Source organism: Anomaloglossus baeobatrachus, chromosome 7, assembly GCF_048569485.1.
Source record: "Anomaloglossus baeobatrachus isolate aAnoBae1 chromosome 7, aAnoBae1.hap1, whole genome shotgun sequence".
In the NCBI taxonomy this organism is placed as follows: Eukaryota; Metazoa; Chordata; class Amphibia; order Anura; family Aromobatidae; genus Anomaloglossus; species Anomaloglossus baeobatrachus.
Genome location: NC_134359.1, coordinates 129,555,538 through 129,627,626, shown reverse-complemented (window position 1 = coordinate 129,627,626; position 72,089 = coordinate 129,555,538).

Below are 72,089 nucleotides of genomic sequence, written 5' to 3'. Positions count from 1 at the left end.
TCGGAAGTTATGTGTTTTTTGATGGAAGTTTACCCAATAATGCACTAACAAATCAAGGATACAAGTCTACTCGATTTATGACAGTCGAGTTCCAGGTTTGCTGCATTAATATAGCCCGCTACTTTGAGTGAGATTTGTCCCCCTTCTATCTCTGGGTACCCCTATATTAGGTGGTTAGTTCCTTGAATAGTTTAACAGGGGATTATCTCTCATATAGACATATGAATGTGTCATTGATGTGTGGTGTTGATTCTTGAATAGCCTGACAGTGGTGTTGAGTAAGATGGTGTGCTTGCGCACCTGTGTGCTTAATACGTGTGGGGCTGTGATCTAACACCACTTATCTTTTTGTGTTTGAGTATGTCACGTTGTTCAGTGACCCTGTTCACTTTTTAAATTATGCATTAAATGTTAAGTTTTATACTAGTGTCTCCTAGGAGATTTATGTGATTTAAGACCTTGCTGATTTAGATATATACTTTGGAAAATTAAGGTTGAAATTGACTACGTTTCTGCTATTATAAAACTGTATTGTACTGCCCCAAGCATGGGTGCAGTACTCAGTGGTGCCTGACCAGTCAGGGGCGCCACCTTCCCCCTTAGTTATCACCAGCACGTCCTCGGGCTGCAAGAAAACATTTTAAATGCATAAAACAATAAAACATTTAAAACATTTTAAAACCACCAGCTACCATGCATCACCACCCTCCACTCACAAGTCCGTTAACCCACCCAAAACCCTCTCAGGAGGTAGGTCACCGGTCCTTTTAGCAACCAGGTCTGGGCTATCCGCTTCCCCAGACCTATCCTCCAATCTTCCTCTCCCGTCGAGCCGCGCCTTCAGCCACTTCTGGCAGGATGTAGAGGAAGCTTTCTTGGTCTGGTGATCTTCAGGGTATACCTCGCCTGGTGGAGCCAAGCCTTCAGCCTTTTCTGGCAGGATGTAGAGGCGGCCTCCCAGTTGGTGCTGACCAGGTACCCTCTTTGTAGTGGAGAGCCAGGCCCCATAAACAGGCGTGTTCCCTGGTCACAGGTGAGCCAGGCCCCATAAGCAGGCGTGGCCAGGTGGTTGTACCTCTGGGGTAACTATACACACTGCAAGAGTTTGTGGCTATAGCCAGTTCATAGCCTATATTCCTTGTAAAAGTGCACAAAATTGGTGCAAAGTGTGCTTAAAAAGGGGGTTCTCACATAAGTTCATGTGGGTGCATTTCTTGAACTTTTCAACGTTGCAAACTTTTCAAACTGGTAGCTTGCTGTACTTTACATAGATTCCTCCTCCTCTTCTTCTTTCTCACCAGGGCTTGGGCCTGTAGGGCTGCGGCACCTCTGCGTCATCATCTGTGGTTGTATCTTCTGTTGGTTCTTTGCCTTTATTGATGTCTCTTTCTAGTTCTTTATCTTCAAGATCTCTAGCTGTAACATCATACCGGTCTGGGGGCTGCTGTGTTGCGCCCAGTTTTGCGCGGGCGCGGCGCTGGGCTCTGGTTGTGGGGCTCCTCGGCACCGCAGGCTCCCAGGTTACATACATGCTTGGGGTCAATACTGTCAGCTCTTCATCAGCAGAGGTTGTTGGGCTCTCTTCATCCCAGCAGGAGTATGGCAGCATCTCTGGATCTGGGCCTCTCCTCCCCTTAGTGCTCTTGAGCACTCCTCTCGTTGTAGCGCTGGGAATGGGTCCTCATCAGCAGGTCAGGGCGGTGGGCTTTTTATCGTGGATGTTGCTGGAGCCTTCTTGTGGGAATGCGAAGGGAGCAGATACTGGTCCACCATCCTTTTTGGGAAATGGGCCTCCAGGTCCACCTTAAACTTTAAGTATACAGGGTCTTCTCCTTCTGGCGGGGACGTGGGACCCGGCTCCTTGGACTGGGGAGCGGTGTCTGCTCTGGCCTTACAGGCCGGGGTAGATGGCCTTGCGGTCTTGTCGGGCTGTGCCTAGCATGGCGGTGGCCTGGTCTTGGCAGGCCGCACCCAGTATGGTGGCGGCCTGGTCTTGGCAGCCAAGCCTGGCGGGGCTGCGGCCTGGTCTTGGCGGGCTAAGCCTGGCGTGGCTGCGGCCTGGTCTTGGCGGGCCGCGCCTAGCATGGTGGCGGCCTGGTCTTGGCGGGCTGAGCCTGGCGTGGCTGCGGCCTGGTCTTGGCGGGCCGTGCCTAGCATGGCGGCGGCCTGGTCAGCGTCACTCCTGCGGCGTGGATGAGTGTCGCGGTCGTGGCGGGATCTTGGCGGGCGGGTCAGGGCATTGCTGTGGTGGCCTGGGCTGGACGGGCCGGGCTGGGTGTCGCTGCTGCGGCGTGGTCTTGGCGGGCCGGGCCTGACATGGCGGCAGCCTGGGCTTGATAGGCTGGGCATCGCTGCTTCTGGGGCCTCAGCGGGGACCGCGGGCTTGGCAGCGGGGATCGGGGCACCCGTGCAGGCATGGGCATTAGATGACTCACCCCTCAGTGGCATCACCGGTGTCTGGGCAGTTGCTGCTCCGCGTGACGCCCTCCTCCCCGTCCACTTCTCATGGGCCCAAGCGACTCCAGCCATCTCTCTGAGCTTTGCACATCCTTCCTGGATCTGCTGCATCACCTTCGCCTCCAGCCTTTCACACCACTGGTCCAGCTCCCAGTCCCACCAGGCAGCGGAGCCTAGCTCTGGGTTGCTGCATGTGTACGCCATTTTCTTTGCACGATCTGCTTTCAGCAGCAGGCTTGTGGCTTCTTCTCCTTCCCGCCGTCTCTGCACACCTCCGATTTCATCACTCGTGAGGTCAGGACTCTGCAGGGGTTCTCTTGGTAGCCACACCTCTTCGTGGGCGGTAACTTCTTCTAGCACGGGTTCCTGTTGTTCTTTGGCGCGCTTTTCATGGTGGCTATATGGTGGCGCTTCCAATTTTTCAAGCGGACCGCCCAGGCACATGGTCACCTGTCTGTACAGGTCTAGTCCTTATCCTGTTCGTGGCGCCAGATGTGAAGTCCCACAGGTGTTGTGTCGGTGCATTACCTTCAGGGCCTCCACGTGGAGGGAACAGTTTGGTCACAGGTAGGGAATCTTCTCTTTAGGATTTTCGTGACTCCACTCTCTGTATTGCGGTCAGGGGACCGCCACTGCAGGTTAAGGGACGCCTGGGTTGTTGGTAGGTGCAGTTAGATGGTGTGGCCCCTCGAGAGTAGGGCTGGCCCCAGGGCCCATTTTGAGTGGGTGGAACCACAAGGCGCAGAATGACTTAAACACATTCCAGGCGGTCTTTCAGGGCTTTTACTCACAGTTGATGGCAGGGTGAGTAACCCGGGCATAGCTGGGATGAACCAGGCTGGAACCAGGTATTCTTCTGGCTAACTGATGAGGGTGACTATCAACACGCCTTCCTAGCCCTGTGTGTTTTGGGGTGACCCCTACTTGAAGCCCTGCTGGGGTCGCCCAGGGAAGTTGCTGATGCCTCTCTCACCTTCTTTTGGCCCGTTTGCTTGTAGCCTGGACCAGGTCACTCCGGCTGCTTGTCTCCTGTGAACTATTGGCCCTCTCTTTGCTACGTGGCTGCGGACTCTGTGGTGGTATAGTGTGGGTCTGAAGTGCCCCCACCGGCAGGTTTGGCTGGAGAAAATTGAATAAATCTCTGCACTGGGACCTGTTACCCTTGCGGGCCTGGTACCTCCCTTGCAGTCCCCTTATTCTGCCACTCCTTTGCTCTCTCTAGCCTTGGGTGGATTTCGGGTGGCACTACCAGGTGACCGATCTCCCCCGTTGGTAGTCACTGCGCGTACGTTGTCTGACTAGTGGCAGCCTCAGGTCTCCTCTTTGCTCTCTCTGAGCTCCACTTCAGACTCAGCTCACTCCTTCCTACTCTGTCTGCCTACACAACTTAGCAACCAGGCTCTCTACCACACCCCTTGAGTGGACATGAAGGCCACGCCCTCTCCTGGATTCCCCAGGGGTCCACCCAAAGGTAGATATGTGAGACCTGATTACTATGCGCCTGTGTAGTCACACCTCGGTCAGCCTTCTGGATTACCTGTATTGTACTGCCCCCAGCATGGGTGCAGTACTCAGTGGTGCCTGACCAGGTCAGGGGCGCCACATATGACATAACTACAAACCTACCAAGACATGGCTGTCCACATAGAAAAAGACATCACAAATAAGGAAAGCACTAATTATGGGAGCAGCCAAGAGGCCCATGGTCATAACGGAGGAGCTGCAGAGATCAACTGTTCAGGTGGAAGATTCTGTCCACAGAACAACTACTAGTTTAATACTCCACAAATCTGGCCTTTATGGAAGAGTGGCAAAAGAAAGACATTTTTAAAAGCAAGTCTTAAGAAGTCCTGTTTGCAGTTTTCAAAATGCCATGTAGGGTACACAGCTAGCATGTGGAGGAATGTGCTCTGACCAGATGCGACCAAAGTAGAACTTTTAGGGATAAATGCAAATCTATTTTTGTGGCACATCACTCTGAAAACACCATTCACATAATCAAACATGGTAGTATTGACTTTCGATGGCTGAATACAAAAGTACATCACAGTTTTCAGATCAATATTTTTAAAATATTTAGAAAAGCATGTAACATTTCTTTTTCACTTCACAAATACTTGTTACTTTGTTTTGGTATATCGCATAAAATCCCAATAAAATACATTTCAATTTGTATGTGTAATGTGAAAAAATGCATAAAAGTTGACGGAGTAGGAATACTTTTTCAAGACACTGTATATTGTTTGCATGGTTTTTCCAGTACCACAGCAGTTTAAGTTGTTAAAGGGAACCTGTCAACAACTTTCACCCCCCAACCATATATGATTGTGTAGCCTTTAGAAGGTAAGCCAGTCTATATTTTTATGACCTGATAGTGATGCTCTAGCAGCAAGAAATTGAGTTTTGAATTTCTGTCTGGAAGTGCTTTGGGTTGTGATAATGCACTTGCAGTTTTTCCAGTTTTCATTATATTCCCTAACTAGCAACACCTTTTCCAGGTTGACTGAAAGGTCATTTTCCCTGGTACACTGCCCACTCATGCATGAGTCAGTCAGGGCAGGGTGATGTTAAAGGGAATCTGTGATCAGGTGTTGCTATGTAATGTGAGACAGCATGCAGTAGAGCAGGCGTGGGAGATTCATTTTCCTGAGGGGCCGCATGAGAGACCCTGACTAGTGTGGAGAGCTGAACCAAGAGACTGAAATTAATTCTGCTTAATATTACTATATTAAATATAATTATTATAATTAATAATTATAATAAATGTATCACTTAGTATTGGGCAGAATTAAGTATGCTGTAAGAGCCCCCATATTCTCCTAAATGCAATATGGGCCACATAAAGACTCTTAAATAGAGTAGAAGCCCCGACATAGCCTCCTAAATACAGCATGCCCCTCAAATAGCTTCCTAAGTACGTTATGAGCCCCAGATAGTCTCATATATACAGTATGAGCTGCCACATAGCCCCTTAAATGCATTATGAGCCCTACATAGCCTCCTATATAAATTGTTAACCTCCACATAGCTTCCAATATACAGTATGCACTCCCACATTGCCTCCTATTTACATTATGAACCCAACATAGTCTCCTATATACAGTGCTGGCCAAAAGTATTGGCACCCCTGCAATTCTGTCAGATAATACTCAGTTTCTTCTTGAAAATGATTGCAATCACAGATTCTTTGATATTATTATCTTCATTTATTTTGCTTGCAATGAAAAAACACAAAAGAGAATGAAACAAAAATCAAATCATTGATCATTTCACACAAAACTCCAAAAATGGGCCAGACAAAAGTATTGGCACCCTTAGCCTAATACTTGGTTGCACAACCTTTAGCCAAAATAACTGCGAACAACTGCTTCCGGTAACCATCAATGAGTTTCTTACAATGCTCTGCTGGAATTTTAGACCATTCTTCTTTGGCAAACTGCTCCAGGTCCCTGAGATTTGAAGGATGCCTTCTCCAAACTGCCATTTTGAGATCTCTCCACAGGTGTTCTATGGGATTCAGGTCTGGACTCATTGCTGGCCACTTTAGTAGTCTCCAGTGCTTTCTCTCAAACCATTTTCTAGTGCTTTTTGAAGTGTGTTTTGGGGCATTGTCCTGCTGGAAGACCCATGACCTCTGAAGAAGACCCAGCTTTCTCACACTGGGCCCTACATTATGCTGCAAAATTTGTTGGTAGTCTTCAGACTTCATAATGCCATGCACATGGTCAAGCAGTCCAGTGCCAGAAGCAGCAAAGCAGCCCCAAAACATCAGGGAACCTCCGCCATGTTTGACTGTAGGGACCGTGTTCTTTTCTTTGAATGCCTTTTTTTTTTCCTGTAAACTCTATGTTGATGGCTTTTCCCAAAAAGCTCTACTTTTGTCTCATCTGACCAGAGAACATTCTTCCAAAACATTTTAGGCTTTCTCAGGTAAGTTTTGGCAAACTCCAGCCTGGCTTTTTTATGTCTTGGGGTAAGAAGTGGGGTCTTCCTGGGTATCCTACCATACAGTCCCTTTTCATTCAGACGCTGACGGATAGTATGGGTTGACACTGTTGTACCCTCGGACTGCAGGGCAGCTTGAACTTGTTTGGATGTTAGTCAAGGTTCTTTATCCACAATCTGCACAATCTTGCGTTGAAATCTCTTGTCAATTTTTCTTTTCCTTCCACATCTAGGGAGGTTAGCCACAGTGCCATGGGCTGTAAACTTCTTGATGGCACTGCGCACCGTAGACACAAGAACTTTCAGGTCTTTGGAGATGGACATGTAGCCTTGAGATTGCTCATGCTTCCTCACAATTTGGATTCTCAAGTCCTCAGATAGTTCTTTGGTCTTCTTTCTTTTCTCCATGCTCAATATGGTACACACAAGGACACAGGACAGAGGTTGAGTCAACTTTAATCCATGTCAACTGGCTGCAAGTGTGATTTAGTTATTGCCAACACCTGTTAGGTGCCACAGGTAAGTTGCAGGTGCTGTTATCTACACAAATTAGAGAGGCATCACATGATTTTTCAAACAGTGCCAATACTTTTGTCCACCCCCTTTTTATGTTTGGTGTGGAATTATATCCAATTTGGCTTTATGACAATTTTTTTTATTTTTTTTATTGAAGACAAATTAAATGAAGATAATAATACCAAAGAATTTGTGATTGCAATCATTTTCAAGAATAAACTGAGTATTATCTGACAGAATTGCAGGGTTGCCAGTACTTTTGGCCAGCACTGTATATACAGTATAAGCCTCTTTATAATCTCCTATATATATTATAAGCCCCTCACAGCCTCCTAAATACATTATGAGCCCCACAAAGCCTCCTATATACAGTAGGAGCCCCACATAGCCTCCTATATATATTACAGTCATATGAAAAAGTTTGGGCACCCATATTAATGTTAACCTTTTTTCTTTATAACAATTTGGGTTTTTGCAACAGCTATTTCAGTTTAATATATCTATTAACTGATGGACCCAGTAATATTTCTGGATTGAAATGAGGTTTATTGTACTAACAGAAAATGTGCAATCCGCATTTAAACAAAATTTGACCGGTGCAAAAGTATGGGCACCTCAACATAAAAGTGACATTAATATTTTGTAGATCCTCCTTTTGCAAAAATAACAGCCTCTAGTCGCTTCCTGTAGCTTTTAATGAGTTCCTGGATCCTGGATGAAGGTTTATTTGACCATTCCTGTTTACAAAACAATTCCAGTTCAGTTAAGTTTGATGGTTGCCGAGCATGGACAGCACGCTTCAAATCATCCCACAGATGTTCAATGATATTCAGGTCTGGGGTCTGGGATGGCCATTCCAGTACATTGTAATTGTTCCTCTGCATGAATGCCTGAGTAGATTTGGTGCGGTGTTTTGGATCATTGTCTTGCTGAAATATCCATCCCCTGCGTAACTTCAATATCGTCACTGATTCTTGCACATTATTGTCAAGAATCTGCTGATACTGAGTTGAATCAATGCGACCCTCAACTTTAACAAGATTCCCGATGCCGGCATTGGCCACACAGCCCCAAAGCATGATGGAACCTCCACCAAATTTTACTGTGGGTAGCAAGTGCTTTTCTTGGAATGCCGTGTTTTTTTGCCTCCATGCATAACGCCTTTTTGTATGACCAAACAACTCAATCTTTGTTTCAGCAGTCCATAGGACCTTCTTCCAAAATGTAACTGGATTGTCCAAATGTGCTTTTGCATACCACAGGCGACTCTGTTTGTCGCGTGCTTGCAGAAACGGCTTCTTTCGCATCACTCTCCCATACAGCTTCTCCTTGTGCAAAGTGCGCTGTATTGTTGACCGATGCACATTGACACCATCTGCAGCAAGATGATGCTGCAAGTCTTTGGAGGTGGTCTGTGGATTGTCCTTGACTGTTCTCACCATTCTTCTTCTCTGCCTTTCTGATATTTTTCTTGGCCTGCCACTTCTGGGCTTAACAAGAACTGTACCTGTGTTCTTCCATTTCCTTACTATGTTCCTCACAGTGGAAACTGACAGTTTAAATCTCTGAGACAACTTTTTGTATCCTTCCCCTGAACAACTATGTTGAATAATCTTTGTTTTCAGATCATTTGAGAGTTGTTTTGAGGAGCCCATGATGCCACTCTTCATAGGAGATTCAAATAGGAGAACAACTTGCATGTGGCCACCTTAAATACCTTTCCTCATGATTGGATACACCTGCCTATGAAGTTCAAAGCTCAATGAGGTTACAAAACCAATTTAGTGCTTTAGTAAGTCAGTAAAAAGTAGTTAGGAGTGTTCAAATCAAGAAATTGTTAAGGGTGCCCATACTTTTGCACCAGTCAAATTTTGTTTAAATGCGGATTGCACATTTTCTGTTAGTACAATAAACCTCATTTCAAACCAGAAATATTACTGACCATCAGTTATTAGATATATGAAACTGAAATAGCTGTTGCAAAAACCCAAATTGTTATAAAGAAAAAAGGTTAACATTAATAGGGGTGCCCAAACTTTTTCATATGACTGTTTGAGCCCCACATAAATACCAATACTAATATTTCTTAATACAGCACGAGCATTAACATAGCCTCCTAAGTATTTTATGAGCCCCAATATAGCCTCTTATATACATTGCTGAGCCCCACATAGCCTCCTATATACATTATGAGCACCAACAGCCTCCTACATACAGGCAAATATCCCTTACACATGAAAAAAAACCACCACATACTCACCTTGCTCCCCCAGTCTCTGGTGCACTGACGCAACACAAAGCACATGATTTGACATCATCACATCTGCTGTGCCTCATGCTGATTGGTGGAAGACAGCGCCAGTGGCATTGTATTTTCAGCCCTTCGGCTGTATCGGTCTGTTTGCCGAACTAGAACAGCCATGGGGTCGGATCATTCGTTATCAGGGAAGCAATACGGTGAAACGCAAGCTGCGGGCCACTGATGGTATTAAATACACTCTTCCGATATCCATCACATGACTACAAGCATCAGACGAACTACGCGATTTTGGAGGTTGGGTCTTAATGACATATAAGTGTTAACAACTGATCATCGTGGTAGGAAGTGACTACAGTGGACCGCAGACTGCAGTCCATATATGGGAAGTTACTTAAACTTCCGACATTTGGTTAATTTACATGCCCATCTCAATGTGTAATGACGATTGCGCTCTGGGTTTAATTAGTGTAGGCTGTTAATGAACCGCATACTGCGGTCCACTGATAGGAAGTCGGATAAACTTCCGATTAATTAAAGATACACACCCACCTAATTCCATGCCCCGTACTCAGGATATATATAGGCCCATGTTCATTCAGTCTGTTATACATCCCTGATGAAGAAGTGAAATGCGCGTAGGGACTGCGGGGACACCAACGCCACTACAACTACGGGATAGTACTTGTACTTTGAACAATTGAGGGGCATAGGCTGCTACTCCGGCTAGCTATTATATCCCATGATTTTTTGTAAGGGATTTATAATTTTATATATAAATTAACGTATAATCACTAGAATTGAGGTTATTGCCTTATTGCCATCAGAGCAACGGGTGTCATTTCTGTCCCTGTTCCCCTCTATTATTGATGTAAATCAGTTACCACATGCATAATTATTTTATAGAGATAATTTAACCTACGCAATATACATTAATTGTGGTACAAAAAACAGAACATTGTTTCTTCATTTCTATAAGGAAGATTTGTGTGCATAAAAGTATATATATATATATATATATCTTGCCATACTGTTTACTGTATATATATGGCCATCATTATGACAGCCCTTTTTATTTAATTGAATCTAAATTTATAACAGTAGTTATGCCAAAAAAACTTCCTTATTTAAATAACTTTTTCTATGATCCTAATTGGATAAATATTCTGTAAATTGTGCCCCTTAGTATTATTACAAAGCATATAAAGAATTTACATCAGGCTACACTAGTCTATTATTATGTGGTTTCTTGTTACATTATTGTATGTGGTTGAGGTCCCCTAAATCTGACTCCTTGTTGAATTTTAATGAATTAATGATTTAATAAAGAATAATTTTATTGAATTATGGAATTGTACCACTTTTTTTCGCTGTCTTAAATAGTACATACAGAGCCTGATGTGGGCAGTGGCAGCTTTACCAGCTCTGCTGCATTTTTAAATCTGAAAACTCTGGTTTTGTCAGAAATGCTGCACCCAGTAAACTAAGTGATACATTGCTAGATTTAGGGGGGCTTTGTACACTACGACATCGCAGGTGCGATGTCGATGGGGTCAAATCGAAAGTGACGCACATCCGGCGTCGCAGTCGATATCGTAGTGTGCAAATCCTTTTTGATACGATTAACGAGCACAAAAGCGTCGTTATCGTATCATCGGTGTAGGGTCCAACATTTCCATAATGCCGTTGCAGCAACAGGTACGATGATGTTTCTCGTTCCTGCGGCCACACACACATCGCTGTGTGTGAAGCCGCAGGAGCGAGAAACATCTCCTTACCTGCTTCCCGGCTGCTATGCGGAAGGACCAGGGCCAGATTAAGGTTGGTGGGGGCCCCTGGGCAGAAAATCTGGTGGGGGCCCCATAACGTTAACATTTTTAGCCATAACAGTAGAGCACGAACTGAAGCATTTAGAAATAAATCCACTGAGCATGGATCTTATCCTGTTCTGCCACATTCACATTTACACTTATACACAGAAAGTTACATTTTTTTATTGATCCCAATGTTAAGACAGCGAAGGAATAGTAAAAATAAAGGGAAAGTTCTCACTGGCAGCAATGGTTGCTAAAAATAACAATGTGCTCTCTATTGTATTATCTCCGGAGTAGTACATAGCAGCTGATGTCTGTACACGGTATGCCATACACAGTATCAGAGGTGGATCTAGGTTTTCCTGTCCATGGAGTAGGAGGTCAGTTTGGCGCCCCCTTCTATACACGGCTTATGCGGTTTGAGTAGTTGTCATGTGACCGCTCATACGCCATTTTCACACGTGCCGATGAGCTGCTCTTCCGAATTTTCTCAATGTTCAGTGAAATACTACAGCCCATAAAGAGAAGCAGGAAGAGAAGCTAATTGTGACTCAAAGTATTAAAATGACCTGCAAGTGGTCATGTGACCACTTCTAGAATTAGCAAGCAGAGCTGAATCCTTACATTGAGTATATTACAGGTTGTTGGATTGGGCATGCTACGGGGCTTACTTTTATTATTAAAGGGGTTGTCCAGGTCGACAAGGAAAATTTGTTGTTCTCCTATATGACTGCAGACTTCTGAATTCTCACAGCTTACGGACTGCACATTGTCATGATTTTCCCGAGCCATGAGCAAGTAGTCATGGGACTGCAAGTATGCGATTTGCTTACTTCCGGCCACATTCAAATTAGACGTCTGCAGCCTCACTCAATAGTTACATGCCCTCAAGCTCTCACTGCTGGCATCGGAGAGTCCTGACAGTGTGCAGACTGAGGATTCAGAAGTCTGCAGTCACATAGAAACTTTCATCACAAACCTGGACAACCCCTTTAATGCTACTAACATAATGTAGAAACCCCTGCGGTCATGTAATTTTACAAATTATGGCTTGCTACGTGTGTACAGGATCAGAATCAGTAAAATGTACATAAATACACTGTGTGTAGAATTATTAGACAAATGAGTATTGTGATCACATGATACTTGTTATACATGTCGTCCTACTCCAAGCTGTATAGGCTGAGAGCCAACTACCAATTAAGTAAATCCGGTGATGTGCATCTCTGTAATGAGGAGGGGTGTGGTGTAATGACATCAACACCCTATATAAGGTGTGCTTAATTATTAGGCAACGTCCTTTCCTTTGGCAGAATGGGTCAGAAGAGAGATGTGACGGGCTCTGAAAAGTCCATATTGTGAGATGTCTTGCAGAGGGATGCAGCAGGCTTGAAATTGCCAAACTTTTGAAGTGTGATCACCGAACAATCAAGCGTTTCATGGCAAATAGCCAACAGGGTCACAAGAAGCGTGTTGGGCAAAAAAGGCGCAAAATAACTGCCCATGAATTGATAAAAATCAAGCGTGAAGCTGCCAAGATGCCATTTGCAACCAGTTTGTCCATATTTCAGAGCTGCAACGTTACTGGAGTATCAAAAAGCACAAGGTGTGCCATACTCAGGGACATGGCCAAGGTAAGGAAGGCTGAAAAACCACCACCTTTGACCAAGACACAGAAGATAAAACGTCAAGACTGGGCCAAGAAATATCTTAAAAGACTGATTTTTCAAAGGTTTTATGGACTGATGAAATGAGAGTGACTCTTGAAGGGCCAGATGGATGGGCCAGAGGCTGGATCAGTAAAGGGCAGAGAGCTCCACTCCGACTCAGACGCCAGCAAGGTGGAGGGGGGCACTGGTATGTGCTGGTATCAGCAAAGATCAACTTGTGGGACCTTTTCGGGTTGAGGATGAAGTGAAGCTCAACTCCCAGACCTACTGCCAGTTTCTGGAAGACAACTTCTTCACGCAGTGGTACAGGAAAAAGTCGGTATCGTTCAAGAAGAACATGATTTTCATGCAGGACAATGCTCCATCACATGCATCCAACTACTCCACAGCGTGGCCGGCCAGTAAAGGTCTAAAAGATGAAAAAATAATGACATGGCCCCCTTGTTTACCTGATCTGAACCCCATAGAGAACCTGTGGTCCCTCATAAAATGTGAGATCTACAGGGAGGGAAAACAGTTCACCTCTGGGAGCAGTGTCTGGAGGCTGTGGTGGCTGCTGCACGCAATGTTGATCGTAAACAGATCAAGCAATGACAGAATCTATGGATGGTCGCTGCTGAGTGTCATCAGAAAGAAAGGGGGCTATATTGGTCACTAATTTTTTGGGTTTTGTGTTTGCATGTCAGAAATGTTTATTTCTAAATTTTGTGCAGTTATATTGGTTTACCTGGTGAAAATAAACAAGTGAGATGGGAATAGATTTGCTTTTTATTAAGTTGCCTAATAATTCTGCACAGTAATAGTTACCTGCACAAACAGATCCTCCTAAGATAGCCAAATCTAAAAAAACCCCACTCCAACTGCCAAAAATATTAAGATTTGATATTTATGAGTCTTTTGGGCTAATTGAGAACATTGCTGTTGATCAATAATAAAAAAAAATCCTCTAAAATACAACTTGCCTAATAATTCTGCACATGGTGTACAGCACCAGAACCAAAAGCAATACCAAAATACATCACTAGCACCCTCATCAGTAAACGAATATATCACCAGAGCCACCAATACATGACTACAGTACCAAATTTACTGCAACAATATATTGCAGTGTCACATCCCCATATACATTGGTATCACATGAATTAACAACTCCCAGTATGTCCTTAACAATTGTAAGAAAATGCTGGGAATTATAATCAGTATTTATCAGACTTTGGACCATACAGGAACCACAGTCCTGATGAGAAGCATTGAGTATCACACACATACAGTCACATCCAGGGACCTTGTAGGTGACATCTTCCCTGATCGGAGTCATCTTATTCTTTCTTCTCCATCTTGTCCAGACATCATGATGACTATTCTCATCCACAGCTCCCCTCTGCAGACCTCCCGGGTCTTCTGCAGCACATCTTTGCAGACCTCCCGGGTCTTCTACAGCTCCTCTCTGCAGACCTCCCGGGTCTTCTACAGCTCCTCTCTGCAGACCTCCCGGGTCTTCTGCAGCACATCTCAACATTATGCCCTTAAAATAAATAGCAGAATGATTATAATGCTCCTAAATATAAATATATGACCTACACTGTGCGTCTGAATAAATAATTGCCCCTCACAATGACCCACACAATGTCATTCTTATGGTACATAGCCTCTTCTTTCAGTTCTGGGCCCCCTCTTCACACAGTCCTCTACATTGTGTACCCACTATACCTCCAAATGTCTATAATGTGCCCCCTCCTCACACTCCCCCTCCTGAGCTGTACCCTCACACTGTTCCCCATGCTATCCCCTCTCTATACTCCCCTCACCCTCAGTACCAAAATCACTATAGTGCACCTCAGTCTCACATTCCCCCTCCTCAGCATACTGTGCCCTCACACTGCCCACCATGCTGCCCCTTCTCTATACTGCCTACCTCCTTCATTATACAGTCACTATACCGCACCTCAGTCTCACATTCCCCCTCCTCAGCATACTGTGCCCTCCATACTGTGCCCTCACACTGCCCACCATGCTGCCCCTTCTCTATACTGCCTACCTCCTTCACTATACAGTCACTATACCGCACCTCAGTCTCACATTCCCCCTCCTCAGCATACTGTGCCCTCCATACTGTGCCCTCACACTGCCCACCATGCTGCCCCTTCTCTATACTGCTAACCCCCCCCCCCCCCACTACCCAGGCTCTATACTATGCCCCTCACACTTTTCTCCACCAATACTCTCCACTTACAATATTCTCCCACCATACTGCTGCCTCACACTCTTTAATGGTGCCCCCCTGATTGCTGTGCAGGGACAAATATGACGCATGTTCCCCAAAGGTACGCCCCTGTACAGTGTACAGGAGAATACATGACTGTTACACAATATACTGTGACACAGACACCAGATGCTATACAATATACACATTATTATATACCATCTGATGTGTGTGCACAGTATATCACACTACTCTGTACACTGGATGCGGTATACCATGTGCACAGATATACCATGCCCTGCACTGATCACACCTGGGCCTACAGGACAGGATGTAACATATTCTATATGTAATATGGGCCATATAGTGTAATGTGTGCTGCAGGCTCAGATGTGATCAGTGCAGGATCTGTGTAGTGATGTCTGCTGGAGATCAGTGTGAGTTATTGCAGGGGAGGGATGAGGCCGATGACCCGGCACTGACAGCCCGACCTGATCTGCTGCAGTTCAGACTCCGGCAATAACTCACACTGATAGCAGAGTGGCCGCTGACACTATGGAATCCCGTCTGGAGTTATCAGCGGCGTCCTGCTCCCTCCTCACTGCAGTCTCCTGCCCGGCCGGCACCATGATTAATGACCTCATACTTACCGGGATCCACTGAGACCTCCGGTCCTTCCACAAGCTCCTCTACGGCAGGAAGAAACAGCAGCGCGGTGACGTCATCCTGGCAGACGCAGCCCACACAGCGTGCAGTGGGCGTGTCTGCAGTATAGTGATGGCCGGGATTGAAATACCTTAAAGGTACAGTGCAGTCTTGAACCACTGCAACTTTAATAAAATGGCGGACACACAGATGGTGGTGGGGGCCCCCTCAGAGGCTCTTGTGGTGGGGGCCCCTGGGCTGAAGCCCCGTCTGCCCCGCCTATAATCCGGCCCTGGGAAGGACAGAGGTGGGCGGGATGTTTACGTCCCGCTCATCTCTGTCCCTCCGCTGCTATTCGCCGCCTGCAGTGTGACGTCGCTTTGACACCGCACGATCCGCCCCCTTAGGAAGGAGGCGGATAGCCGGCCAGAGCGACGTCGCAGGACAGGTGAGTGCATGTGAAGCTGGCGTAGTGATAATGTTCGCTACGCCAGCAATCACAAGATATTGCTGCTGCGACAGAGGCGGGGAATATCGCGCTCGACATCGCAGCATTGGCTTGCAATGTCGCAGCGTGCAAAGTAGCCCTTAGGGTCTCTTTGACTACAATTTGCTGCTCTCAGATAAGGTGGCAAAAACCAGCTATCAGATTTATTTTAAATAGGAAATAGAACTGAGACAGAGAAGCTGTAAGTGCTTTGTCACGCCACAAGTTATTTCTAAGCTGAACTTAGAATTGTGATTTTTCATCGCTAGACCAGCACTTTAGGGTCATAAACAGATCTTCACCCTTGACCTGGGACTTCTGTTTGGCCTTATCCTTACATTGTTTTCTGTGGTCTACACCACATCAGTGCATTTGCGCCTTCCTGTCGTTTTTTAACATGGTCAGCTCCTTTTAGGTCATGCTCATGTAACCAGGTGCCAGGAATTGAACGCGCAATAAGGGCAACTCAGTGATGACTCCAACTGATTTCTTTAAGGGAATAGGGAGTTGGTACAGAAATTCAAAGCAAGCAAATTGGATCACCGTTGTCAAGATTCACAGTTACAATCAACTGTTGCATATACGTGTTGGGGGAGACCTCTGGGTCTCTCTCAGGGTAACGGAGTTGGATTTTCAAATCAGAACTGCGCAGATGTATATGAATCAGGAAAATGACCACGCAGAGAAACATGTCTCTATTTGGGAGAAGCGGAGGCCTTCTGCCCGTGTTTTCAAAAGTATAACATTTTATACAGCTTTTTGGACAGTCCTGTAAAACAACATTCCTTTAAGGCATTCAGGTGTGTCTGGGAACATAGGAGAGTCTACTCAAGAATATTGCTATTCATGAGTCTAACCGGTTTTCAAAGAACCTGTTCTATTGAAGAATGTCAGTTTACTATTTATGAGACTACAAACTCATTACTTAGCCCTAAGCATAGTATGTTTACATATACAATCCTTGCAACATTTCAGTCAGGTATATGTAGAAAGCAATACATAAAACATTCAAAATACAGATTAATCTTATTATATTATAATATTATTATACCGGACAAACGATTCATAGCCTAGGCCTTCACATACGCACTGGATATTATAGTAAACAAATTCCCTTTATAGTAGCCCAATCCCAGTCCTTCAATCAGGGGAACATCAGTGTTGCCATAACTTACGGTAGACAATTAAACAAGAAAATGTATGCTCTATGTAAGGTTATTTATATAATCGGTACACTAAACTTAGCGCAGTTGGATTGCAAGTTACTTTGTTGTCAGTTTAACTTTGGTAGCTAGCTATTCTTTCTTAGTAGCATACGTCAACACGGGGAGTAATGTCCCGGTTCACTTGGACACTACACTGCAGAAAATGTTTGTTTCCTGATCTACGGCTCTCGATGTTTGATCTTCGGTGCTTGACTGCATTATATGGATCTTCTCTGGTAGCGGTATTCGGTGTTCGGTCTTCAGATTCCGTACTCTGTATTTTGTCTTTAAGCTCCTCTGAAGAAGGTAGGGCTCTGTTCTTCTGTGGATTCAGGCAACTTCCAGAAGATTCCACTACAGACAATATGGTCCTGCTTTGGTGTGTACAGGTCTGATCCCCTGGTAATCGCGGCATCAACTCCTTCTTTTTGCTGCCAGACCAGCCTTAACTATTTTGGAACTGTGCCACATTTGTCAACTGACCTGTCGTCCCCTTCTAACTCTTCCCTCTAGGAAACACACTCCTTACAGTTCAGTTCCTGGTGATTCTGGTTAGCCAGCAGATGGCGATGTTGATCTACAAATGCTATGTAGCATTGCATCTTATATCAGCTAACCCCTTCATATACAGTGGAGAACATACAGTGCCTACAAGTAGTATTCAACCCCCTGCAGATTTAGCAGGTTTGATAAGATGCAAATAAGTTAGAGCCTGCAAACTTCAAACAAGAGCAGGATTTATTAACAGATGCATAAATCTTACAAACCAACAAGTTATGTTGCTCAGTTAAATTTTAATAAATTTTCAACATAAAAGTGTGGGTCAATTATTATTCAACCCCTAGGTTTAATATTTTGTGGAATAACCCTTGTTTGCAATTACAGCTAATAATCGTCTTTTATAAGACCTGATCAGGCTGGCACAGGTCTCTGGAGTTATCTTGGCCCACTCCTCCATGCAGATCTTCTGCAAGTTATCTAGGTTCTTTGGGTGTCTCATGTGGACTTTAATCTTGAGCTCCTTCCACAAGTTTTCAATTGGGTTAAGGTCAGGAGACTGACTAGGCCACTGCAACACCTTGATTTTTTCCCTCTTGAACCAGGCCTTGGTTATCTTGGCTGTGTGCTTTGGGTCGTTGTCTTGTTGGAAGATGAAATGACGACCCATCTTAAGATCCTTGATGGAAGAGCGGAGGTTCTTGGCCAAAATCTCCAGGTAGGCCGTGCTATCCATCTTCCCATGGATGCGGACCAGATGGCCAGGCCCCTTGGCTGAGAAACAGCCCCACAGCATGATGCTGCCACCACCATGCTTGACTGTAGGGATGGTATTCTTGGGGTCGTATGCAGTGCCATCCAGTCTCCAAACGTCACGTGTGTGGTTGGCACCAAAGATCTCGATCTTGGTCTCATCAGACCAGAGAACCTTGAACCAGTCTGTCTCAGAGTCCTCCAAGTGATCATGAGCAAACTGTAGACGAGCCTTGACATGATGCTTTGAAAGTAAAGGTACCTTACGTGCTCGTCTGGAACGGAGACCATTGCGGTGGAGTACGTTACTTATGGTATTGACTGAAACCAATGTCCCCACTGCCATGAGATCTTCCCGGAGCTCCTTCCTTGCTGTCCTTGGGTTAGCCTTGACTCTTCGGACAAGCCTGGTCTCGGCACGGGTGGAAACTTTCAAAGGCTGTCCAGGCTGTGGAAGGCTAACAATAGTTCCATAAGCCTTCCACTTCCGGATGATGCTCCCAACAGTGGAGACAGGTAGGCCCAACTCCTTGGAAAGGGTTTTGTACCCCTTGCCAGCCTTGTGACCCTCCACGATCTTGTCTGTGATGGCCTTGAAATGCTCCTTTGTTTTTCCCATGTTGACCAAGTTTGAGTGCTGTTCACAAGTTTGGGGAGGGTCTTAATTAGTCAGAAAAGGCTGGAAAAATAGATAATTAATCCAAACATGTGAAGTTCATTGTTCTTTGTGCCTGAAATACTTCTTAATACTTTAGGGGAATCAAACAGAATTCTGGTGGATTGAGGGGTTGAATAATAAATGACCCTCTGAATGAACTTTTCACAATTTAAAAAAAAAAAAAAAAGAAATAACATTCTTTTTTGCTGCAGTGCATTTCACACTTCCAGGCTGCATTTCACACTTCCAGGCTCTACAGTCCAAATGTCACAATGCCAAGTTAATTCCGAATGTGTAAACCTGCTAAATCTAAAGGGGGTTGAATACTACTTGTAGGCACTGTAAGTATTTGATACACTTCCGATTTTGCAAGTTTTCCCACCTACAAAGAATGGAGAGGTCTGTAATTTTTATCGTAGGTATACTTCAACTGTGACAGGCAGAATAAGAAAAAAATCCAGCCAATCACACTGCATGATTTTTAAATAATTAATTTGAATTTTATTGCATGGAATAAGTATTTTATCACCTACAAAACAGCAAGAATTCTGGCTCTCATAGACCTGTTATTTTTGCTTTAACCAGCCCTCCTACTCTGCACTCATTACCTGACTTAATTGCACAAGTTTGAACTTGGTACCTGTGAAAAAGACACAAGTCCACATATTCAATCAATCAACCTTCAGCCTCTCCCCCATGGTCCAGACTAAAGAGTCAAGGACACCAGGGATAAAATTTTAGAGCTATTACCTTCAAAATTAAGTGATGTAAAAATCCTTTATTTTGTAAAAAAAAGTGTTTGTAGTGTGATAGTTGCGAGAAATAAAACTGCCTATTCACTTATACTGCACAGTGAATGTTGTCGGTGTCAGCATTATTGGACTGAATGAGTACACAAGTGACCCTTACCTCCCCTACGGCACATCCCTGTCACCATCACCGAGTCCCGGGGCATCCCCTCTACTCATGGAGGGGTTAAACACCTGGCTGCCCACTCCATCGCCCCCGGGTACTCCCAGCTGCAACGGTGGTAATCCACCTTACCACACACCATGGGTGGCGTCACGAATTTTAAATATACAATCTCCTGTAAATATCCCCTTCATTGGAGTGGCCACACGACCCCTGGGTCCGGACGCCCCTCGATCCACCGCGGATCTGGATCCGAGCAGCCCAGCTGCTGATGTGGGGGCAGCACACCTCCAAATTCCTGGTGTCACAAACAGGATACGAGCAGGACCCACTTACCTGGGTGATGTGCGCCTTGAAGACCGAAAGCCACAAGTCAGTGTCTCATTTCCTTCCAATTCCGCCATCTTCCGCCATCTTTTCGCTCAAAATGCCATCTTCCACGCGAAAGCGCGCGAAGCAGAAACCCCGCCCTTCGTCCTGCATGTGAGGCCAGAACCGGAAGTTTCCAGAGGGCCACAGCATCAAGAGAAGTGCTGAGTGAAAACCGAGGGGGCGTGATGGAATGTAGCAGCAGTGGAAGAGAAGCAGGGATTCCAGGACTCTGCCAAAACGTTCCTGGACAGCGCAGAGGCAAGATGGTGGAGGAGAGCTGGTCACAGGAACGTGCTGTTCCCGGGACCGCGACCTGGATCGAAGAAGAGATGGAGCAGCTGTGCAGGAGAATGTGGACGCAGTTCCTTTTTATAATGGACCACTGGAGGGAAGAGATAAGGAGCCTGACGATGGCAGTGCGAGCCCGTGAGATTGAGATCCCACGTGAAGAGAGGGTAAGCGGTTACCCAGTCCCTGTTGATTACCCTAATCCGGCCAATGTGGCTGTGGGATCCGGACCGCCCCCGCTCCTGGTGAGCACTCCACCACCACCAACCCTGTCCTCGGCGGACGCCGAGCTGCCTACACCACTCCGGCAGCGGAACCTTCACTGCCTTTGTATGACGCTCCAGCTGCGGGAACCTCGGTTCTGTCCCTCGACCCAGTCACGACAGCGGTCACCCTGACAGTGGCCAGACCAGACCCGGCCGCTTCACCGGGCCCAACTTTAGAGGCGGAGCACCCGGACTCTGCAACCCTGGCTGCGGACCAGTCGGTTCTACTGTTTACCAAGGCGGAAGCGGTGCCTGAAGAGCAGCATCCCAACGGCTGTTGGGGCCGCAAGAGTGCACCTGAAGCCAGAGCCAGTTAGGGAGCCGAGGCCGGACGCCGACGCTCCCTGCTGGGAATGATAACACCCAAGATTGAAACCAAAGATGACGAATCTAGATCAGAGGCAGCGGGAAGTAGTTGCCCGTGCACAGAGGGAGAAGGAGCACATGAGGAAGGCCACCTTCTGCGCCAGAGGGCCATGGCGCAGGGGCCTTGTAAGGCGGTTCAACCCCGAAAAAGGGGGGGGTTTCCTATGGGAAGCAGATCTCTCTGAGGAGGTGTTCGTTGCTCGAAGAGATATAGAGCAACACCTCCCGAGAGACCACCCGGGCCGTAATCTGGAGCCAGGAGAAGTGGTTGGATACACTCGGCATTGGAGTGAAAGGGGCTGGTACACCCTTGATGTGAAGTGGCTCACTATGGTTAACGAGCAGGTTGTGCCAGCCGTCAACTATCAGCCTCCCATTGAGCGGTAACAGTAATGTTTAATGTAAATGATAGAAATTTTTAGGTATCTGGGCCTTCGTTTGTTGTTTTCTAAAGTCTATTATTTTTCATATAGAAAATGTTCGAAAATGAGTGTCTAATCAACCAGGTCTAAATGAAAAGAGTGAAAATTACCTGATTTACGAGAAGATTTGCTGTAGTGTGTACCCCGTTTAATGGACTTTGTTAGTTATATATATAGTAAAAATGGATCACGGTCACAGGACTGGTTGTGACCAACACGAACTTGTGTGTTTGTAAATAGTTACACCTCCTGTGCCCACCAAAGTTGTCTTTCACAACACCCTGGACCTTAACCTAGTCACGGACCCACAATAGGTTTGCAGGGGTCAGGTTGTTTTGGTGGCGGGTTAATGCGATTCGGGACATTGGGACTGGACTGTTGCATGAAGAGGCTGCAATGGAGCAGGTTGAGCCTCCGCTACTACTGAAACCGGTAGCGTTCCACCTTTGGAAAGATAAACTCATAATAGTGTTATTAACATTTAAATAACCAGCCTCCCTGATGAGGGATGTACTGTATAAAGAAAAATGTTTCTTCTTTCTATTTTACAGTTTGAAAAAAACCCCATAAACCTCTGATGTCCTGTAGCTCGGGGACGAGCTACATTTAACCAAAGGGGAATGTGATGCCCTGACCTATCAGGTCGTCACAGGGTATTGTGTAATCTACCCTTCGGTGCAATATCCACCTCCTCCTTGGTTACAGGTCCCTAACCTATAGTGTTGCCAAAACCAGCCAATCAAAATCCTAGGAACACTCTGCACCACACCCACCAGACACACCAGTTGACGGCCTGAGTGGAATAGGGTCGCCCACTAGTGGGGTTGGTTAAGGGTAGGTCAGGAGTGTCAGGAGTAGGCCACTGTATAGTTGGAAGTGAAGGAGAGAGGAGGTCAGGATCTGGGCTCCTTGGAGTTACTAGGTACCAGACGTTGGTCTGGGCCTGGTAGGAGCTGGACCCCCAGTCGCAGGGGATTGTGACAAGGGACACGGCATTGTCGTGGAAGACAGCCGGCGGCCTTGTACCATCACCGGGCTGAGACCAGGGCGCGACAGGGTACGTGGACCCTAGGTAAGGGAGTAGCTTCAGGCAACCTGACAATTCACCCGATGAGAATGGAGCCTTCAAGATCCGCTCTCCATCCGCACCAAAATCGGGGTACTAGCGCAACGAAGGGGATAGGACTTTCCACTAAAACGGTCAAGGAAATGAAAAGCGTGAACCTTGAGAGCAAGCTCCCTCAGTTAGCCACACTGGGGAGCAGGACCCGACTAGTTTCAAGCTATAGGGACCAACTAAGAAGAGAACAAGGTGCCAAGGGAAAGGTCACAGATCAACAGGCAACACCAGCAGAAACGGGACCCAAACGTGTTTCCTCTCAGCGGCAGCGGTGTCCAGAACTTTGGTTTACTAAGTTGTCGGTGTCAGCATTATTGGACTGAGTGAGTACACAAGTGATCCTTACCTGCCCAACGGCACATCCCTGTCACCATCACTGAGTCCCGGGGCATCCCCCCTACCCGTGGAGGGGTTAAGCACCTGCTGCCCACTCCATCGCCCACGGGTACTCCCGGCTGCAGCAGTGGTACTCCCCCTTACCACACACCACGGCTGGCGTCACGAATTTTTAATATACAATCCCCTGTAAATATCCCCTTAATTGGAGTTCCCGCACGACCCCCGGGTCCGGACGCCCCTCAAGCCACCGCGGATCCGGATCCGAGCAGCCTGGCTGCTGATGCGGGGGTGGTACAATGGCACACAGAAGTGCTTCTGTGTGCCATCCGAGCCTACACAAAAGACATTGAAAAGATGGTCTTGTCAGTAGGTCTGCAAAAAAACAGGAACTGACAAGGACAAACGGAATGGTCGTCTGAATGAGCCCTAACTAAGGTTGATCACACCTGATATAGATTAACTTTTTCTATGTAATGATCTTCAAATACCTGCATATATTATAATAAGCAGCAATATAGAAGAAACACTACTGCAATACATGTTATAATTTAAGTGCTCAATTGGAACACTCTGGTAAAACCACTTTAGAATTAGGGCTCTTCAGACATCAGTTTACCTTGCACAAGCACAAACCATGTTTTTCACAGAGAGCATTTGTACCAATGACAGCCTATGGCAGTTCATTTACCCAAGGGGCAACATGAGAGACCATGACTGTTGTGGAAGACTAAACCAACAAGCCGGCCCTAATTCTCCTTATTATTACTGATATTGTTTTATATTAATTTTTATCACGTATTATTCAGCAGAACTCTGGAATGCTCTACCACAAGAAACTGGGACAAATCCCAACTTAGCTTCAAATGCTTCCCAAAAACACATCTTTTTATTTGTGGCCTATCACACTCCCTAATCAAATTCAATTCATATAGTCTCTCAGAACATAAATCCCCGTCAAACTCTATCGCACCCAAAAGCATCACAAAGATTGGCTAGTGACTGGTTCTATCCCCCATTTCTTTCAGATGGCTGGATTGTCATTGTATAAAAGCACTTGTACCTTGTCCCCCCACCAGATCTAATTGTAGATTGTAAGCTCTCACGAGTAGGGTTGTCTTTTTTGCTCTAATCATTGTATTTTCTATAACTGTTACTTGCTGGTATATGAAGCTCCTGAATTGTAAAGCGCTGCAGAATATGTTGGCGCTATAGAAATAAAGATTTATTATTATTATTATTAATTAAATATGTTATCGTGCTGCTACTGCTAATGCATGTTACAATATGGCTGATTATAACAGTTATACTTACCAGTAGTAGGGCATCAGAATAGGATAATTTACTGCTTTTTATAAAAGTTATAAATCACAGTAAATTATACTGCTCCTATTGTTCAACATTTGCATTTCGATCAACACTTCCCAACACAATATGTCTCCGTACAGCGCCTTAAACAGTACAAAGTCCCCAGACAACCCACACACATATTAAGTCCTCATGAAGCCCCTGCCACACAGAGTAATGTCCCCACTCAACCCACCACGAAGCATGATATCCCCACCCAGCCAACCATGCAGTATGAAGTCCCCAGACAACGCCCCACAAGTTATGCCAATTTCAAAACTAAAAAAATAAAAATACTCAGTTAACAATGTAACCCCACTGCTCTAGTTTGTGCAGTGTACTTGTGTTGCCCCTGAGTATGTCAGGATGCCACAGGGAACTGCATCCTTTCACCCAGAGTGCAGGGCCTACCCCCCATGGTTCCTGGTTCCCAGAAACCGGTGTCACTACCATCAGCTCCATATGTCCCAACCACAACTCACATCATGACCTGTCAGACACACCAGTGGGTTTGTTAAGCTGGAATAGGGCCACCCACCTAGCGGTCAGGCAGACTGGTGGGAGGGAGGAAGAGAGCAGAGTAGTGGCAGCTCTCAAAGAGTGAGGAGCTGCAGTGGAAGCTCCCAGGGAGCTAGACCGAGGTTGGGTCGCAGACGGTGGTCCAGGACCAGAGGAGACGAGGACCGGTGGCAATGACATTGGAAAAGGGTGCAATGGATATAGTCTAGGAGGACTGTCGGCACAACGGGGTACAGGACCCTAGGTCAGGAACCGATTCAACATCCAGATAATTAACTTGGGAGTGAGAGTATCTTCACGAACTTCCCTAAGAGCTCAGAGATTGAAGGCATCAGCTCACCGCGGGCAATAGGGTTTTCCAGTAAAGCAGCCCACTAAAATCCCAAGTGCCAGCCATCAAGAGCACAGCTACACTAAATTTAGTGAGCAAGGCCCTAACAGCTTCAAGCCAAGGGGCCAAAACAGACAAACTAAATTGTGCACGGAGCTCCGGATTACCAAGTGACACCGGTGGGAGCGAATACCCGGACAGGCTCCCATCAGTGACAGTGAGGCACAGAGACTTTGGTTTACCTTCAGTGTGTCTACTTTATAATCCTCATCCAGCACCACGACTACCCACAGTGAGCACCCTGGTCCCCTGCACCCTGCTCTCCCAAACATCCACCAAATTCCCAGAGGCCAGGGCCTTCCCTACCTGTGGAGGGGCTGACATCTTGCTGCTCCACCCCATCTGCCCCAGTACTCATTCCAGCAGCGGCGGTACTCCCATTACCGCAACCCGCAGGTGGTGTCACAACCTTCTCCCCTGTAAATAATCCCCTTTCAAGGATCGGAGTGTTTGCCGAGCCAGGGTCCGGACCCCTCGAGCCACGACCACCCCGGATCCGAGCACCCCGGTCCGCGTCGGGGCGCCACATACTGAGCTCTGCATAGCCTGGATTCTCAGGCGCACAGGCTCAATGGAGGAAGAGGGAGCTGATGGCTTCATGTTTCATCATCACATTCCTGAGGAGGCAGTGTGACGCCCTGGCAAAACCAGGTAGTCATAGGTAGGCCCCCGCACAACACCTTTCCCTCACTTAGGAAACACACAGCCGACCTGAAACCCTAGTCACCCCCTTAGGGAAAGATAGACACACCAGTGGGCAGGACCAGGCAGTTGGACACTCCCACCCAGGGGTCTAGACAGCCTGGGCGGGAAAACAAGCAGGAAAAGCTTCAGATTAAGTTTGTAGTTCAAGTTGAGAGGAGTGTGGGCTGGAGCTAGGTGTAGCTCCAGCAGAGGAGGTTCAAGTTGAACGGTACCAGGGTTGGAGCCCTGGTGCCTTTGGCTAGGTGGCAGACGATGGACTCCGTCAGCAGGAGATGGGAAGTCGGCTCGGCAGAACCGAGGTGGACTGGGACAGGGTTGTAGCCCGCTGGTAACGACACGGGGAATCGACCCGGAAACCGGAGCACAAAGGGGTGTACTCAGACCCTGAAGCCAGGACCGGAAACCAGCGGCCTGGTTAATTAACCGATTGAGGCCAGAACTAGAGTTCCTGTCCCACCCAAAGTCCCTCATAGAAGACAACAGCCTACCGATAGGGATAGGAGATCACCGCCAGGGCCCATAGATCCCACGGGCCAGCGTCTGCAGGCACGACTTCTTAGGCCACATCCAGCCGGGAGCGGACTCCTGAGTTCCAGACCAGGCAGTCCACTATACACAAAGTCAGTGCAGAGGAAAAGGACAGAGATCACTAGCTTGAGTGGGGGACCTGAATGTAACCGGCTGCGGCGGCCGGCCACCAGCACCTTGGTTTACCAAAGACTCGTGTGGTTCATTTACTGTGAGTAACCAAAACGTTCCCCTGTTGTTGCTATACCCTGCACAAAGACACTGGGCCCCGGGGAAACCATCCCTACCCACGGAGGGGTTAACATCCAGTTGCCACTACATCTCCCCCGGGTGCCCCATAACAGCAGCAGTGGTGTCCCACTTCACCACACACTGTGGGTGGCGTCACAAACTTAATATGGCTTAGCCCGTACATCTACGTCTCCCCCTTTTTATTCGGCGTGTCCGCGAGACCCCCGGGTCCGGAGACCGTCGAGCCACCCCCCCTTAGGAGGTCCGGATCCAAGCAGCGGCGACTGCTAGCACGGGGGTGGCACAGGCAGTTGCTGATGAAATTGTGACAGAGGAGCCTGGTTATTGAGGCCATTATTTCTATCCCGTTGGCTGTCCCAGACAGGGCAGGAATAACCATGGCCGAACTTTGCTAGGTCTGATTTATCTGGTAGTTCACATGTAAAAATTTTTCTTTTAACCAAATGGTTTGCATGAAAACACGGAGGCTTGTCCAATATTATTCCAAGTGTCTAATCAAACTCCTCAATTCAAGGCCACGGATTCGTGAAAAAAGTCAGACAGCAGGTGCCATGTGTATGTGGTCCGTTTTTACAGACTATTTGATGGGAAAAGCTTGAGAAACGGACATCATTTTTTATTTGTATCCAAGAAAAATTGATGAAACTCTACCCAAGCTTTGATGATAAAAAATTACACATTGACCAAACATTGATAGCATTCTGATCAAAAACACTGATGAAATTCGGAACATTTTTTGCACTCAAGAAAAATCACTAATATGTGAAGAAAGACTTGAAGAGGTTGTTCACTACTTTGCAGTAGTGACCAAATCTCTGTAAAACTGATAGAGGAGGCTTTTTGTAAATATCTTGTGTTGCCAATTCAGCCTCTGAGTGGCACTATAGCAGTCCAATCTTCCACATCGCATGACCCACCGGGCTCCGTGACCTCTGAGATCCGGTGATGTCATGTCAACTTCCAGTTCATCTAACATCACCGCGGCCAGCCTCAGTCTTCTTGAGTGACTGGGCTGTGGGCATCGTTTCACCGCTGGTCACAGCGCAGCACCTCATGTGCACGTTCCTTCACTGCAGAGCGCCGCAAGCAGGGAGATGCTGGGCTGTGACGCTGGGCTGTGATGTGCGGTGAAACACCACTCACAGCCCAGTAACTCAGGAAGACTGTATATATAGAAGAAACTCCGGCACACAATGATGTATCAATTGTATTTTATTTCCATAAATTGATAATTCAATTGTTTCAAATGTAACGTTTCGGCTACTGCCTTCTTCACAACTGAAATTCATATAATAAAATATAATAGGAAAAGATCAGTACCAATATTCATATTTCATATTAATATCCATCAAGCAACTTATAACATATTATAATAAATTATTTTACCTAATTGGTGTATTTGAATAATATCTGAGAGGAACATCAGACGTATGAAATAATTTGTATCTGGAAAGATAATAATGCCCAATTTCAGGAATCACATAAATCAAAAAGAAATCCTAATATATATTATTAGGAATATAACCGTATATATCATTTATATCAGAGAGCGTATCACTAATGTCAATCTGTAGACTCCACAGAGACATAATTTACATAAAGGAAACAACCATGTTTATAAACCAATCAATTAACCAGAATAAAAAAGCGTCATTACCTTCATTTTGACAAATAATATATGCATATAATTCCCAAAGGGGAGGTGGTAGTCCGCTATAAGGGTACCTTCACACTTAGCGATGCAGCAGCGATCCGACCAGCGATCTGACCTGGTCAGGATCGCTGCTGCATCGCTACATGGTCGCTGGTGAGCTGTCAAACAGGCAGATCTCACCAGCGACCAGTGAACAGCCCCCAGCCAGCAGCGACGTGCAAGCGACGCTGCGCTTGCACGGAGCTGCCGTCTGGAAGCTGCGGAGACTGGTAACTAAGGTAAACATCGGGTATGGTTACCCGATGTTTACATTAGTTACCAGCGCACAGCTGTGTGTGCAGGGAGCAGGGAGCCGCGCACACTGAGCGCTGGCTCCTTGCTCTCCTACCATAGCTACAGTACACATCGGGTTAATTAACCCGATGTGTAATGCAGCTACATGTTCAGAGAGCAGGGAGCCGCGCACACTGCTTAGCACTGGCTCCTTGCTCTCCTAGCTGCTGTACACATCGGGTTAATTAACCCGATGTGTACAGCAGCTACATGTGCAGAGAGCCGGAGCCGGCAGCACAGGCAGCGTGAGAGCTGCAGAGGCTCGTAACTAAGGTAAATATCGGGTAACCACCTTGGTTACCCGATGTTTATCTTGGATACAGCTTACCTCAGCTGTCAGATGCCGGCTCCTGCTCGCTTCATTTGTCGCTCTCTCGCTGTCACACACAGCAATCTGTGTGTCACAGCGGGAGAGCGGCTTTGAAGAAAACGAACCAGGGCTGTGTGTAACGAGCAGCGATCTCGCAGCAGGGGCCAGATCGCTGCTCATTGTCACACACAGCGAGATCGCTAATGAGGTCACTGCTGCGTCACAAAAAGCGTGACTCAGCAGCGATCTCGGCAGCGAGCTCGCTGTGTGTGAAGCACCCCTTAAGCTGGAGAGATAAGGTGAAAAAGATACTATCAGTATACCAAATAGAAATTGTAGTGAAAACAAAAGAAACCACAGGGGATCTCATAGAGATAAAGTCCAGAGTGACAAAGTGCCGCTCAACAAGGGGTTAACGAAGAGAGTGAACGTGACATACCTGTTTAGCCAAGGATCAGCGGGGTAGTGTGAGGTGAAGTGACCGCGCTGGGGTTTAAATGTGCTGGAGGGGCGGGCATAATTAAACAATTTCCTGTGTGAGTGGAACGCATAAGAGTGAATGGCACGCAAGCCGCGCGTGCGCAGTGTACCCGGAAGTGCGCGCATGCGCTGAAGTAAAAATCAGAAATAAGTGGACTACGGCTCCCGGAATTTCATTATAAAGCGGGATTTATCAAGTACGCATCTGAAAAAGAAAAGGGAAGATGGATAGGACCTCTTTAAACCGCAATTAATTCTATATATACATAATTATAAAGTGTTTTGCATAATCGTTATAAATAAACAATATACTATATACATTAGCCATCATCCATGTATATACTTATGATACTATAATGTAATATAAGACAACACATGTCATATATGGTACTAAAGAGATAATGACACCATTAACTATAAACAAAAAAGGGAAAATCAGCAATCAGTTAGATTATAAGAATTCTACCTATAATATGTGCACATATGAGTGCGTAGGCACAAATTGCGTCCACACATCCATATGTGCACCCATAATTCTCATCAATATATCCATGAAATATCTAACATGATTCCACAATAAACTGTACAAAGGCCTCCCATACTTATGAGGATCTCAATAATGGAAATAGAAATAAGGAAGGACGGACCCCATATCAATAATTCTCATATTCTCTATTAAGACCAAACGGGGAGAGGGTATTAAGGGTGTGGATCCAATAGGATTCTCTTTCTTTAAGTTTCTTAATCCTATCACCCCCACGTCTCAAAGGTGGAACATGCTCCAAGACCTGAAATCTCATCTGGGAAATTGTATGTCCACACTGGATAAAATGGTGTGGAATGGGCAACATAACTAATTTGCATCTAATAGTGGACTTATGTTTCCCAATGCGGTCTCGGACATGCTGGGTAGTCTCCCCAACATATCCGAGACCGCACGGGCACTTTATCAGATATACTACATATGACGTGTCACAGGTGAAAAAGTCCTTAAGATAGAAGACCCTACCAGTGCGAGGATGGGTACATTGATTGCCTTTGATAATGTTGGAGCAATGAGGACAATGTAGACAGGGATAATTACCCTGTTTGGGTGTAGATAAGAAAGTTTGTCTAGATTTGACAATTTTTGATCCTATATCCGCCCTTACTAACATGTCTCGAAGGTTAGGGGAGCGTTTATAACTGAAAAGAGGTGAGGAAGAAAATTCAGTTATCTGTGGATAAGAATTACGTAATATCTGCCAGTGTTGAAGAATAATACCTTTTATAACAGGATGAAAGGGATGAAATGTGTTGACAAAAGTTATAAATGGTCCTACCCTTTTAGTTCTGGTGGTTGAACTGTAACTTGAATGATATGCAGAATCTACTATAGGCAACGGATAACCACGTTGTAAAAATTTATTGGACATTTCTTTATGTCGTTTTAGTCGTTGGTCATGGGTCTCGTTGGTTAAATCTGACATTGATAAATTTATTGATAGAGTTAAAAATGGAGATTTTCACATCAAAAATAATCTTACTCCAGGTGAATCACAGGCTTTACAGTCCCTTAAAAATAACACTTCAATAGTTATCAAACCAGCCGATAAAGGCGGAGCCTTAGTTGTGATGGATAAAAGTTATTATACCTCCGAGATATTGACTCAACTGGCTGATACGTCCACTTACTTACCTATACAGCGTGACCCATCTAGTGACATTAAAGGAATAATATTGGATAAAATTCATCATTACTCTTCTCATGGAGTCATTGATGCGAAACTGGCTAGCTATTTAAATAAAGTGAATCCAGTTATACCGGTGTTTTACACCTTGCCAAAGGTGCATAAAAATTTATGGCAACCACCTGGCCGCCCAATAGTGGCTTCAATTGATTCAATATTATCTCCATTAGCTATTACACTCGATCGTATCTTGACTCCATTGGTATCTAAGACTCCTTCATATTTAAGAGATACAGATGATTTCTTACAACAATTGAAATCCTTGGGCCCACTTCCTCCTGATGCACTCCTTGCCACTCTTGATGTCAATTCCTTGTATACTAGTATACAACATGATCTTGGTATACAAGCAATGTCGTGGTTTTTGGAATATTATAGCGATTTTTCTTCATTACAAAAACAATTTTGTCTTGACTTGCTGGATATTGTCTTACATAAAAATTTTTTTCTTTTTCAAGATCAATTTTATTTTCAAACCAAAGGAACAGCTATGGGTTCAAATGTTGCACCACCTTATGCGAATATTTATATGACGCATTTTGAATCCCAATTCGTGTATAATCACCCTTTATTTCATAATCATATTTTAATGTACAAAAGGTACATTGACGATATATTTATCGTCTTTTCAGGGTCCCAATCTCTTTTTGATGTTTTTTTGAGCCACCTTAATTCTAGAGTTGATGGCTTATCCTTTACCCAACACGTTGATTCATCTAGTATCAATTTTCTTGATACATGTGTACATATGAATCCAAGAGGTATTATTACATCGGATATTTATGTGAAACCGACAGATCGTAATAGTCTTTTACACTATACCAGCAGTCACCCACGACATTTGAAGAATGCGTTACCAATATCTCAACATAAAAGAGTGGCAAGGATTGTTTCTTCCCATGACCAACGACTAAAACGACATAAAGAAATGTCCAATAAATTTTTACAACGTGGTTATCCGTTGCCTATAGTAGATTCTGCATATCATTCAAGTTACAGTTCAACCACCAGAACTAAAAGGGTAGGACCATTTATAACTTTTGTCAACACATTTCATCCCTTTCATCCTGTTATAAAAGGTATTATTCTTCGACACTGGCAGATATTACTTAATTCTTATCCACAGATAACTGAATTTTCTTCCTCACCTCTTTTCAGTTATAAACGCTCCCCTAACCTTCGAGACATGTTAGTAAGGGTGGATATAGGATCAAAAATTGTCAAATCTAGACAAACTTTCTTATCTACACCCAAACAGGGTAATTATCCCTGTCTACATTGTCCTCATTGCTCCAACATTATCAAAGGCAATCAATGTACCCATCCTCGCACTGGTAGGGTCTTCTATCTTAAGGACTTTTTCACCTGTGACACGTCATATGTAGTATATCTGATAAAGTGCCCGTGCGGTCTCGGATATGTTGGGGAGACTACCCAGCATGTCCGAGACCGCATTGGGAAACATAAGTCCACTATTAGATGCAAATTAGTTATGTTGCCCATTCCACACCATTTTATCCAGTGTGGACATACAATTTCCCAGATGAGATTTCAGGTCTTGGAGCATGTTCCACCTTTGAGACGTGGGGGTGATAGGATTAAGAAACTTAAAGAAAGAGAATCCTATTGGATCCACACCCTTAATACCCTCTCCCCGTTTGGTCTTAATAGAGAATATGAGAATTATTGATATGGGGTCCGTCCTTCCTTATTTCTATTTCCATTATTGAGATCCTCATAAGTATGGGAGGCCTTTGTACAGTTTATTGTGGAATCATGTTAGATATTTCATGGATATATTGATGAGAATTATGGGTGCACATATGGATGTGTGGACGCAATTTGTGCCTACGCACTCATATGTGCACATATTATAGGTAGAATTCTTATAATCTAACTGATTGCTGATTTTCCCTTTTTTGTTTATAGTTAATGGTGTCATTATCTCTTTAGTACCATATATGACATGTGTTGTCTTATATTACATTATAGTATCATAAGTATATACATGGATGATGGCTAATGTATATAGTATATTGTTTATTTATAACGATTATGCAAAACACTTTATAATTATGTATATATAGAATTAATTGCGGTTTAAAGAGGTCCTATCTATCTTCCCTTTTCTTTTTCAGATGCGTACTTGATAAATCCCGCTTTATAATGAAATTCCGGGAGCCGTAGTCCACTTATTTCTGATTTTTACTTCAGCGCATGCGCGCACTTCCGGGTACACTGCGCACGCGCGGCTTGCGTGCCATTCACTCTTATGCGTTCCACTCACACAGGAAATTGTTTAATTATGCCCGCCCCTCCAGCACATTTAAACCCCAGCGCGGTCACTTCACCTCACACTACCCCGCTGATCCTTGGCTAAACAGGTATGTCACGTTCACTCTCTTCGTTAACCCCTTGTTGAGCGGCACTTTGTCACTCTGGACTTTATCTCTATGAGATCCCCTGTGGTTTCTTTTGTTTTCACTACAATTTCTATTTGGTATACTGATAGTATCTTTTTCACCTTATCTCTCCAGCTTTATAGCGGACTACCACCTCCCCTTTGGGAATTATATGCATATATTATTTGTCAAAATGAAGGTAATGACGCTTTTTTATTCTGGTTAATTGATTGGTTTATAAACATGGTTGTTTCCTTTATGTAAATTATGTTTCTGTGGAGTCTACAGATTGACATTAGTGATACGCTCTCTGATATAAATGATATATACGGTTATATTCCTAATAATATATATTAGGATTTCTTTTTGATTTATGTGATTCATGAAATTGGGCATTATTATCTTTCCAGATACAAATGATTTCATACGTCTGATGTTCCTCTCAGATATTATTCAAATACACCAATTAGGTAAAATAATTTATTATAATATGTTATAAGTTGCTTGATGGATATTAATATGAAATATGAATATTGGTACTGATCTTTTCCTATTATATTTTATTATATGAATTTCAGTTGTGAAGAAGGCAGTAGCCGAAACGTTACATTTGAAACAATTGAATTATCAATTTATGGAAATAAAATACAATTGATACATCATTGTGTGCCGGAGTTTCTTCTATATATATGGACTTTTTTCTCCTGAGCACCATATTAGTGAGCCAGTCCATTTTTTGACAACTCAGGAAGACTGTGGCAGGCTGCCATGATGTCAGGTCAACTGGAAGTTGACCTGACATCACCGGATCCCAGAGGCCACGGAGCTCAGAGGTCACGCGATGTGGAAGAACGGACCGCAATAGCGCCGCTCAGAGGCTGAATTGGCAACACAAGATATTTACAAAAAGCCTTCCCTATCAGTTTTACAGAGATGTGGTCACTACTGTAGAGTAGTGAACCACCTCTTTAAACTTATAATGACTGATTATCCCCATGTAAAAATGAGATTGATAGAAATTTTGTGTTTGTATTTTGAGAGTAAGACAAAAAACTAATAGTTCCAAAAATCTAGTGAGTGAAGCAGTATTACAGTTCTTTGATTTCTTTAGCAGATGCCTGGACTTCTTTCAAAAATGAGGTATACCTCGAAAATAATGCAGAAATATAGTAAATGAGCAGACAGAATGGGCATCACCGAACGTCTGCCTTTCATAGAATGTACATTTCTAATTAGTTGTACTTTCCTCCTAGTACATCATCATACTGTGTGTCACTGTATTTAATATTAAGTGGTTTGTGGGCAGACAAATATTGTGTGTCACTTGAATGTTCCTGTAAGTGGCCAGAGAAATTCCAGTAATAGCAATAGTCAACACTCAGTAAGATATTATCAGCAGCGTCCCCTCCAGCAAACCTGTCCCTGCAATCTGGCATCTCTTCTCTCCATCTGCTATCATTTCAGCCTTAGTTTAACTGTATTCAGTCTCGGTTTACGTATTAACTATTTTATATTTTAGCAATTTGGGGACTGGAGACCTGGGTACAATCATGTTTTACCCGAAGACATTGCATCCTTACTACAGTCTATGTACAGTCCTGGGGCTACGCTAGCAGGCAATGTTCTACAGACAGTTTTGCTTTACGTTGGGCATTTAGAAGCAGCTGGGTGACATTTTCCATAACTTAATAGTATCCCTTTCCACTTGCATTTTCCAGTAATATAATGTAATACCATATCAATAACAAGATTTGTTTAGTGATACAGAGAGAAAAATATAACCAGGCAGAGTGGTTCTGTGCTAATGACATATTCAGCCAAAATATGGCAATCATCACAATTAACAGTTTTCTGCTCTGTGGACCATCACACATTACGATTACAATTTATTGTATTAAAGGAATCTAAAATATTTGGAAAGGAAATAAAGCTCAAAAGAATGATAAAGCAACAAATAATTCTCTGGTCAGGTATGCAGCCATGGATTTCACAGAATGCATCAAAAAATGTGTCGCTGACAAACTGATATTCAGTAGTAATACACAGCTATTTAAAAAATGAGTATTGTATAATACATCAGTGCTAAAAATGAATATATATATATATATTGAGCCCCTTCAATATTAAAACCATTAAGGTCAGTGATTGGCTGCAGCGGTAACTTTTTGTTGACAGGATGTTACCACTTCAGCCACGTATGCAAAGACTGGCAGAGAACAATATTGGCACAGCACTGGAGATGCAAACTCTTCAACATGTAAATGCTGCTTAGTTATAAAGTATTTTAAAGCATTACCTGAACTTCCCCAAAATGTTGAATGAACTACCCCTTTAAGTCTTTAAATTTACCTCTTCTACCCTTACATTTATTGGTACCCTTTGCAGTATTCTCTGTTGTTATCCCCTACATTTGACATGTGCTTGATCTTATCTAGACAACTAATATCAAGCGCTTGCACATCCAACCATAGTCTCATGGTCTGTTTTGTCAGTACCATATGATCCAAGACTTTTGAGTCTTGGGTGATAGCGGACACTTATGAAAAGAGAAGGAGCATGGAGGCAGAGAAGAAAAGTATAAAGACAGAGGAAAAGAGTAGAGATGAGTAAAACTGAAGTTCAAGTTCGGTGTTTGGTACAAACTCAGACTTTTCTAAGAAAATAAAGTTCGGGGGCTGTATGTATGCAAACCACTCATGCGACCATCGCTGATGGTGCTTAGCCTTGCAATGATTGAACGGCTCAAGCTGGGGGTAACAACGGTTTGATAGGATGTAGTGTGCACAAAAAAAATTAAAAAAAAACAAACAAACAACCGCTCACCCTCCCGGGAAGAGTTCTGTTTATGGCTGGCTGCATGTGAGCGGAGACCTGAACTGCCAACCTGTGACTTGAAATGAAGTTCAGGTAAAATCTTAGTAAAAAAAAGAGTTCAGCTGGACCAGCAGAACCTGAACTTCCACAGGTCCGCTCATCTCTAGAAAGGAGCAGTGGATCCCATAGATCAATGCAGAATTTGTGTGACAGCATTAAAGCAAGCACAAGCAAAATTAACTGAGGCAGCTCAAATAGTTGTGCAGCTCCCTAGGCCAACATATGCATTGGAGCAATTGTGCCGCCCCCGTGCCAGCAGCCAGGCTACTCTTATCTGGATCCGCGGTGGCTCGAGGGTCTCCGGACCCGGGGGTCGTGTGGCCACTCAAATGAAGGGAGATATTTACAGGAGATTATAGAGTTCGTTATGCCACCCGTGGTGTGTGGTAATTTGCAGTACCACCGCTGCAGTAGCCGGGGGTGATGGAATGGGGCATGGTGATGGGGAGAGGGAAGTGCCGTTAGATGCGAAGGGGGTCACTCTTGTACTCACTCAGTCCATTAAGCTGATGTGCCGCCCCCGTGCCAGCAGCCGGCGCTGCTCAGATCCGGGCCTACCGTGGTTGAGGCTCGAGGGTCTCTTGACCCGGGGGTCTCGCGGACACGCCAAATAAAAAGGGGACGTAGATGTACGAGCTAGGCCGTATTAGGTTCGTGACGACACCCACGGTGTGTGGTGAAGTGGGACACCACCGCTGCTGTTGTAGGGCACCCGGGGGAGATGTTACGGCAGCTAGCTGTTAGCCCCTCCGTGGGTAGGGATGGTTGCCCGATGACTTAGTGCAGGGTATAGGGACAGCAAAGAGGTATTTGAGCTCTCACAGTCAATAAACAACACAAGTCTTTTAACCAAGGTGCTGGTGGCTGGCCGCCGCGGCCGGTTGCATCGGATCCCCCACCCGGCTGGTGGCCTCTATCTCTTTCCTCTGCACTGTTTTTGTGGGATTTGGACGTCCTTGTCTGAAACTCCGGAGTCCGCTTCCTGCTGGATGTAGCCTGAGGAGCCGTGCCTGCAGATGCTGGCCCGTGGGATCTATTGGCCCTGGCGGTGACCTCCTATCCCTATCGGTGGGCTGTTGTCTTCTATGAGGGACTTTGGGTGGGACAGGACCTCTAGTCCTGGCCTCAATTTTTGAATTAACCAGTCCGCTTGTTTCCGGTTCTGGCTTCAGGGTTCGAGTACCCCCCTTTGTGCTACGGTTTCCGGGTCGGTTCCTCGTGTCGGTACTGGCGGGCTACAACCCTGCCCCTGTCCACCTCGGTTCTGGGATGGGACGGACCGGGTCCTTCTCACCTCAACCACCTAAAACACCGTAGCCCTGATGCCACCTCTAAAACACAGGTTAGTACCTTTTGCCCAAGTCCAGGACAGGTCCGGGTGTTGCCCTTACGGGCCGGGTAAAGAGTTCCTTACCCCGCAGTCTTTTTCAGGGGCTCCACGTCCAGGGGACCCCTGACCCGGAGGTTAGTCACCGGTTTCGGTGGTGACTGGGCCTCGGCCAACTCTACCGCAGGCCCATCCTCCAATCAGCCTCTCCAGAGACTGCGGCAGGTGAGAAGGTTGGTCGGGGGCTATCTGCAAAACTCAAAAGTTTATTGGCTGGCCTGAAAGTTCACGGCCATTGTCTTTTTAATTGCAAACGGGAACTATAACGGGATCACAGACGGTCCCAATGGGGACTTTGCAGGGGAGGTAGCTGGGAACTGCTACCTAAAAATCTTCTTTATCGGGGCTGGAGAGTGGTGGAGTTGGGCGGGTGTGCAGCTGGGTGCCCATTAGCATCCACCTCCTGACATCGAGGGCAAACCACCCCCTCTCTCTGCAGTGCCGGGTGTATGTCACCAGCTCTCCGGGCTCCAGATCCCGGTCGGGGCGGCCAACATGCAGATATGGGGCCATGTCCCTCCGGGACACAAACACCTCGGCCTCCAGGCCCAGCTCATATACAAAGCCCCACGCCCTTTGGGGGTCAAAGTGCCGGACCTGGCCTTCATACGTCGGGCCCTTCACCTGAAAAGTGACGTTTCTTAAGTGGTCCTTTTCTGTGTAGGTCCGGGACAGGACCTCTGCCCTCCGTTTCTCCCGGGCGGCAATCTCCCTACCCAGCTGGCGCTGCTGCCTGCTTCGGTTCAACCTGCGCGGGGGCCGAGCCCAGCCGGGGTCCCTCCATGCCGGTTACAACCGGTACCTTTGGCAATGGGGGACCCCGCTGTGACGTGGCCCGCTCTGCTGCCCTGCAGCTACATCCCCACTGTGCCTCAACCGGGGCCGAGAGTTTGGGAGTGGCCAGCGTTACTTGTGGTGCTGGCTTCCGGTCGAGGACCGCCTCCGCTGTGGCCGGACGGACTGCCGGGGCCATTGTCATCTTGGGCGCTGCTTCCTCCAGGACCGGAATCGATGTCGGGTTCAGGACCGGACGGGGCACCTTTCGGGCGTTGGTCTGGCATGGAGCCGGTATGGGTGCTGGGGTGGTGACGGGCTCGCTGCTGGCGGTTTCCACTGGCTGGTCCTCGTGGGCTGACTGAACGGGTACCGCTGCTGGTGTTGGTGGCAGCGGACCGAGCGGGGTGTCAGCGACAGGTACGGGCGGCGAGGGAGGCAGCGTGGCAGGCAGGGGAAGACCGGGCCCCTCAGCCTGGTCGGCCGGTCCCTGGGGGACATAGGGGCATCGGTCTCTTACCCGCTCCTCCAAGGTTGCCTCCACTTCACGGGCCCGAATGGCTGCGGCCAACTCCGCCATCTCGGCCGTCCATCTTTTGAGCAGAAAGCTCGCCTGTGCTTGGATCCAGCGGCACATGCTCTCCATCTGGGCTTCTACCCAGTCGGCTGTTCCGGGCATGGGCTCCTTCACTACGGGCTTGCCAGTTGGGTTGCCATGCTGCACGGTTGGTGGTATCCAGGAACAAGAAAAGTGGCAGGGTCCTGGAGTCCCTGCCCTTTATTTGCTCGGTCACATGTCGCAGAATCTTCACCCGCCCCCCCTTGGTCTTTTGCCGGCACTTCTTTCTGCGGCCTGTTAGTTTCGTTTTACGACCTCGGGGTTTACCTTCTGTGGCGCCCCTGACCTGGTCAGGCACCACTGAGTACTGCCCCCAAGTCTGGGTCAGTACAAACAGGTAATCCTGAAGGCTGACTAGGGTGTGGCCACACAAACACGTAGTATCCAGGACACACACACAGCTTAGAGGGGACCCCTGGGCAGACCTAGGCAAGGGGAGTGGCCCTCGCATCTCAGCTAGTGGTTGGTGGTGGGACAGGAAGCTAGAGAGTTGTGCAGTGGCAGTCAAAGGAGTAGGAGTAGAGCAGCCGAGTCTGGAGGTGTAGAGCTGAAGAGCAGGACACTAGCCAGACCCTGCACGTGTAGTGGCTGCTGGCGGGGGAGAGCGGCTACCCAGTGGTGCTGCCTGAAAACCACCTAGTGAAGAGGTGGCTGAGTAAGGGGACTACCGGTAGACCAGCCTGCATGGGGAAACAGGTCCCTAGAGCAGGAACCCATTTATTCGGCCTGCTAAACCTGCTGGTGAGGGTGCTGGATGTACCTCACTGAACAACACAGAGTCCGCAGGATCAACAGTAATGAGGGGGCCCATAAGTAAAAGAAGGCAAGCAGCCAGCATAACTTGGTCCACGCTGTCAGCAAACGGGCCAGAAAGGGGAGAACGGCAGTTGCGACTTCCCTGGGTGATTCCCACAGTACTACAAGTAAGGGGTTACCCCAAACAAGAAGGGCTAGGAAGGCAAGTCAGCAGTCACCCCTGGATCAGCCTAAAGGATACTTGGTTCTACCTGGTTCATCATAACATCACCCGGGTTGTGTCACGTTACCATCAGAAAAGTGAGTAAAAACCCTGAAAGACATTGCTGCATGTGTGTGAGTTCTTCAAACTTCAGATGGGTTTGGACCTGTACTGGCTTAAGCAGGGGAACACTTCTGGCACTTCAGGATCTGAGTCCCTGTCGGTATAGTATGTTACTGATGGTAGCCTTTGTTACGGTGGTTTGAGCTCTATGCAGTTCATTCACTAGGTCCCGTGTGTGGTTCTGGGATTTTTGCTCGCCGTTCTTGTGATTATTTGGACCCCACAGAGTGAGATTTTGCGTGGAGCCCCAGATCGAGGGAGATTATCAGTGATCTTGTATGCCTCTCTCATCTCACAGGCTGACTAACTTTTTTGCCCACTGTATATGTTAAAAAGCAAGTGCAATTCCTCAAAATATGTCTACATTTATATAGAAATAGATACCCATGTACTTTTTTAAAAAAATGTTTCCATTATTTTATTTATTGTCCACTTTTTACTGGAAAGGAGTGGAAATCCCACACATGTTAGATGTATTAAACCTACAATATATTTCAATATGTCTTCCATTGAAAATAATGGCCCAAAACAAGATATAGGTATAGCCAAAATTGTTGGCACCCTTGAAATTGGTCCAGAAATTGAAGCATTTCTCCCAAAAAATTATTGAAATTACACATGTTTTGTTATACTTATTTATATCCTTTGTGCGTATTGGAACAACACAAAAAAAAAATCAGAAAACAAAAAAGGTAAATTGGACAGTTCACAAAAAAAATAAATAAATAAATCGGAGGAGCAAAATTGTTGAAACCTTTCCAAAATTGTGGTAAACAACTTTGTTTCAAGCATATAATGCTCATTCAAAATCACTTGCGGCATGAAACTGGTGTGGGTGTGTAGCCCTGGCAAAACCAGGTAGTCACAGTTAGGCCCTCGCATAACACCGTTCCCTCACTAGGAAACACACAGCCAACCAGAAAACCCTAGCCACCCCCCCTTAGGGAAAGATAGAAACACCAGTGGGCATGACCAGGCGGTTGGAACATGCCCACCCTGGGGTCTAGAAAGCTCGGGGCGGGAAAACGAGCAGAAAGTGTTTAGAGTTCAGTTTGGAGAGGAGTGTGGGCTGGAGCTAGGTGTAGCTCCAGCAGTGAAGTTCAAGTTGAACGGTACCAGGGTTGGAACCCTGGTGCCACTGACTAGCAGGCAGACAGTGGTCTCCATCAGTAGGAGACGGGAAGACGGCTCGGCAGAACCGAGGTGGACAGAGACAGGGTTGAAGCCCCCCAGTACCGACACGGGGAACCGACCCGGAAACCGTAGCCCAACTGGGGTCCTTGGACCCTGAAGCCAGAAACCGGAACCAAGTGGACTGGTTAATTAACCGGTTCAGGCCAGGACTAGAGGTCCTGTCCCACCCAAAGTCCCTCATAGAAGACAACAGCCCACTGATAGGGATAAGAGGTCACCGCCAGGGCCCATAGATCCCACGGGCCAGTGTCTGCGGGCACAGCTCTTTAGGCCACATCCAGCCGGGAGTGGACTCCTGAGTTTCACACTAGGAAAGTCCACCTTACACAAAGCAGTGCAGGAAGTGGATAGAGACCACCTGCCGAGTGGGGGAACCCGAATGCAACCGGCCGCAGCACCGGCGGCAACCATCACCTTGGTTTACCAGAGACTTGTGTGGTTTATTAACAGTGAGTACACAAACACTCCTCGCGGTCGCTATCCCCTCGACCGAGTCACCGGGTCCCGGGGCCACCATCCCTACCCACGGAGGGGTTAACAACTTGCTGCGAAACATCTCCCCCGGGTGCCCTGCAACAGCAGCGGTGGTGTCCCACTTCACCACACACCGTGGGTGGCGTCACGAACCTAATACGGCTTAGCCCATATATCTATGTCCCCCCATTTATTTGGCGTTTCCGAGAGACCCCCGGGTCCGGAGACCCTCGAGCCACCACCCCTGAAGGCCCGGATCCGAGCAGTGCCGGCTGCTGGCACGGGGGTGGCACTTGGGCAATATGAAAAATCCACCTGAAACCAAGAAAAAAGGGAGAAGTTGACTCAATCTTTTCCTTTGAGTCAGTGTTGAGGACAGAAATAGGAGAAGAGAACGAACTGAGGACTTGAGACCTATATTGTTGAAAAATACAGTGAAAATCAAATGGGTAACAATGTTTTGAACTTTTTACATTCAGGCTCCATATCTCATCACCCCCTATATTTTTGAGTGTGAGACTACCTTTATTTTATAGAATATCATCTTGGCTATCTTACACATAAATTTGACTTCCAATTTTTTAGCATTTGATTAGTTATGCAGATTATTGCCATGTCATTGCATTGTTACTGTTTTGCTCCTGGTGTTTGAAATTTTTTTTTCCTATATACTATAAATTAAAACCTTTTCTCACATTCCCTAATAGCTCTGTGTTTTATTAGGTTGATTCCCAAACAAAAGGTCACTGATTCAAATCTAGTAGTAGCCATAAAGAAGATTTCCCAAGAAAAGAGCAATAACATCATCCAGCTCATCGATAGTGATCTCTCAGCCAAGAAAATTGCCAAACTGCATCATGTGAATGCCGTGACAGATGGAAGAATACAAACTGAGCCGGTCCATCCATTCAAAAGTAAAAAGGTGGATGTCCAGGCAAAATATCAGAGACAAGAAGTTGGCTCATCACAAGGTCTATCTGTTCTGGGGCGACAAAGACGGTAGTGGAGGTGACTTATTTGCTTTGTAATGGGGAGATCATAGACGTCCATGCAAGCACTGTGCAAAGCAAATTACACAAGTCTGAAATGGTAGTCTGAAAAAAGGTGAAGAAGCCTTGACTTTAATATCATCATAAGAAGTGTCAGCTCAAGGTTGCAAAAAAGTACAAAAAGTGGATAGTTGAAAATTTGAAAAGTGGGATTTGGAGCAATGAGATGAAAGACAATAGGCTAGGCTTTGATGGGTGCACATAGGTCTGTCAGAAATAAGGGAAATAGGGCCTTACGGATTGAGAAATTGAAGGAATTGTCAAGTTAAGTAGAAGGAAGCCAGATGATATCTGGTTGTTTCACAGCCAAAGGTGTTGGATACTTGAACAGTGTGAGTATCCTACAAAACGAGTTACTTCATTCACTCAAGTACTTGGGGCATAAAAAGGACAACATATTGTTTCAGCAGGGCAACTACACAAAGCATACGTCAAAATTGACAAAGAACTGGTTCAATGACAATGGAATAGATAGTGCTGGATTCACCCCCACAATCCCAAGACCTCAACCGATTGAACACTTGTGGGTAGAATTGTAGAAAAAGCCGTATACATACCCAAGTGAGTTGACGAGAATGCACCAACATTGGAACCATGTAGAAGTGACCTGGGATCAGAAACCTGTCGAGACATATGTGGCGCCCCTGTGGTTAGGCGCTACAGGGGAATACAGCACCTTAACAGCAAGGTGCAGTGCTCTTTGGTCACAGGTGAAAGAGAGAAGAAATGCAGTCTTATATTAGATTGAGTAACATTGACTCAGCAGCCCCTACTTTCATATTCCTGGGACTGTTTATATAGTAGGTCCATATGGGGGTGGAGCCTAGCTGAGCGTGAGACGCGACGTGGTTGCCAGGACGACTGGGTGACAGTTAGTCAGTTAACAGTCAGTCAGTAAGGAGTGACAAGAAGAGACAAGAGTAAATTGATGACTGAAAGAAGGGCTAGAAATAACACATGAAGAAAGGAAGAAATTCCAGCAACTTCAGGAGAAAGTAGAATTTTCTTAAAAAACAGTTTCTTTATTGGTAATAAAAATATTAATATTCCATCCAAGCAAGACAAAAATAGAGAGGCAAGACAGAGGAGCTGTTTCCTACGCGTTTCAACCTGAATAGGTCTTAATCATGGAATGACATAGAAATAACACATGCCCGACGTCCTGAGCGAAAGTACCCCAAAAGAAAAGAAAGACACTGGAAAAGGGGTAACCCAGACGGAAAGGGGACACCTTAGGTCTGGCGAGAGGCGGCTGAAGAGTACAGGTCGACACCGGTATAACGGGACCAAGGAGGTTTGTCAGGTTTATCCCCAAAACCATTGACCGTTAACCTGGGATCCTAAATAAGAGGAGTCCCGGTACCCATCAAGAGTCTGACTACTAACCCCAAGCCGAGTTCACGACGCTGTTGTGGGATAGATAAAGAAATCATGCAGCATCAGACCCCTGGGAAAACCAGTGACGAGACTAACGAGTGGGTTAAAGAGGGAGTCACAGAGCCCTCAGAGCAGAGACCAAGAAAGAGTCAAAGAAAGGTTACCTCAGAGAAAAACTCTGTCATTAAATCTCCTCCAAAATTTGTGACCATTGGCCTTTTGGTAACCGAACTGTTTCTGCTGTTTACTGTGCAAAAGAAGATGCCAGTAAAAAGGACTTGTTTAAGCTGATGTGGACTCGGTGCGTCGTCTCTCCGCCATTCAACAGGACCCTGCGACATCAGAGAAGAAGGCAGCCATCACCGCTCGGTCACTTCCCTCCTGGTCAGCGACCCTCCGCCCTGAGGTAAAATAGCTCCACCTGTGGGGAGCTGAGAGATCTTAAGCTGCCGTCACCATCGCCTCAGAGGTCGGCCGCGGGCAGCACTGGTGTATCCCGCTTACCAGACACCACAAGTGGCGTCACGTATATCCCCAAAATCATCCCTGTACCCTATTCCACAGCCGCAGAGTGAGCGCCCAGGGCACGAAGCCGGGACTGACCACCTGTGATAACCCCATCGAGAGTAAAGTATCCGTAGTCCCGGCACCAGAGTACCCCTTACCGAAAACCCTGACGGTCGACTCACATGCTTGAATCTGATTGAAAATATGCCCAGATGGATTCAGGCAATGTTGAAATCCAAAGATGGATTTACAAAATGCTAACAAAATAATACAAATTTAATTTTTTTAGGAGCAGAACAGTAACAATACAGAGACATTACAAGAATCTGTATAGTTTTCTGTAAAATGAAGCTGGTCTCATGCTCAACACTTGAGTGGATGGGGAGATTTGGAGCTTGAGAGTCAAAAGTTCAAAAATTTGTCAGTGTAACAACAATCCCAAAGTTATAAGTCCATCTCCATAGATCTTGATGTTCCTTTGTCTACGGTGTGCAACAAAGTCAAGAAGTTTACAGCTCATGGCACTCTAGATAATCTCCCTGGACATGGACGGAAGAGAAAAGTTGAAGAAAAGTTGCAATGCAAGTGCAGATCTTGCATGAGAAATCCTAATCAAGTTTCCAAGAAATTCAAGCTGTCGTGCAGGCTCATGCTGCATCAGTGTCAGCACAAACTATCCATCGACATTTGAATGAAATGAAACGCTATAGTAGGAGATCCAGGATGACCTTACTGCTGACACATGGACATAAAAAAGCTAGACTGTAGTTTACGAAAATGTACGTGAGTAAGCCAAAGCCTTTTGGGAAAATGTATTGCGGACAAATTAGACCAATATAGAGCTTTTTGATAAAGCACATCATTCTGCTGTTTACCGAAAATGGAATGAGGCCTACAAAGAAAAGAACACAGTAGCTAAAGTCAACTATGGTGGAGTTTCAAAGATGTTTTGGGGTTGTTTTGCTGCCTCTGGCACTGGATGCTTTGACTGTGTGCAAAGCATCATGAAATCTGAGGATTACCAAAATATTTTGGGTCGCCATGTAGTGCCCAGTGTCAGAAAGCTATGTTTTCGTCCTAGATCATGGTCTTCTACCAAGACAATGACCCAAAACATACTTCAAGAAGCACCCAAAAATGAGTGGAAACAAAGCGTTGGAGAATTCTGCATTGATCAGCAATAGCTCTGGATCTAAATCCCATTAAACACCTGTGGAGAGATCTCAAAATTGCTGTTTTAAGAAGGCACCCTTCAAAATGAGAGATCTATACCAGTTTGCAAAAGAAGAGTGGTCAAAAATTCTAGTAGAGAGGTGTAAGAGGCTAGTTGATGGTTATAGGAAGCAATTGATTGCAGTTATTTATTCTAAAGGGTGTGCAACAGAATATTAGGTTGAGGGTGCCAACAATTTTGGAGTCTGGAGTGAAATTACGTCCAATTTGCCCTTATTTCTCTGAGGGTCTCTTTGTGTTGTTCTAATACACACAAAATATATCAATGTGCATAACAAAACGTGTAATTTCAATACATTTCTCAGAGAAATACCACATTTTCTGAAACAATTTCAAGGGTGCCAACACTTTCAGCCATGACTGTACATCTTTCACACACTTTTTTTGACACCATAAAAACTTTGTAAGCTACATTTTTTTTATATGTAAAAAAGACCCCTCAATATGATGTAATCCTGACAAGGCAATGTTAAAAGAACATTTTCAGCTTCAGAAACATGTACTAGTTTTCCATTTCAGTTTACAATGTTTTTAACTTACAGTCGTTGTCCTGGAACCAAATAATATTGCAACTTGAGGAACCACTGGTATCGGTTTCCTTAACGTCAAAAATTCACTGTAAAACTAACCTAATGACCACGATATTCCTGCTATATTTGTAATATTCATAGACCTTGGAGATTTCCCATGCTAGACCACCTGTCTTTAGAGATGATACCTCTACAGAATTTTAAGATTATTTGGCAATCAGTCCAGTCTATATCAGATCAGATACTACAGATACTATCATCAATGAAGTTTAAATTGTTACTGAAACATGTACAATTTTTTCCCAATAATTCTTCTTTTTCAAGGTCTTTTGATTTAGTTTTTATCCACAACCATCAGTTAGCGACTTTGCACTGTATTTTTACACAGGCCTGTAGGCATGACTGGCTTTGCTGCCTCATTTACTATGAACCCATCATTTACAGAGGTTTTTGGTCCACAGCAACGTCTAATTATGAGGAATAGCCAAAGTGCTTTAGACTTCATAGCAATTTTCGCTTATCTGAATCCAAAGGAACAGAAATCTTCTTATTATTTCTGTCTTTCTAAAATGATAGTTTGTACCGCAGCAGAAAAAAATGATCATGTCAGCCTGTTCAGTACCATTCTGATATTATCTCACATAAATCACACAAGACATCAATCAGAATCCAGGATGCATCATCCTCTGCATGATTCCAACGAAAATATTGCTTAATTACATTATATGGTATCAAATAAGAATCTCGTATGTTTTGACGTGCTTGCTCAACAGATGTGCAATGAACAATATCTTGTTTCTTCCCCATAAAGCTTTGGTTGCAACTCAAGTACAATCTATGCAATGTATTTATTTGGAAAACATCAGTTGTCTGGGTAAAATGATTCCCTGGGCGCAATGTGCATCATAAGTGGAATGTATTACAGCTCTCTCCATCTCTCTCTTTTTAACACCTTTCATCTCCTGTTTAAAATGTTGTGATCGCCCTCTCCAGAGCGAAACTCAATTTCCTCTTTGCGTCCTATTTTATGGTTGTTGTCAGGAATTTCAGACATTTGTCTAGGTATATGACAGATCCGCTTCAGATTCATTGCTCTTCTTATGTACCTTAAGATTGCAATACCAAGTCCATAAATTTTGAGGGGGGGGGTTTGTGCTGCCAGCTTTCAGTTGTTTTGAGCTCATGCCCTGAAGGCTATTATTTCTGCTCATATTTGATATGGATTTGCTCAGTATTTGGGATAAACAGATAGCTGGGCTTTGTTGGCCAGAAATCTGGTTTGTTTTCCATAATCCCAAACTTTACGTTTCTCCTTTGTGATTTATCAAATCTTTGCACAAGCTGAAGGGCTCAGATGCTTTGTCATTAGAGTTCAACTCAATAGCTGCAGTTTTCCAATTTCTTCCTCTATGCAATCATTGGCTTTTCTTTTTATCTAGAACAATGGCCTGAAAACATATGTACTTTGTTACTCAGAGGTTTTGCTATTTGACAAAAATCACATGTAAAACAATATCTGATATAATAATCTAAGAACCTGGAGACAATGCCACCAATATATTATTTATTCAGGTAGATGTTGCTTCTTACCTGTAGATTAGAAAATATATACAATTAGTGTACAATTATTGTTACAGTGTTCTGCCCTAACTGCAGCGTATTTTCAAAATTATCGTTACCTTATCATTACCCAAAAATATCAAACAGATGGGAATTTGTCAAGAGAGAAGGAAATGTATCATACAATGGAAATACAAGCATCCCTGAAGCTAGGCATGACTGGGGAAGAAAAACCCCAAGTAGAAACACTAATAAACAAGAACAGCATTAAGGCAGATACTATCTAAGTATGGATCTACAGTTCTGACATGGTGGCAGAATATTTGTTAGGATGGTTTGCAATAAAGTGACTAAAAAAAGGGTACTAGTACCGTGGAAATACTTTTTGCCAAACAAAAACGACATTTTCACCACATGTAAAATAGTGTCACTAGTCAGTGTCTATGTCATGATTCATGCCTGGCTCAGCCACTGCTGAGCCATTGCTGGTATCTTATCTCAGGGTTACAGGTCATCATGGGAGGGGTTAATTCCATTCTGCCTTGTTCCAGAGGACAGGCTGCTATATCCTGGCACTGATCCTCCGGAACAGCGCCAGTAATACTTCCTGCTCTACAATGTGCATGCCTGGCTCCCATGAGTTAACCTGATTTGTCCTACCTCCCTACTACCTAGTCCTGACCCACATCTTCTTCTGTTCATCTGCCCATCATTTCCTGACTTTTCTGTCTGTAGATTCTGTATGCAGTTGTTGTCCCAGTCCTATCTGTCTGATTTCAGTGCCGACCTGTGTACCTCCACCCTTGTATGTTATTTTGACTCCTCGGCCTCTGACCTGTATCCTCATTCCCGACCTCGGCTCCATCTCTCCCTTCTGCTGTATATGTAACATCGCGGCTCCTGAGCCCTGGCTATTACCTGATAATGATTTGTTTACTCATGTATTATTGGCGAGACCTCCTGTTGCAGACCCAGCTTGTTGACTAGTCTATCGCCCTCTTGTGGGTTATTTGCTAACTGCACTTTGGACATCTCTCTCCAATCTGTCTCAGTGCCTCCACAAGCGAACAGGACAGTCCACATTATCAAAAATGGTTCGGGACATATAAGTGTTATCAGTAAAGATGAGCGAGCCTCTAAAGGCTCGAGTTCAGTTTGGTTCATCGAACGGAGTCCACGTTCGAGTTCGGCTCAACAAACCGTTCGACAAACCTCTCGAACCCCATTGAAAACAATGGGATTCAAACACAAACACATAAAAACACATAGAAAACACCTTCAAAGGTGTCCAAAAGGTGACAAACAACTTCCAAGACACCACAAACACATGGTAAAGTGACAAGGACATATACTCATGTGAAAAAAAACAGCTGGACGAGTTAAAAGAGGAGGAGACACAGATATAGGCATGTCATGCCCTTCTAAAATCATGTAAAACACAGCAAGGGGACTCCAAGCAGAGTCTCCCTTTTTTCCAAAAATTGGGCCCCACAGACACCCCTTCAGTGGCATCACTTGTGCCCCATTTGCAAACTTGACAGGTAGATTTGCATCAAACACATTCCAAAATATGCCAGCATTAACTGTCCCCAGGATGACACCGGGGTAGGTAGCAAAGTCTTTGTTGAACCATGACTTGTTCATCTTGGCTCGTTTTTAAAAACACAGCAAGGGGACTCCAAGCAGAGTCTCCCTTTTTTTCCAAAAATTGAGCCCCACAGACACCCCTTCAGTGGCATCACTTGTGCTCCAGTTGCAAACTTGACAGGTAGATTTGCATCAAGCACATTCCAAAATACGCCAGCCTTGACTGTCCCCAGGATGACACCGGGGTAGATAGCAAAGTCTTTGCTGAACCATGACTTGTTCATCTTGGCTCGTTTTTAAAAACACCGCAAGGGGACTCCAAGCAGAGTCTCTCTTTTTTCCAAAAATTGGGCCACACACACCACTTCAGTGACATCAGGTGTCCCCCAGTTGCAAATTTGACAGGTTGATTTGCAGGAAGCACATTCCAAAATACGCCAGCCTTTACTCTCCCCAGGATGACACAGGGGTAGTAAAGTCCTTGCGGATCCATGACTTGTTCATCTTGATGAACGTTAGTCTGTCCACATTGTCACTGTAGAGACGCATGCGCTTATCTGTCAGCACACACCCAGCAGCACTGAAGACACGTTCAGAGACAACGCTGGCTGCGGGAGACGACAAGATCTCCAAGGCGTAAGTGGTGAGCTCAGGCCATTTTTCAAGATTGGAAGGCCAAAATGAGCAAGGCTCCAGTTGCAAAGTCATGGCATCGATGTTCATTTGGAGATACTCCTGTATCATCCTCTCCAGCCGTTGACTATGTGTCAGAATTCTTGTCTCTTGTGGCCTTGCAAAGGATGGTCTAAAAAAATTATGAAACGAATTCAAAAAATTACTGTTACCATTGCTGTTACGGTTTGACTGATAATGACGAGACAGTCCCATGTTTGGCAAGTTACAACTGGGAGATTGACTCCATGCACCACTGTTGTTTGGTGGAAAAGCCGAGCTAAGATTGAGTAACAGCTTCTGCTGATACTCCTGCATACGTGCGTCCCTTTCTATGGCTGGAAATATTTCTCCAAATTTGGACTTGTACCGGGGATCTAATAGTGTGGCAACCCAGTAGTCATCATCACTTCTAATTCGGACAATCCGAGGTTCATGTTGTAGTAGTGCAGCAAATAGGCGCTCATGTGTCTTCCGCATCCATGCGGACCAAGTCCTCGCTGTGTTTGTGGCGGCGAGGTGATAACCGTTCTTTCTTCCTCTGACATCTCCCCCCAACCTCGTTCAACCGAAATTTGACCAAGGGCTCCCTTATCTGCTGAGTCTTCCATGTCCATCGAGAGTTCGCCCTCCATTTCTTCCTGGGCTCCTGCACCTTCCTCAACATTTCGGCTGCTACATGCGCCCTTGTTAATCCCTCTCCCCCCACCGTCCCATGCCTGCTGCCTTGGTGATGATGAACGTCTGGACCTTGTAGATGTTGGTATCCCTTGCGCATATGAATCCTCCTGTACTTCCTTCCCTTCCTCTTGTCCCACCACCTGACTCCGAATACTATCTAGCATGTGCTCCAGCATGTAAATGACTGGAATTGTCATGCTGATAATGGCATTTTCAGCGCTAAACATATTCGTCGCCATGTCGAAACTGTGCAGAAGGGTGCATAGGTCCTTAATCTGAGACAACTCCAGCAGTGTGATCTTCCCCACCTCTGCATCTTGTTGGCCCGGGCTATATGTCATAACGTATTGCACCAGGGCTCGGCGGTGCTGCCACAGTTGCTGCAACATGTGGAGAGTCGAATTCCAGCGTGTCGGCACATCGCATTTCAGGCGATGAACCGGCAGGCCGAAAGACTTCTGGAGCGATACAAGTCGGTCAGCTGCAGCGTTTGAATGGCGGAAGTGAGCAGAGAGTGACCGTGCCCTGTGCAGAAGCCCCTCTAGGCCGGGATAGTGGGTTAAAAATTGTTGGACAACAAGGTTCAACACGTGAGCCATACAAGGCACGTGTGTCACCTTGCCCCGGAGAAGGACCGCACCCAGGTTTGCAGCATTGTCGCACACGGCCTTCCTTGGCTGCAGGTTGAGTGGAAACAACCATTTATGAAACTCGCTCACAAGAGCTGACCACAACTCCTCAGCTGTGTGACTCTTATTTCCAAGACATTTCAAGGTAAAGACCGCCTGATACCATTGAGCTCTGCTGCCAGCATTGTAAGGAGGTGTGCGGGATTCCTTGTGCGCAGTTACAACGTGGGTGGCCTGATCAGGCAGGCTTGGGGCGGAGGTGGAGGACCCAGACGAGGTTGAGGAGGCAGAAGCAGTGGAGGAACTTCTACATATAGAGGATTGAAGCACAACTCGTGGGGACGGTAAGACTTGTTCAGCAGACCCTTCTCCATCTCTCACCATAGTTACCCAGTGCCCAGTCAGCGACATGTAACGCCCCTGTCCATGCTTACTGGTCCAAGTATCGGTGGTGAAATGCACCCTGTCACACACAGAGTTTCTCAAGGAAGTGGTGATGTTCTGTGCGACATGCTGGTGTAGCGCAGGCACACCTTTCTTGGAGAAGTAGTGGCGACTGGGCATCTGGTACTGGGGCACTGCAACTGACATAAGGTCTCGAAAATCCTCTGTGTCCACCAGGCAGAAAGGCAGAATTTCAGTAGCCAAGAGCTTACAGAGGGTGAAATTCAACCTCTTAGCTTCGTCATGGCTCGTAGGAAATGGCCTTCTATTGGTCCACATCTGAGGGACCGAGATCTGGCTGGTGTTTGGAGACGGTGTGGAGTAGGGTGTCCCTGGAAAACTGCAAGTCTATGAGGAAAGTGCAGGCTCTTAGTGCCTGGGCCACACACCCGGACACGGTCAGTTTACTCCTCCACTACTACTTCACTCCTTTCACTTGCACTTCCCTAACTGATCTTCACTGACTTCCCTTTCCTGCCTCCAGGACTGTGAACTTTTCAGTGGGTGGGGCCAACCGCCTGGCTCCACCCCACCTGGTGTGGACATCAGCCCCTGGAGGGAGGCAACAAGGATTTTGTGTCTGGCTTATGTGCCTGTCTCGGGGTGGGGGTGTGTGTTGCAGTACCTGTGACGACCTGGCTGGTCCAGGGTGCCACACACAGGTGCTGTACCATGATTGCCAGCAAAGGAACACTAAGGTAGTATCCCAGTAAATTTTAGTATGCCCCTAATAGTGGCAGCATAGTTTGCAATTAGAATTGCGTAGCAAAAATAAACAGGTGTGTACCATGCACAGGTGCTATACCGTGATTGCCAGCAAAGGAACACTAAGGTATTATCCCAGTAAATTTTAGTATGCCCCTAATAGTGGCAGCACAGTTTGCAATTAGAATTGCGTAGCAAAAATGGGCAGGTGTGTACCATGCACAGATGCTGTACCGTGATTGCCAGCAAAGGAACACTAAGGTAGTATCCCAGTAAATTTTAGTATGCCCCTAACAGTGGCAGCACAATTTGCAATTAGAATTGCGTAGCAAAAATGGACAGGTGTGTACCATGCACAGGTGCTGTACCGTGATTGCCAGCAAAGGAACACTAAGGTTGTATCCCAGTAAATTTTAGTATGCCCCTAACAGCAGCAGCACAGTTTGCAATTAGAATTGCATAGCAAAAATGGACAGGTGTGTACCATGGCACAGGTGCTATACCGTGATTGCCAGCAAAGGAAAACTAAGGTAGTATCCCAGTAAATTTTAGTATGCCCCTAACAGTGGCAGTACAATTTGCAATTAGAATTGCGTAGCAAAAATGGACAGGTGTGTACCATGCACATGTCGCGGGCGGGGAGGATGCTGCTGCACTGCGCTCGCTAACGCTTGGGTCCGGCGCTGCTGCGATGGCTGCTCGGTGGCTCAAGCGGTGGGCCGGATCCGGGGACTCGAGCGGCGCTCCTCGCCCATGAGTGAAAGGGGGTAGTTTGGTTTGGGGATTTGGTCCATGACGCCACCCACGGGTTGTGGTGAGGTTGGGCACCACCGCTGCTGGTGACGGGGATCCCGGGAGCGATGGTAGGGAGCAGCTGGGATGTTGTTTCCTCCCTCCGTGAGTAGGGGTTGGTGGTCTCGGGGCCCGGTGAGGTGATGGGGAGGCAGGGTTGGCAAGGTACAGGGTCACCTGGACTGCGCAGAACGGTGCCGGACGGCACGGTAGTACTCACTCAGCCACAAATGTACGCAAAGTCTCTGGTAAAACAAACGGCTGGATGGACGGGTCCCGCAGCCGGCTGCTGTGACTTCTCCCGGACGGTTGGTGGTGGCTGCCTTTCCCTGCACCTTTGTGTATGTTCGGTCCCAATTGATTCCCACCGGTAACCCGCTCCCCAGCGTGTGTATGTGCCGGAGGAGCCCTTTTGCCCACAGGCTCTGGCCCTTGGAACTCTAGCTGTGGTGGTAACTGTATTTCCTTTTGCTGGTCGGACGGTTGCCTTCAATCGGGTCTTGGCTGTTAGGAAACACCTGGGGTTCCGGTCACTGATGGATTTGACCTCTAATGGTGACTAGAAAAACCACAAAGAACTATATCAAAAAAACACCAAAAAGGAGCCAAGACAAATGATATGTGCACACACAGAATGTGGTGAGCCTTCCTCATAAAGATGGCTGCAGCCGAGGTGCAAGATGCTGATGTCACAGCCACTCAACCTCCACACTAGGGGGGAGGGGCGGCTGCTTAGCATAAGACATGCACACTAATAAGGCTTGCACTGGGAGCCCATCATATAATGAGTGAAATGCACAGTGTCTGAACTGTGACCTATAAATGACGCCAGAAACCCAGGTCAGGCGGGCAAAACAGCACTATATAGGTGCATCTCGCACGGATACACGAGATGCACAGTGTCTGAATAATGGCCTATAAATGACGCACAACACCAGGTCAAGGAGGGTCAGTTAGCACTATGAGTACATAACACATGACAGGCTCACCATTTAACCACCTGAATTCAAAAGGTCCACACACATCCTGCAAAAATGGATAAAATGTGCCATACCTCAACTAGTGAGATATTAGTTTATATTTTGGCCCAAAATATGTAAGCTCGCAATCCGTTCGTCAAGGATTCTCACACTTGCGAGTCCCTACACTGAATTAGTTAGAAAAAACACAAAGAACTATATCAAAAAAACACCAAAAAGGAGCCAAGACAAATGATATGTGCACACACAGAATGTGGTGAGCCTTCCTTATAAAGATGGCTGCAGCCGAGGTGCAAGATGCTGATGTCACTGCCACTCAACCTCCACACTAGGGGGGAGGGGCGGCTGCTTAGCATAAGACATGCACACTAATAAGGCTTGCACTGGGAGCCCATCATTTAATGAGTGAAATGCACAGTGTCTGAACTGTGACCTATAAATGACGCCAGAAACCCAGGTCAGGCGGGCAAAACAGCACTATATAGGTGCATCTCGCACGGATACACGAGATGCACAGTGTCTGAATAATGGCCTATAAATGACGCACAACACCAGGTCAAGGAGGGTCAGTTAGCACTATGAGTACATAACACATAACAGGCTCACCATTTAACCACCTGAATTCAAAGGTCCACACACATCCTGCACTGACGGATTTGACCTCTAATGGTGACTCCAAGCCTGGTCGGGGTCCGTAGGCCCTGCCTGTGTGTGCTGGCTTCACTTCGCTCCCCGGTTCGGTACCGGCGGGCCACCGCCTGTCCCCGGTCCTACGGTTCCGCGTTGATTTGTCTCTCCTGCAGACAGCCACCACCGTGTGCCAACCTTGCTCTTAGTGCCTGGGCCACACACCCGGACACGGTCAGTTTACTCCTCCACTACTACTTCACTCCTTTCACTTGCACTTCCCTAACTGATCTTCACTGACTTCCCTTTCCTGCCTCCAGGACTGTGAACTCTTCAGTGGGTGGGGCCAACCGCCTGGCTCCACCCCACCTGGTGTGGACATCAGCCCCTGGAGGGAGGCAACAAGGATTTTGTGTCTGGCTGATGTGCCTGTCTCGGGGTGGGGGTGTGTGTTGCAGTACCTGTGACGACCTGGCTGGTCCAGGGCGCCACACACAGGTGCTGTACCATGATTGCCAGCAAAGAAACACTAAGGTAGTATCCCAGTAAATTTTAGTATGCCCCTAATAGTGGCAGCATAGTTTGCAATTAGAATTGCGTAGCAAAAATAAACAGGTGTGTACCATGCACAGGTGCTATACCGTGATTGCCAGCAAAGGAACACTAAGGTAGTATTCCAGTAAATTTTAGTATGCCCCTAATAGTGGCAGCACAGTTTGCAATTAGAATTGCGTAGCAAAAATGGACAGGTGTGTACCATGCACAGATGCTGTACCGTGATTGCCAGCAAAGGAACACTAAGGTAGTATCCAAGTAAATTTTAGTATGCCCCTAACAGTGGCAGCACAATTTGCAATTAGAATTGCGTAGCAAAAATGGACAGGTGTGTACAATGCACAGGTGCTGTACCGTGATTGCCCACCAAGGAACACTAAGGTAGTATCCCAGTCAATTTTAGTATGCCCCTAACAGTGGCAGCACAGATTGCAATTAGAATAGCGTGGCAAAAATAGGCAGGTGGGTAGAATGCACGGGTGCAGTGGGTCAGTGGACAGCAAAGGAACACTAAGTTAGTATTCCAGACACTTTTAGGATGGCAGAAAAAGTGTCAGCTCTTTGGGGAAATAAAATAGTGTGGCAAAAATGGGCAGGTGGCTACAGTGCGTGGCGTCTGTGGGTCAGTGGACAGGAAAGGAACACTAACTTAGTATTCCAGACACTTTTAGGATGGCACAAAAAGTGTCAGCTCTTTGGGGAAATAAAATAGCGTGGCACAAATGGGCAGGTGGGTAGAATGCATGGGTGCTGTGGGTCAGTGGACAGCAAAGGAACACTAAGTTAGTATTCCAGACACTTTTAGGATGGCAGAAAAAGTGTCAGCTCTTTGGGGAAATAAAATAGTGTGGCAAAAATGGGCAGGTGGCTACAGTGCGTGGCGTCTGTGGGTCAGTGGACAGGAAAGGAACACTAACTTAGTATTCCAGACACTTTTAGGATGGCACAAAAAGTGTCAGCTCTTTGGGGAAATAAAATAGCGTGGCACAAATGGGCAGGTGGGTAGAATGCACGGGTGCAGTGGGTCAGTGGACAGCAAAGGAACACTAAGTTAGTATTCCAGACACTTTTAGGATGGCAGAAAAAGTGTCAGCTCTTTGGGGAAATAAAATAGTGTGGCAAAAATGGGCAGGTGGCTACAGTGCGTGGCGTCTGTGGGTCAGTGGACAGGAAAGGAACACTAACTTAGTATTCCAGACACTTTTAGGATGGCACAAAAAGTGTCAGCTCTTTGGGGAAATAAAATAGCGTGGCACAAATGGGCAGGTGGGTAGAATGCATGGGTGCTGTGGGTCAGTGGACAGCAAAGGAACACTAAGTTAGTATTCCAGACACTTTTAGGATGGCAGAAAAAGTGTCAGCTCTTTGGGGAAATAAAATAGTGTGGCAAAAATGGGCAGGTGGCTACAGTGCGTGGCGTCTGTGGGTCAGTGGACAGGAAAGGAACACTAACTTAGTATTCCAGACACTTTTAGGATGGCACAAAAAGTGTCAGCTCTTTGGGGAAATAAAATAGCGTGGCACAAATGGGCAGGTGGGTAGAATGCATGGGTGCTGTGGGTCAGTGGACAGCAAAGGAAGGCTCACTTTCTATCCCTGCTAATGAAAAAATGCAGCAAGGAATTGCCTGAGCTGAGGTAGTCAGACGCTGTTATCTAAAGCCCTACAGAGCATTTGCACGGACCTGCCTAGTAGACTTGAGCACGGTTCGTGGTTCTCCAGTTCGCGGTTCGAGTGATTTTGGGGGGTGTTCTAGATCGAACTAGAACGCAAGCTTTTTGCTAAAAGTTATTAGCTCGAGTTACGTTTGAGAACGGTTCTATCAGTAAAAATCCAAGCTAATTACTAGCTGGCTTTTCACTGTCATAGTGTAAATCACTCTGTGACTCACAGTATTATCAAATTTCAGCGTATAGTGTGCGGGGGCTGCGCGTTCAGATTACTGCTGCTGGGATAATGGCGATCGCCATTCTTTTTTTTTCCTGCCAATTTTTGCAAAGCCATTTTAATGTAAAAAAGTGCTGCCAGTTAGTGGCATCCTAAAAGTGGCTGTTGGACTCCATTAGTGTCCCACTGGTGCCAAGCAATTTCCGGCACCTCTGCACTGCACCCTCAAGCTCAATTTTACTAAGCTATTATAATAGCAAACACTGAGGAAACTTAGTGGCATCCTAAAAGTGGCTGTTGGACTCCATTAGTGTCCCACTGGTGCCAAGCAATTTCCAGCACCTCTGCATTGAACCCTCAAGCTTATTTTTACTAAGCTATTATAATAGCAAACACTGAGGAAACTTAGTGGCATCCTAAAAGTGGCTGTTGGACTCCATTAATGTCCCACTGGTGCCAAGCAATTTCCAACACCTCTGCATTACACCCTCAAGCTTATTTTTACTAAGCTATTATAACAGCAAACACTGAGGAAACTTAGTGGCCTCCTAAAATGGCTGTTGGACTCCATTAGTGTCCCACTGGTGCCAAGCAATTTCCAACACCTCTGCATTGCACCCTCAAGCTTATTTTTACTAAGCTATTATAATAGCAAACACTGAGGAAACTTAGTGGCATGCTAAAAGTGGCTGTTGGACTCCGTTAGTGTCCCACTGGTGCCAAGCAATTTCCAGCACCTCTGCATTGCACCCTAAATCTCATTTTTACTAAGCTATTACATTACCAAACACTGAGGAAACTTAGTGGCATCCAAAAAGTGTCTGTTGGACTCCATAAGTGTCCCACTGGTGCCAAGCAATTTCCAGCACCTCTGTATTGCACCCTCAAGCTCATTTTTACTAAGCTATTATAATAGCAAACACTGAGGAAACTTAGTGGCATCCTAAAAGTGGTTGTTGGACTCCAATAGTGTCCCACTGGTGCCAAGCAATTTCCAGCACCTCTGCATTGCACCCTCAAGCTCATTTTTACTAAGCTATTATAATAGCAAACAACGAGGAAACTTAGTGGCATCCTAAAAGTGGTTGTTGGAATCCATTAGTGTCCCACTGGTGCCAAGCAATTCCCAGCACCTCTGCATTGCACCCTCAAGCTTATTTTTACTAAGCTATTATAATAGCAAACACTGAGGAAACTTAGTGGCATCCTAAAAGTGGCTGTTGGACTCCATTAGTGTCCCACTGGTGCCAAGCAATTTCCAGCACCTCTGCATTGCACCCTCAAGCTCATTTTTACTAAGCTATTATAATAGCAAACACTGAGGAAACTTAGTGGCATCCTAAAAGTGGCTGTTGGACTTCATTAGTGTCCCACTGGTGGCAAGCAATTTCCAGCACCTCTGCATTGCACCCTCAAGCTCATATTTACTAAGCTATTATAATAGCAAACACTGAGGAAACTTATTGGAATCCAAAAAGTGTCTGTTGGACTCCATTAGTGTCCCACTGGTGCAAAGCAATTTCCAGCAACTCTGCATTGCACCCTCAAGCTCATTTTTATTAAACTATTATATTAGCAAACACTGAGATAACTTAGTGGCATCCTAAAAGGGGCTGTTGGACTCCATTAGTGTCCCACTGGTGCCAAGCAATTTCCAGCAACTCTACATTGTACCCTCAAGCTTATTTTTACTAAGCTATTATAATAGCAAACACTGAGGAAACTTAGTGGCATCCTAAATGTGTCTGTTGGACTCCATTAGTGTCCCACTGGTGCCAAGCAATTTCCAGCACCTCTGCATTGCACCCTCAAGCTCATTTTTACTAAGCTTTTACATTAGCAAACACTGAGGAAACTTAGTGGCATCCAAAAAGTGTCTGTTGGACTCCTTTAGTGTCCCACTGGTGCTAAGCAATTTCCAGCACCTCTGCATTGCACCCTCAAGCTCATTTTTACTAAGCTATTATAATAGCAAACACTGAGGAAACTTAGTGGCATCATAAAAGTGGCTGTTGGACTCCATTAGTGTCCCACTGGTGCCAAGCCATTTTAGCACCTCTGCATTGCACCCTCAAGCTCACTTTTACTAAGCTATTATATTAGCAAACACGGAGATAACTTTGTGGCATCCTAAAAGTGGCTGTTGGACTCCATTAGTGTCCCACTGGTGCCAAGCAACTTCCAGCACCTCTGCATTGCACCCTCAAGCTCACTTTTACTAAGCTATTATATTAGTAAACACTGAGGAAGCTTAGTGGCATCCTAATAGTGGTTGTTGGAATCCATTAGTGTCCCACTGTGTCAGGGCCAGGCGGTCGGGCAGACCCAGGAGGTGGATCCACTGGGCCGAACTCTAAGATGGTAGTAAGGAGTCCGGTAGCTGAAGCACTATGGGCAGTAGAACAGTCCATGCCAGAGAGTGTAACGAAGAAGTCCCTGGGACCACGGAGTCACAGATGGTAGTCCGGGTGACGTAGCTCAGGTTCGGAAGCCGAGGTGATGTCAGGCGGGGTCCGGAACCTTTGGAGCGAGATGACGGGTCACCGCAGGGATCCGAGATGGTACGGACTGTCAGATGGCAGACGGACAGCGTGCGGGGTTCGGGATTCAGCAGGACCGGATGGCGAGGCAGGATCAGCTCTAGAAGAGAGATACGTGAGTATGGCACGAAGACACAAGGAGACCTGACTCCTAGCTTGGAAAACACGAAGATCAGGCCCCGCCCTCTTGGACAATACACCCCTTTATACCCTGTACCTGTTTAGCCTCATTTCCTGTTAATGGACGCTGGCCCTTTAAGAAAGGGTCAGTGACCGCGCGCGCGCCCTAATGCGCATGCGCGCAGCCCGGGTGCCAGAAGCCAGGGAAGGAGGCTGAGAAGAGGACGCAGGGGAGCCGGCCAGGGCCTGGGAAGCCGTCGGGCGCCGCGATCGGAGACCAGGGGGCCTGGGAAGGACGGGCACCGGAGCCAAGGACCCGGGGAGCGTGGCAGGTGAGCCGGGGAGCGGGGCTGAGGACCCGGGGAGCGGAGCAGAGGACCCGGGGAGGGGAGCCAAGGACCCGGGGAGCGTGACAGTACCCCCCCCCACGCCCCCCTCCCCGCAACCGGGACATGAAGGCACGGATCAGAGGAGTGCCCACGTTCTCCCTGGGCTCCCAGGACCTATCCTCAGGACCATACCCCTCCCAGTCCACCAGGAAGAACTGTCAACCTCGTACGGTCTTCATGGCCACGATATCCCTTACCGCATAGATGTCGTCATCGGCAATAGGTGGAGGAGCCGGACTGGCAGCAGCGGAGAAGGGACCAAGGACAACCGGCTTGAGCAGGGAGACGTGGAATGAGTTGGGTATCCTCATCGTGGCCGGGAGCTGTAGCTTGTAGGAGACCTCATTGATCTTGCTGAGGACCTTAAACGGCCCGATGTAGCGAGGACCCAGCTTGTAGGAAGGTATCTTCAATCGGATGTACTGGGAAGCAAGCCAGACCAGGTCACCAGGAGAGAAACACGGAGGGTCCAGACGCCTCTTGTCAGCGTGTTTCTTCATCCGCTGGGAAGCGCGTCCAAGGGACGCCTTGACAGAGTCCCAAATGGTAGCGAAGTCACGGGCTACAGTATCAGCCGCAGGGACATCCGAAGAAGGGGATATAGGCAATGGAACGGAGGGCTGAAGTCCGTAAACGACATGGAAGGGAGATTTGGAGGACGACTCACTGATGTGGTGGTTATGTGAGAATTCAGCCCAAGGCAGAAGCGTGGACCAGTCGTCGTGATGGGCGTTGACATAGTGACGTAAGAAGGATGTCAAGATTTGATTGACCCTCTCTACTTGGCCATTAGACTGAGGATGGTATGCGGAAGAAAAGTCCAGAGTTACTCCCAGATGTTTGCAGAGCGCCCTCCAGAAGCGGGAGGTGAACTGAGTTCCTCTGTCGGACACGATGTGGGATGGAAAGCCATGCAAGCGGAAGATGTGATGTATATAGGCTTCCGCGAGTTCCTGAGCAGAGGGCAGTCCAGCCATGGGAATGAAGTGAGCCATTTTGGAGAACCGGTCCACCACGACCCATATGACTGTGTGTCCAGAGGATAATGGCAAGTCCGTAATAAAATCCATCGCTATGTGTTGCCACGGAACTGAGGGTATAGGCAGAGGCAGAAGACGGCCATAGGGCAGGTGTTTGGGCGTCTTGTTCCTGGCACAAGAGGAGCAGGCAGAGACAAAAGCAGCGACGTCCGTGCGAAGGGATGGCCACCAGTAATGGCGTACAATCGCACCCCATGTTCTCTTCTGGCCTGCATGACCGGCTGTTTTTGAGGCATGACCCCAGTGTAACACTTTTTGCCTGTCAGTCTCAGAGACATAGGTCTTTCCGGGCGGTATCTGGGCCAGGGTGACAGGGGCCACCGGAATGATCTTGCTAGGAGAGATGATGGGTTGGGTAGTCTCTTCCTCCTGCTCCATGGGCATGAAAGACCTAGACAAGGCATCAGCGCGTACATTCTTGTCCGCGGGTCGGAAATGGAGCTGGAAGTCAAACCTGGCAAAGAATAGGGACCACCTGGCTTGCCGTGGGTTCAGTCGCTGAGCGGACCGCAGGTATTCCAGGTTCTTGTGGTCCGTGTAGATAATCACGGGGTACACTGCTCCTTCCAGGAGGTAGCGCCACTCCTCCAGAGCCAGTTTGACCGCCAATAGTTCTCGGTCACCGATGGTGTAATTACGTTCAGGCGCTGAGAAGCTCTTGGAGAAGAAACCGCACATCACCATCTTGCCGGAGGAGGACTTCTGCATGAGCACTGCTCCGGCTCCCGAGGAGGAGGCATCCACCTCCAAGGTGAACTGGCGGTTTAACTCCGGACGGTGGAGTACAGGAGTGGAGGCAAATGCTCGCTTCAGTGAGCAAAACGCGGCGTCGGCCGCAGGTGACCAGTCCTTTGGATTAGCCTCCTTTTTGGTCAAAGCGGAGAGAGGAGCAGTCAGGGCAGAGAAGTGAGGGATAAACTGGCGGTAGTAGTTGGCGAATCCCAGGAACCGTTGGATTGCCTTCAGTCCAGAAGGGGGAGGCCAGTTGAGTATGGAGGAGACCTTCTTTGGATCCATCTGCAGTCCAGTGCCCGAGATGATGTATCCCAGGAAAGGGAGAGAAGACTGCTCAAAGACACACTTCTCATATTTGGCGTAGAGACGATTCTCTCTCAGTCTTTGTAGAACCAGCTGTACGTTCTCTCTGTGGGTCTGGAGGTCCGGAGAGAAGATAAGGATGTCATCCAGATAAACTACTACACAGATGTAGAGGAGGTCCCGGAATATGTCGTTCACCAATTCTTGGAAGACTGCTGGTGCGTTACACAGGCCGAAGGGCATCACGCAGTATTCATAATGCCCATCGCGAGTATTAAACGCGGTCTTCCATTCGTCCCCAGAGCGGATACGAACTAGGTTGTAGGCACCCCGAAGATCCAGCTTGGTGAACACACGGGCTCCTCTGAGCCGGTCGAACAATTCGGGGATGAGCGGCAGAGGGTACTTGTTTTTTACGGTGATCTGATTCAGACCCCGGTAGTCGATGCATGGGTGTAGGTCACCCTCTTTCTTCTTAACGAAGAAGAAGCCTGCTCCCGCAGGAGAGGAGGATCTCCGGAAGAATCCCTTTGCCAGGCTTTCTGTGATGTAGGTAGACATGGCCCTGGTTTCGGCTGGAGACAACGGATATATCCGTCCTCGAGGCGGTGTTGTTCCTGGGAGCAGGTCGATGGCACAATCGTAGGGACGGTGTGGCGGAAGTACCTCGGACTCCTTCTTGTCAAAAACGTCTGCGAAGGACCAATAGGCCGAAGGCATTTCCGGTAGGTTCTCTGGAACCGGAGGTCGTCGGATGGGTTGTATGGACTTCAGACACTTCTCATGACAAGCAGGACCCCATCGGGTGATTTCGCCAGTACCCCAGCTGACTGATGGTTCGTGTGTCCGCAACCAGGGAAGTCCCAGCAGGATTTGATGGGACATGTGTGGAAGGACGTAGAGAGCGATGTTCTCGGTGTGCAGGGCACCGATACGCAGTTCGACCGGACTGGTGACCCAGGAGATGGTATCAGAGAGGGGTCTCCCATCCACAGAGGCAATCACTAGGGGCTTCTCGAGTGGAGTAACAGGCAGCTGGTACTTGTCCACCGTGGCCTGCTGGATGAAATTGCCTGCTGCTCCAGAGTCGAGGTATGCCTCAGCCGTGAAGCGCGTCTCTCCCGTTGACACTTGCACAGTCCACATAACCGGGTCTGAGAGAGTCCCAGCACCTAGGGTGGCCTCTCCTACCAACCCTAGGCTTTGGAGTTTCCCGACCTTTCCGGACAGGAGCGTAGGAGGTGTGTGTCCTCTCCGCAGTAAAAGCAGAGACCCTTGGCGAGCCGCTCTGCTCGACGTTGTTCAGACTGTCGTACTCGGTCGATCTGCATGGGCTCGTGGACGGGAATCCCAGCTGTTGATGACTGAGATACGGAGGGCTTCTGTGGAGGAGAGGAATGCCGTACCGGACGTCTCTCACGAGACAGCTCTTTGGAGCGCTCCTGAAAACGAATGTCCACTCGAGTTGCTAGGGCAATCAGGGCATCTAGGGTGGAGGGCACGTCACGACCCGCCAACTCATCTTTGATGCGACTCGAGAGTCCTTCCCAGAAGGCGGCTGTTAGGGCCTCATTATTCCACCCGAGTTCTGAAGCCAAAGTGCGGAAACGGATGGCGTATTGGCCCACCGTCAGTGTTCCTTGACGTAAGCGGAGGAGGGATGAAGCAGACGCAGAGGCGCGTCCCGGCTCGTCAAAGGTGCTGCGAAAGGCCTGCAGGAACTCTTGAAGATCCTTGGTCATAGGGTCCTCCTTCTCCCACAACGGGTTCATCCACGCCAGTGCCTCGCCCTCCAGGTGAGACATGATGAAGGCGACCTTGGCTTGGTCGGAGGCAAACAGATGTGGCAGCTGCGTGAAATGGAGGGAGCATTGGTTTATAAACCCCCTGCAGGACTTGGGATCTCCGGCGTACCGGGGTGGTGAGGCCAAACGCAGTCTGGAAGCATCCGAAGAAGCAGCCACGGGAGCGGGGGACGTGGCTTGACTAGTGGCGGCTTGGGATGTCGAAGACGTGACTGCCGTTTGTAGCGTGGTCAGGCGGGTGTCCACGGAAGTCATAAAGTTCAGCATGCGGGTCTGGACTTCACGCTGGCGTTGGAGTTCCTCTTGCAAGGCTGCTAGTGCTGCAGCGGGATCCATGGCCTGATCCTACTGTCAGGGCCAGGCGGTCGGGCAGACCCAGGAGGTGGATCCACTGGGCCGAACTCTAAGATGGTAGTAAGGAGTCCGGTAGCTGAAGCACTATGGGCAGTAGAACAGTCCGTGCCAGAGAGTGTAACGAAGAAGTCCCTGGGACCACGGAGTCACAGATGGTAGTCCGGGTGACGTAGCTCAGGTTCGGAAGCCGAGGTGATGTCAGGCGGGGTCCGGAACCTTTGGAGCGAGATGACGGGTCACCGCAGGGATCCGAGATGGTACGGACTGTCAGATGGCAGACGGACAGCGTGCGGGGTTCGGGATTCAGCAGGACCGGATGGCGAGGCAGGATCAGCTCTAGAAGAGAGATACGTGAGTATGGCACGAAGACACAAGGAGACCTGACTCCTAGCTTGGAAAACACGAAGATCAGGCCCAGCCCTCTTGGACAATACACCCCTTTATACCCTGTACCTGTTTAGCCTCATTTCCTGTTAATGGACGCTGGCCCTTTAAGAAAGGGTCAGTGACCGCGCGCGCGCCCTAATGCGCATGCGCGCAGCCCGGGTGCCAGAAGCCAGGGAAGGAGGCTGAGAAGAGGACGCAGGGGAGCCGGCCAGGGCCTGGGAAGCCGTCGGGCGCCGCGATCGGAGACCAGGGGGCCTGGGAAGGACGGGCACCGGAGCCAAGGACCCGGGGAGCGTGGCAGGTGAGCCGGGGAGCGGGGCTGAGGACCCGGGGAGCGGAGCAGAGGACCCGGGGAGGGGAGCCAAGGACCCGGGGAGCGTGACACACTGGTGCCAAGCAATTTCCAGCACCTCTGCACTGCACCCTCAAGCTCATTTTTACTAAGCTATTATATTAGCAAACACTGAGGAAACTTAGTGGCATCCAAAAAGTGTCTGTTGGACTCCATTAGTGTCCCACTGGTGCCAAGCAATTTCCAGCACCTCTGCATTGCACCCTCAAGCTCACTTTTACTAAGCTATTATATTAGCAAACACTGAGGAAACTTAGTGGCATCCTAAAAGTGGCTGTTGGACTCCATTAATGTCCCACTGGTGCCAAACAATTTCCAGCACCTCTGCATTGCACCCTCAAGCTCATTTTTACTAAGCTTTTACATTAGCTAACACTGAGGAAACTTATTGGCATCCTAAATGTGTCTGTTGGACTCCATTAGTGTCCCACTGGTGCCAAGCAATTTCCAGCAACTCTGCATTGCACCCTCAAGCTCATTTTTACTAAGCTAATATACTAGCAAACACTGTGGAAACTTAGTGGCATCCTAAAAGTGTCTGTTGGACCCAATTAGTGTCCCACTGGTGCCAAGCAATTTCCATCACCAAAATGGGCAGGTGAGTAGAATGCACGGGTGCTGTGGGTCAGTGGACAGCAAAGGAACACTAAGTTAGTATTCCAGACACTTTTAGGATGGCAGAAAAAGTGTCAGCTCTTTGGGGAAATAAAATAGTGTGGCAAAAATGGGCAGGTGGCTACAGTGCGTGGCATCTGTGGGTCAGTGGACAGGAAAGGAACACTAACTTAGTATTCCAGACACTTTTAGGATGGCACAAAAAGTGTCAGCTCTTTGGGGAAATAAAATAGCGTAGCAAAAATGGGCAATTGAGTAGAATGCACGGGTGCTGTGGGTCAGTGGACAGCAAAGGAACACTAAGTTAGTATTCCAGACACTTTTAGGATGGCAGAAAAAGTGTCAGCTCTTTGGGGAAATAAAATAGTGTGGCAAAAATGGGCAGGTGGGTATAATGCACAGGAGCTGTGGGTCAGTGGACAGCAAAGGAACACTAAGTTAGTATTCCAGACACTTTTAGGATGGCACAAAAAGTGTCAGCTCTTTGAGGAAATAAAATAGCGTGGCAAAAATGGGCAGGTGGGTAGAATGCATGGGTGCTGTGGGTCAGTGGACAGCAAAGGAAGGCTCACTTTCTATCCCTGCTAATGAAAAAATGCAGCAAGGAATTGCCAGAGCTGAGGTAGTCAGACGCTGTTATCTAAAGCCCTACAGAGCATTTGCACGGACCTGCCTAGTAGACTTGAGCACGGTTCGTGGTTCGTGGTTCTCCAGTTCGCGGTTCGAGTGATTTTGGGGGGTGTTCTAGATCGAACTAGAACGCAAGCTTTTTGCTAAAAGTTATTAGCTCGAGTTACGTTTGAGAACGGTTCTATCAGCAAAAAGCCAAGCTAATTACTAGCTGGCTTTTCACTGTCATAGTGTAAGTCACTCTGTGACTCACAGTATTATCAAATTTCAGCGTATAGTGTGCGGGGGCTGCGCGTTCAGATTACTGCTGCTGGGATAATGGCGATCGCCATTCTTTTTTTTTCTTCTTCCATCCCTAAGCTCGCATGTAGTGGGGCGGGCCAGCATGTCAGCCAATCCCAGACACACACGGCTAAGTGGACTTTTTGCCAGAGAAGCAAGGGCATGTGTCATAGGCTGTCCATGTCACATGTCCTTGCATTACAAAAACGGACATTTTCTTCCAGCACGCTATTATCTGCCTTCTGCGTCTTGGTGTCAGTCACCTCTCACGCAGCTCCTGTCGCCGATCCTGCTGTATACGCTATACACACAGCGTTCTATAGATTAGGGACAGCATTTTATTTCAGCCCTTTTAAGGGCTAATTACAGCTAGCTCAGAGCAATAGGTGACAGTCAGGTCCGTGGAAACGCTTTTTACAGCTACAGATAACAGCATCTGTGTAGCTAAGCTCAGGGACTTCCTTGCTGCATTTCACCATTAGGAGGGATAGAAAGTGAGGCTTCTTTTCCTCTACACTGACCCACAACCCTGCCACTGTACTCTCCTGCCCTTTTTAGAAAAAGGCATTTTAATTGCAGAGTGCTGCCAGTAAGTGCCATCCAAATAGTGGCTGTTGTCCTACATTATTGTCCCACTGGTGCCAAGCAAGTCCCACCACCTCTGCATTCTCCCCTCCTGCCAATTTTTGCAAAGCCATTTTAATGTAAAAGAGTGCTGCCAGTTAGTGGCATCCTAAAAGGGGCTGTTGGACTCCATTAGTGTCCCACTGGTGCCAAGCAATTTCCATCACCTTTATTGCACCCTCAAGCTCATTTTTACTTCGCTATTATAATAGCAAACACTGAGGAAACTTATTGGCATCCTAAAAGTGGCTGTTGGACTCCATTAGTGTCCCACTGGTGCCAAGCAATTTCCATCACCTCTGCATTGCACCCTCAATCTCATTGTTACTAAGCCATTATACTAGCAAACACTGAGGAAACTTATTGGCATCGTAAAAGTGTCTGTTGGACTCCATTAGTGTCCCACTGGTGCCAAGCAATTTCCAGCAACTCTGCATTGCACCCTCAAGCTCATTTTTACTAAGCTATTATAATAGCAAACACTGAGGAAACTTATTGGCATCGTAAAAGTGGTTGTTGGACTCCATTAGTGTCCCACTGGTGCCAAGCAATTTCCAACACCTCTGCATTGCACCCTCAAGCTCATTTTTACTAAGCTATTACATAAGCAAACACTGAGGAAACTTAGTGGCATCCTAAATGTGTCTGTTGGACTCCATTAGTGTCCCACTGGTGCCAATGCCAAGCAATTTCCAGCACCTCTGCATTGCACCCTAAAGCTCATTTTTACTAAGCTTTTACATTAGCAAACACTGAGGAAACTTATGAATATAAAAGAATGAGGGCAAGATGTGACCAATAATTAAGGTACCAATAAAGACTACACCCTATTACTTGATATGGAGACAGGAGGACTATGGGTATGGTAGTCACGGGGTCAAAACTGACCAATTCAAAATAACCACATTTACTGCTTTTTTGCAAAAATATAACAAGTGTTTTATTCATATAATAAATAGCAAAAAAGTGACATAACATGATGAAAACAACATTACACAGTGATCAGGCTACAGCAAGGAGGTGTCACTGACACAATAGAACCAGGAGTCCACCCTTCATTGGGGAAGCAGAATCACCAAAATAATAGGTGGGACATGGCCAAAAGAAACAACAACGGATACTGGGCCCAAATAAACATCAATGATCCGGAATGTGCACACCTATCAAGTGTGCACCAAAGAGGATCAGCATACATAAGGGGTCCAATATCCGAAGAGTCAGACCATTCACCACACCACAATTATAACAGAGACAGGCATTAAAAGATGTAACACATTACTATGCACAAAGTCCCTGTGCTGCACTCACCCATAATGAGGAAGGTGGTACCCGAGTAAAACGTGCCCCGACGCGCACGTTTCGATGTCTTCTTCGGGGGGCCGTGGTGTACTGTCACATAACAGAGCTGCGTTTAAATATCCCGCTCCCATGTCCAGCCGGGCAACGATTGGTCGCGTGCGGGGTGGGACTCCGGCAGTGGGCCGCGTCATCGGGCATTCCCGGAACTGACGCGGGCGCTTCCTGTGTCGTCACACAGAGCGCGCACGTCACTCCGTACGGAAGCCGGCCGACGCGAACATGCCCAGGAGTCACAGCGCGCACGCGCTCCACAGCCGCGGCCATTAGAAAAAAGGGCAAAGAGAAGGGCAAAAGGAGATGGTGGTATGTACGTGCATCCAAAGCCATAAATCCCGATATTCGGGGACTAAGTATAGAACATGAGGCAATCTCCTCTTATATTACCCCGAAGCTACATACATAACCGGGTAACATCATAAAGTCTGCTAAGACCAGCGAATATAAACATACACCTGCACAGACCCAGATATACATTCCAGGGCAGCCACTGTCATAATAATAAATAATAAAAAAGAGATACCATACCACGATCATTATACAGTAACTATGGTGATATCAAATAAACAGCAACCCTAGTTGTTATAGAACACCTCATCTAGTCCATAAGATAAAATTATGGATAAAGTCCAGATATGTATGTCAGCAGTCCACATATGGGGGGCATGCATGATTCAATCTTCAATGCCCAACTCCTTCATGCCATCTTCATCTTTTAATACCAAACATTAGTTAAAGATGGAATATATCCGTCCAAGATATGGGTACATAGATGTGAATGTTTTCAATGTGACCAAAAGAATTTCATGTACTGGTAGATACATCCATGTCCCCATTAGTAGACAGGGGAACGGCAAGATTCAAAACGCAGACGAATAAGCCTGTAAAAGGGAACAAACCAAAAAACAAAAGACAAACACCAACATGAATAAACACAGTTTTAAAACCAGAAAACACTGAGGCAAGTGACTGAAACATCACGAATACATGAGTCAAAGAGAACTGAGTCGGGTGGAAACAACTTAAAAAACTTAAAAAACTGACGGAGCCCATCCTCACAAAAAGGGGGCGAAGGACAACTTCTCATTGAGTCCCCCAGGTGTCATGGTGCCCAAAATGACAATCCATCTACATTCAAGGCGCGACAATGCCTGCTGGTAATTGCCGCCCCTTGAACCAAGATGTAATTTGTCGATAGCCTTCACTCTAAAGGATGCCGGATTGCAATCGTGATGCGTCTTATAATGTCGAGGGATGGTACGAAGAGAGTTCAAATCCTCAACATCCTTTGCCGCCACAATGTCCCTGACATGTTCGCGTGTACGCACCCGAAATTGCCGAGTTGTTAAACCGACATACATCAGATTGCATCCGCATTTTGCCAAATAGATTACATGATCCGTGTTACACGAGATGTAATGCCTAATTGTGAACTCTTTTGTACCATCTACTGACAAAAAGGAGGAGGCCCTATCAATGTTTTTACAGGCCATACATGCACCGCAGGGAAAGCAACCCCACCTTGGTTTCCCGATGTTAAATGGAAGGACATCACGATGCACATAATGACTGTGCACCAAGATGTCACGCAGATTCCTACCCCTCCTTGCCGTCATTAGAGGACGATCAGAGAGAGCCTTCGCCAAAGAAGGTTCCGTTTTCAAAACAGACCAATGTTTGTCAAGAATGCGTCTTATCTCACCCCACTGGTTATTGAAGGTGGATATGAACCGTATTGGTCCAGTACTAGGCTCTATTTTCTTGGATAAAGATAAAAGTTGGTGTCTAGGAGTGGCTCTGGCCCTGGAGTAAGCTCGTTTCACATTACGAGCACTGTATCCCCTGTCCCTGAACCGCTGGGACAGATCTCCGGACTGTATAGCAAAGGACTCATTAGAAGAGCATATCCTCCTAATCCTCAAAAACTGTCCCACAGGGATAGCCCTGATGGTTGAGGACAGATGGGAGGATGATGCATGTAATAGACTGTTCACTGACGTCTCCTTCCGGAAAACGTCAGTCTGAACAGACCTATCAGTTTGAATAAAGATGTTAATATCCAAAAAGTCCATGGACTCCGAATTACTCCTGAAGGTCATCCTGACATTACGATCATTAGAATTCAAAACAGAAATAAAAGAAGATAATTCAAGGTCGGTTCCCCCCCAGATGATGAACACGTCATCGATGTATCTTAGCCAGCACTGCAGATGGGAGGCGGCGCAGGCGCCGTCGCCGAAAATCTCCCTCTCCCAATAGCCGAGAAAGAGATTTGCGTACGACGGCGCGCACGCCGCGCCCATCGCAGTGCCACGCTTCTGGAGGAAGAACCGATCCTTGAAAAGAAAAAAATTCCGTGTCAGGATGAACTCCAGGAGTTCGAGTACCAAATCCTGCATAGGTGTCTCCCAGCGGCTCATTCGCAGGAAGAATTTAGTTGCCAACAGCCCATCCTTGTGCTGGATACAGGAATAGAGGGACTCCACATCCGCTGCCAC